Raw genomic sequence first — 70,279 nt, 5'->3', positions numbered from 1 at the left:
CAAACTGTTGAGTCCCCAATGGACGAGAAGCTAATCTAGGTGACAGGAATGTGGTAATGAAGAAGAGGGGGAAGTGGGTTAATATTTAAAGTACTTAGAGCAGTGCACAAGGTAGGCATTTAGTAAATGATATTGCTAGTATTTTTCTGAGGCTAGACCTGTGAGTGGGATAGCCGTTGGCAACTATTGGGCCAGCCTCTCTGAGAAGGGGCAAATAGAGGCAAGACCAAGGTTAGGTTTCTAGACTTGGATTCAGGTTCAGAGTAGCCATGGCTTGAGCCCCTTTTTACTTCTAATACTTCATTTCAGAGTTAAGAACATGTGCTGGTAAAAATCAAGCCTAGAGAATGAGTCTTTGATTCCATGTGAAGGGTAGGAGTCAGTGACTCTGGTCTGCCTGGGCCCTGCCCAGCCTATTTATGCAGGCTGTGCTGTACCTACCAAGTCATGTGTGGATGACTAGAGAGGGTGTACGTTTCTTGAGGAAAGATCCCAGACACTGAAGGAGAGAATCTTTTGGTCTCTCTGCTGCCAGGGCTTGCTGCCCATCTAGTAGAGGCTATCTTGTGGAAGAAGTAGCCTATGGAATAGAAAGTTGAACCTAGTAAAGAGCGGTAGGGTAGAGGTGCCATGGCCTGCTGCTTACCTTTGGTTTCAGTTCCCTCAGGGAGTATAGTTGAAGATGGCTGGTATGATAACTCATGAGGATTACTGCTGGAGGCAAAGTTTAGACTCGAGGCTCCCTGATTCATTGTCTGTAGTTTCCAGTGAAAGTCCAAGCCTTATTAAAACCTGGGTTATATTGCAATAAAATGAAAGAAAGTCCAAGCCTGAGGTAGTCTTTATGAGGTGAGGTTGGAGGAGGATGAATGTTTATTATCCCCTGTTGGGTCAACAGATTTTTCAACCTCTGCCCTACTCGAGGGAGACTAACTATAATCCTAGTGGTCCAGCACCCAATCCACTACTTCTCACAAGTTCTTTTCTTTCCTCACAGTGGGTTTCAGAAACTAATGTCAGGCTGAAGGTATAGCATCCACCTAGCATGTATGAAGCCTTAAACTGTAAAGAAAAGAGTCCTAATAGCATAGGCGAGGTGCCCTTGACATGAGGTATGTATGGAGTAAGGATTTTAGGGTTGGCTTTCATGTAAGCTGCTGGCTTGACTACTCACATGGACCTGCTGATTTGGATGGAAACTATCATTGTTGACATGCTCAGGGACAGGTGAAGTGCTTTCTGAACTCATTCCAGGACCCTGAAGATTTGGGACTCCATAGCAAGAGTCTGCTTATGGAGCCTGTAAGATGGTTCAGTAGATAAAGGTGCTGGCTTCAAAGTCTTAGGACCTGAGTTCCATGCCCGGAACTCATGTGATGGAAGAAGAGAACCACCTCCCACAGTTTGTCTGCTGACTGCTACATATGTGTTTGTATATGTGCATGCATGTATAAATAAATAAATGCAAATAAATGCAAAAATAGCATCTGTGTGCTGTATGTGTCTTTATGTTACTGTTCTGTAAAAAGAGGAACTTTTCTCAGCCCTCAAAAAACTTGTCACCCCCTTGGGAGAAGTATCACCCCCACTGATGAGCATGTAGAGCATAGTAAAGCACAGCTGGATTACAGTCCAGTATGTAAGCTGGCAGATGGGTCTCTGAGCTCTGCTGGCTCTGACTAGCATCATGTCATCATAACTTTTTTCTTTTTTCTTACTCTGTTGTTCCTATTTGTCCCTTCCCCATCCTGGATTTCATTCTTTTTCTCATTCTTCTGTGGAAGTCCAGGAGTAAACTTAGTTAAGATGGCAAAGCATACAGCCCAGGACACTTAGGGCAGAAGCATAAAGGCTCTGGTGAGTATTCCCAGTCATAGATATTCTCTTCTGTGTTTGGTGGTGCTCCTGGGCACTGAATAATAGGTGCTAGACAAACACACAGTGAACTGTACTGCTAACCCAGAAAGACAGCATCCTAAAACAGCCCCAGAAGAGGTCATCTCCTATGAAGAAAGAAGCAAGAGACATGTGGAGTACTCACAGGAAGTGGAGACAGAGAGACATCAGAGTGGCCCTTCAGAGGAAAGCATTCAGAAAGCCTCTGGGCTGGCAGTGGCAGCAGACTTTCAAATGGAAGCCTTGTGTTGTAACATACTTCTTCTTACAGATTTGTTTGGGGTTGATGGCAGTTCTGTCAGTGGGATATCAGCTCTCTTTTTCTCTACGTCTCCAGGCAGACCAATGACAGTATCACCTTTCCTCTAGAAATTGCCAGAGGCATGTGCTATTGGTGATGGAAAGCTGTTTGCCATGAATCTGCAGAGTCTGTATGTGGCAGTTACAAAACAGCAGATCCAAGCAAGGCAGAAGCAGAAAGGCTCTGGTGAGTATTCCCAGTCACAGCTATGTCTGCTTAGGGTGGTCTGCTTAGAGCTTAAGTTCGTGCTATCTGATTAGCAGTTCTAACCATATAATCTATTTACATTTCAATTAAAAACTAAATGAATTAGCCGGGCAGTGGTGGCGCACGCCTTTAATCCCAGCATTTGGGAGGCAGAGGCAGGAGGATTTCTGAGTTCAAGGCCAGCCTGGTCTACAGAGTGAGTTCCAGGACAATCAGGGCTACACGGAGAAACCCTGTCTCGAAGAAAACAAAACCTAAAAAAAAAAAAAAAACTAAATAAATTTAAAAATTAATTTCCTGTGTACTTTAGCCACATATCAAGTGCTCAATATGGCCAGTGCAGATACAAGACACTTACTTCACCACAGAATATTCTCACTGGCCCAAGTGCTCATGAATTAGCAAGAGAGCTAGTGAAGAGATTAAGATTAAGTCACTTAACTGAGAGAATCAGGAGATGTTTGGAGATTTGGCACCTCGTGTGAGTCACGGAAACTCACTGTCCGTGCCGCAGGCAGACTTGGACGTTTTCATAGGAACAGGGTTACTCAGCCGTCTCAGCTAAGAGCCGGCTCCTTCAGTCGGTTACTATAGTAACAGCAGACTCTGCCCTTTGCCCATCGGATGCTTGGCGGACGCTTCTATTCTGAGACTGGGCATCTCTCTGCTTTCTGTTGATCTTTCTAATTTCAGGAGAAATTCAGACATCAAGCAGCACCTCCCCTCGAGGAACTGATAACCAGCTTCTAAACCAGCCAGAACAGCCCATCTCTCACACTCCAACCCTCTCAGAGCCTGAATATGAGCCTGTGGTGAGTCATACATGAGCATCTTCCTGGGCGGCCATCTGAGCACTGGACATAACTTGGCACCTGTAACCTCACAGGCATGGTCCCTGCAGTTGCTCCCTGTTGACTGCCTTGATAGTATGAGAGAGATTGTGAACTGATTCTAAATCGCAGAGCTTCTTGCTTACCCGTATCCTCCCTTGCTGTCTCCTCTCACTTGGGCTGAATAATGAACCTTAACTCCCTTTTCACCTTACTCTACTTCCAGTGACAGCCTATGAGGGACATGCCCACTTAGACTCTTACACCACTGCCTAGAATAAACCTCAAAACATGTCAAGACACTTTAAAAAGGCTTCAACCAACCAGGAGCCAAGAGGTCTGTTTCAAAACAGAGTAATTGAGTTTTCTTTCCCTCTAGGCTGCTTCAGGTCCTATTCATAGAGCTCAGCTGGTAAAGTCCAAGAGGAAGAAGCCCAGGGGACTCTTCAGTTAGCTCGCCATGTCTCAGCCACCAAGAAGAGAGCAAAACTGTTTCCTACCATCACCCAGAAAGAAGCTTACATGGCAGAGCATCCCTCAGAGGCCTGAGTTTGTATTGACAGCCCACCTGAATGGGGACTTCACCAATGGAAGCCTGACTCCAACTCATTGGCATTCCAGATATGAGTGAGGCCAGCTCGTTTGGTAGTGTTCTTTCTCTAGAACTAGCACCCTATGGCAAACTTAGATACATGAAGCAAGTTTACAAAGAAGCGCATACCCAGAATGCCTGGCTGCCTTTCTCTGGGGTCTGTCACCAGTCAGACATGCCCCTTAGAAAATTGCTCCTCCCTCAACACAGAATAAACAATGCTCACACTCTTCGACTGTTGAGATTACCTGTCTGAGGTCTCTGGACCCCAGAAATCCCATAGAACAGAACTGGGTCTCCCCTAGTCCTGCTGGGTCACATCTGAGCTATCAGCTGCATCCTACAGACCGTTCGTCAGCTTCTTTTAGGAGGCTGAGGTCAGTCAAGGTTAGAAACCTTGATCTTGAAAACTCTCTTCATGGTGGCACAAGACAGATTACACTTCTGTCAAGCTTGAGTGTGCTTTTTTTGACTCCTTCCAAAGCATAGAGAGTAGGCTAAACCATAATGTCAGGACAAATTACAAATGTCTTCAAGTAGTAGGGCGAAAGTCAGGTCTCATGGATGGAGAAAAAATTGACATTTGTGTGTGTGTCTGTGTGTCTGTGTCTTTGTGTGCCTGTGTGTGTCTGTATGTCTCTCTACACACACTCACACATAACACCACCACTCTGGCTCAAGACGGTAGCCCAAGACACTCTGTGTAGTCCCAGCTGGCCTGGAACTCACTATGTAGACCAAGGTGGCCCATGAACACAGAGGTCTGCCTCCTAGGTACTGGGACTAAAGGTGTGCACTGATTTAAACTATATACAGGAGGATGACCTTGAACTTCTGGTCCTTCTGCCTACATTTAAGTGCTAGGATTATAAGCGTGTATGCTACCACACATGGTTTATGCAGTGCTGGAGATCAAGCCAGAGCTTCCTGCATATTAGGCAAACACTCAGCCAACTAGACTACACCCACTCCTAAATTTCACTTTCTCTTCCTTCACTCCACTTTAAATAATAAATAATTAAGGAGAGCTAGGATTCGAAGGAACAGGAACTGACCTCAGAAGAATCCTAGAACAGAAGTGGCATCTAATAGTGTCTAGTAGGAAAAAGTATTAAGGCTAGGATTCCCCAAGAAGGTTGCTATGAGTTCAAGGCCTGCAGAGTAAGATAGTGTATGAAAACAAGAGATGGTTGTGTGAGACGAGCAGAATCTAAAAATCACTCCTGGGCACCTAGGCTTGTTTACACAGCCCCTTGGACTTCTCTACCATGTCTTCCTGCATAGTAAGACCATCTGAAACCTGACCTTGATAGCAGTGGAAAGTAAACTCAGGACTGCTGGGAACACTATGGTGGCGGGAGAGGCAGAGGCAGATGCAGAAGCCACTTTGGTGTCCTTGCTTTAGAGGGCTTCCCTATCTGTGTCTCCTCCCTCTCTCCCTGAGAATGATGTCTCTGCCCAATGTCAGTCCATGGAAACAGGACCATACAAGCCATGCTAAAGTACCAATTATTACAACAGTTAGAACAACAGTAATGAGCCAGGCGGTGGTGCCGCATAGCTTCAATCCCAGCACTTGGGAAGCAGAGACAGAACTCTGAGTTCAAGGTCAGCCCTGTCTACAGAGCTAGTTCCAGGACATCCAGGGCTACACAGAGAAACTCTGTCTTAAGAAAAAAAAAAGGAAAAAAGGGGAAAAGGGGGGTGGGGGGAAGAGCCACAGTAATAAATGGCTAGCTTCCTTTGAGCAGTTTATATACCAATTAGTCTGTCCAGATGAGCGTCTCACAGCATCATCTAAAGATGGTACCAGTAACCTACTAGGAAACCTAGTCGTGAAATTATTGACTTGTTAAAAGTCATGCAGCTAATAAGTGACAACTTATTAGGTGCTTGACTAAAAGTATTTCCAGGAAGATTTTTCATCTTCTTGCAGTCTTCCACAGTCCACACCTCTGTCATGGACCCTGCCTTCAAGCAGGATGGCTTTACTCTATGCAGGCTCTCCAAGGCAGGAGCTCCTGGGGATGCTGGGACTTTCTGCGGGCCACACATTCTCCTGTTGCTGCTCGCATTGCTTTACCTTCGGGCAGGGCTGCAGCACCTCAGGGTGTGCCCTGTGGTAGACACTCTCACCACAGTGAAGCTCTGTATCCTCCCCTGGCTAATCCTTCTGCCCAAATGGCAGCCTCAAGCAGGCATTTTTAATTATGAATCCCCTAAAATTACAAGGAAAGTTCTCCAAACAACTTTGTTCATCTTCTCTTGAGATTGTGGGCCTCTTGTCAAAAGAGTATGCCTAATCACCTTCTAGTCCACTGCTCCTGTGTTCCCAAAGACTGCTCCTGCCTTGGGGGTATTGGAAACATTACTGCCAGAAGCCCTGGCTCAGGCATCACTGAAGCTCTTACCCCTGAGCTAGGGTGGTGTTTGAGAATCATTCATCCCAGGGCAACTCCAGGGAAATCCCCGCTTTGACAAATTGGCCTAGCCAGGCTCTATTCCAGCCCTGCCCCCTGGTTTGGGCCCCTCCCTGAGGCCCCCAGCCTGGCCCAACCCCCATTCCCCATGCACATAAAAGGGTCGAATTCTCGTGGCTGCTCCATAAATTTTATTCCGTAAATATTAGTTTTCCCTGTGTTTAATAAAGCAGTGGCCCACCTCCCCGCCTACCCTCCCGCTCCCCGGGGCTGGGGCTGGGGCCAGGGCTGGCTGGTGGGAGAAGGGACTCTTTCAATTGCTTTGGAGTATTTTTAGAAAAAAAAATAATATAAGGTGGTTTACATGAGCAAGCCAGCAAGACAGGAGCAGGGTTTGGGACCTCGAGGAAGTTCCTGCAACTGGACCTAAAAAGTAGAGAAACAGCGCCACCTAGGTCGAAAGGCCTACTTGGCCTTGCTGGTGATTCCCCCATGCTGTCAGCTAGGGACCAGCCAGCCAGCCAGGTCACTCCTTGCTGAAGGGAAAGTCCTCTCTGTACTCCAGCTGGATAGTACTCCCTTACCTAGTGTCTTTGGGGTTTCCCAGCTGCCATTCCAAGCAGATATCATATTGGGTTCTGGAAAACCTCCACCAGGGCCATTCCTTTCTCTTGACACCAGAAGCTAGCCCCCTGATCCAGGAGTGTTTCCAAGGGATACTGATGTAACTGAGAAGGAAGAAACCACCTCATCTCCATCTTCCCTGGAATTCCTAGATCCCAAGGCGACAAAGAGAGAGGTCTGTGCTTCTGTATTCTGGACTGACGGGGTGCAGGATGGCTGGCAAGGCTCATCCCAGTGCACCAGGGAGGATACTCCTTGTTCATTTAAGCCTCCCTTAGCTCGCAATCCCTTTTCACCACTACAGGTGGGAACCATCAGGAGAGTCTCTCAGGAGCCCCTGTTTATGCTCTAGAGACGGTGGGGATGGGAGGGACATGGATGAAGAATTACACCTCTCCTATCTGGCTGTTGATTCTCAATCATTCCCGGTATTGCCAGGGGCAATTCCTTCTCTTCACTCTGTCTTTTTATTTTTATTTTGTCTACTCACAAAACTGCAAACATTTGTTCCACAGAGTTTAAAGGAACCCTAAATGACTTCAACCTGACATGAGCTAACCTCTGCTAATCCTATCACTACTCATTAATGTCCCTTATGCCAACAGACACTTTTCCTGTGTGCTTTGGTTTCCTCTTTTCATATGAGAGTTTCTAACTAGCAGGGAATGTCACTGTGATGATGCTATGGTACTAAAGGCACAACTATGTTAACAGTCTTTTAAACAATCAAAATGTATTTTTCTAGGTTTTTCTCTGAGTAATTTGTCTTTTGTAATAGTCTTTAGGGTGGGAGGAGCCTGTTTGAAAGGAGTGAATGACATATTGTGAGGAAGCCATCAGCCATAGTTACTCATCCTTGGTACCTGGAAATGTTAAAACAGATTATGCTAGGTAGGCCCTCAGATACAGGAGAAACCTCAGGCAAAGGAGGAAGTTGCTTTTTGGGGGTGGTCCCTAGTTATTGATCCCAAGTATACTATATGGTACACAAAATCAAGGTTGTTTGTTTAGCTTGGTGCCTTCCTTGGTCCACTTTCCTGGACCTCAGAAGACCCTCCCATCAGTGAATGAGAGGATTGGGTTGAGGCAGCTTGTCTGTGTGTGAGGAATGGGGACCTCAGGGAATCTCTGTTAGAGAAGCTTCAGCACCCATCTTCTCTTTAATCTCAGAGCCCTTTTAGGGAACACTTCCCCTCACGGGTACTGTATGGCAGTCCTTTATGTGTCTTCCCAGTTCTGTGTTTTCTACCTTTCTATCCTGGCACATGGGATGTCATTAGATGGTACCAAAGTATTCTACCAAGTGCTTGCTCTGTTTTCTGAGCTGGTAAGCCACACACTTTCTGCTTTTCTTCATCCCTGCAGACCTTTGGTTGCTTCCCACACCCCTGGACCCCTGTGAGTGAGTAAGTGGTGGCCTCTGGGCACCCGACTCTCATGGACTTCTGAGAATTGGACCAACCTACCAGGGGAACCCGGAAGAGGCATTGAAAGAACTCCAGGGTGTGGGGAGCACACAGCCATTGACTCACCTGGGAAGATTGTGCCAGGATTACTTGTCCTGCTGGGCCAAGGGCCAGTAGTTAAAGGAGCATGCTGTACACTCTACCTCCTTGAGCTTTGGGGCCCCAAAACAATGGCAGAGCTGGAACTGTGGAGTGGGACTTGGGGGCTTCTGGGAGTCTCTTCTGAAATCTGGGTGTTATATTTACTTTTTCATATGGGCAGCTGGAAGGGGAAGCCCATCCCAGCCCAGCATTGTTGTCTAACATGGTTAATCAGGTCCTATAATCCTGCTGTGGAAATATTGGGCCTCACTCAAAACAATAGAGACCAAGAATATTGTGGTTAAATTTCAACCAACTGCCTCCCTGGCCTGTTTGCCTAACCCCTACCTCCCTCTCTCGGGCCAGAGTCCTCCAAGCTTTATGGACCCCTGATAGGATCGACAGCCTGGTCAGAAATCAGTGACAGGAGAGGGGAGAATATAGGAGGGGAGAGACTGTCCTCTTGACTACTGTTCCATCCATCCTTTCCTCCCTCCCCAGGCCTTGAATGGGGAACAGGGGTGATAAGAGAGGTCAAGAACAAGTACTGCTTGGTATCATGGGTGGTAAGGAAATTCTGTATTCAAGACATGGTCAGGAAAGACTTCTGATATTATTGTTGTCATCTGATGTCCTCAGGACACTGAGCAGTGCTGGTATCACTCTTGGGAGGGATGGGAAGACACTGATTGGGAAGGTATAGTGCTAATAACCCAATAGATCAGCAACCTTAGTGCTAATAACCTGAAGTTCTGCTGAGGTGATACTCATGACAGGTTGAGTGGTTTCATGGTGGTGGCTAGCTCCGTTGTGCTGCTAACTTTGATAGCTGTGAATTAAATGTAGCAAGATAATTTAAGTAATTATAATATCAAGTCAAAGGAATAAATTGAAATAAAAAAGAAGGTGAGTTTTGAGTCAAAAGATAAGAAGCAGTGTCTGGGTTATGATCTGTTCATCAGGAGACAGAGAAAACTGCCTCTGCAGACTCCAAGCCTCCTTGGGTTTGCACTTGGCCATTGTACACCCCAGATGTACAAGCCACAGGTTGCAGCCACACTGCTCCTGGAGGTGTCACCAGTCAGTGACGTGAGTTACAGTGAGGCCCCAGTTCCAGCACTGTGGACTATTGAACGGTCAAAGTATACATGCATTTTTAGGATTTGAAGAATGGAAATAGCAGACCTGTGCCAAGTGAAACTGTATTAATCTGTTCGTATAGGGCGGGGCGGTACAACAGTGAAGAAGTCTTGAAACTGTTTTTTCCTAAGGGTGCTGAGTGATGGGTGCCAGGGTTCCTGGGGGAAACTCTCCAAACCCATTGTAAAGCAGACACTACTTGGTGGGAGCTGAGCTTCCCACCAGAAGGAGGCCTGGAGAGCAAGCAGTTCCTGGAAGTAAGCATCTAAGACAGGTATATGCTTCTGGGTGTGAGTCCCCAAAGTAAGTTAATGGTGGTCAACAGCTGGGACTGAAGCAGGTACAGGCACAGACACCTTGATGATCTACATAAAATGGAAGCACATTCACATTCAAATAGTTGAGACACTGAGTGGAAATGCTTCCGTGGGAGAGAGGTCCCCACAGAAGCTCTAGACAATGGGCCATGTCATTGACCAAAGAGTAGGACATGAGAAGCCAGAACAGCTGTTTAGACCTCATGGTGCCCATGGACTTGAATTGCACATGGAAAAAACCAATGGGAAAGAACAGTTCTGATTACTACAGAAGACTTGAAGGAGCTGGCACAAGTTTGTTGGCCAAGTGTTGGAAACAGATAGAAAATACAAATTACTGAACTCTCATTAATTCAAACCATGTATATAAAGAGTATCCTTACCAACTGGTGTGATGTTACCTCTGTGTGGCCACATAGACACATGCCTTGTTTTCAACAACCCTTCAGAGGCCCAAAGCAGATATTTAAAGGATGGATTTTATTTACCTATGTTACTCAAGTATATGAAATAGAGCCTCTCTCTCTTCTCTCCCTCCCTCCTTCCCCGCCTCTCTTTCTCTCCTCCCATTTCAAAATCTTATAACTATTGTTCTATACTTACTCTGAACTATGTTGTGTTCCTCTACATTTACGTATTAGTACCTTTAAAGAGTAGATTATCTTCATTTTGAGCTTCATTAAAAAATGGAAATCAGCTTCATGGGCTGGGGATGTAGCTCAGTGGTACATCACCTGCCTGGCATGCTGGTGGGAAAAAAGGAGTAAAGTGGAATCTTTTAACAATAAAATTTCTTTTTAAAAAGAAAGAGAAAAACAAAGAAAAGAAGAAAAGGAAGAAAAAAAAATCTGGGCAGTGGCACACGCCTTTAATCCAAGCACTCAGGAGGCAGATGGATCTCTGAGTTCGAGGCCAGCCTGGTCTACAGAGTGAGTTCCAGGACAGCCAGGGCTACACAGAGAAACCCTGTCTCGAAAAACCTAAATAAATAACTAATGAGTTAATTAAGTAATTAACAGTGAGAGGAGGGGCTGAAGGAATGGCTGGTGGGTAGGGTGGTTCAGAGCACCTGCTGCTCTTGCAGAGGACCAGGGTTCAGTTCACATGGTGGCTGCGTAGCCACTCCTAGCTCTAGTTTCAGGGGATCTACACCCTCTCCTGAACTCCATGAGCACCAGGTATACATGTGGTACACATCCATATGTACATACAGGCAAGACTCCTGTACACATAAAATATGTTAGATCTAAAAACAACACTTCCTTTAAAAGGAAGATGAACAGCAGCAGGAGCCAGAAAGGAAACCACTCTTGCTCAGAAAATAGAAAGTCAAGCTCACTCCCTGGGCTGATCTATCTGATCTTTCTCAATCACACAGCTCTCTTTGCTCTGTCAGGGGCTTGTCAGGCTTCTCAGGGCCCCACTCTAGGCTATTCTGTCTACTTAGACTGATCCTTCCCTAGTTTTGTGCCTGTGTCAAACCTCTGATTCTTTCAGGTCTTTGCAGAGTGCCCCTTTCCAGTGAGGTCTATGCTCACCAGTCTACCTGCTGACCTCCCCTCCCCTACACAGGGCCCTACAAGAGGGCTTGCCTTGTTCTCCTGTTTTATTCATTGTCCTCTCTAACATAATGTATATTTTACTCGATTCATGTTTGTTTTTAATTGTCTATTGTCCCAATTCTTCCCACTATAATAAAATTTCATGAGAGTCAGAATCTAGGTTTAAAAAAAAAAAATTTATGTCCCTGCTCCGTGAGTGATTTGCACTTACCATCAAGCTTGGAGGCCTGAGTTTGCTCTTTGGGACCCTCATGGTAGAACATAAACACACAGGCACACGAGTGCTCACACACACACACAAATGTGCACACACACTAATTTTTATCTTCTCATATCCAAGAAGAATTATGTATTAAGTAAATGTCTTTTTATTGAGTTAATAAATGAAAAAGATTAACATGCATTTCCATTTTTATATCAGCAAGATCTAAGAATGTCTTAGAAACTTGTGGGTATAAGCAATATAATTTGTATTTGGGGCAATCTGATGTAGTGGGGCTAAATATCTCTTATCAGCTATTACTGTGGTGGAATGAGTTTTGGTTTGTAAGAACTAAGACTGTTAGCAAGTAGAAAGAAGTAAGTATGTTCCTTCTTGTTTTTGTTACTCCAGATCAGCAGTTCTCAACCTGTGCCTCTTGACCCTTTTGTGGGTTGGGCAACCCTTTCACAGGGGTCACCTAAGACCTTTGGAAAACACAGATGTTTACATTATGATTCATAACAGTAGCAAAGTTACGGTTATGAAGTAGCAATGAAAGTAAGTTTATGGTTGGGGAAAGTATATTAAAGTGTCAGGAAGTTTGAAAACCACTGTTCTGGGTCTTCAGCATCCTTTGGGTGATATCTACAAGAGTCACTGGGTGGGAGTAGGAATGGAAAAATACAAATCAAACAAAAAAGCCGACAGGCATGGAAGAGCGTTACTCTAGTGTGGGATGGTGCCCATGGTTGAAGTCACTGAACTAGTATTTTCCAAGATTTTCTCCTAAGCAAATAATTCCAAATAGAGCCACTAGGGCACAAATAAAGCCCACTAGTAAACACACCACCATCCTGTACAGAAATACATTTTAAATCAGTTCTTCAAGAGCTGGAGAGATGACTCAATGGAAAGAGCCTATGCTGCTCTGGCAAAGGACGTGAGTTTGGGTCTCAGTACCCACATCAGGCAGACAACAACTGCCTTTAACTCCCATTCCAGGGGGATATGATGCCTTCTTTTGGTTTCCATAGGCCTATGTACACACACACACATGCACACACATGAAATATAAATATAAATCTTTTTTAAAAGTTAGAATACAAAGTAATAGATTTTTGTTATGACATTTGCATATGTTCATAACATTTTTTAGATTCTTTCTTAGTCATCCTCTTCCCACTGCCCCACCTTCCTATCTCTTTCTGGTCCCCTTTGTCCCCCCCAACACCTTCCCACCCCTGCTTTTATGTCACATGCATTCCATTACCCTCTCTTTCCCCCCCTTCCTCCTCCATTTATTTCGCATTTGTGATGCTGGACGTTGAACATTCTGGGCAAGCCCTCTACCATGAGCCTTTATTGGCCTCTCTTTTCCTTTTTCTTTTGAGATGAGGTATCATTGTGTTGTCCAAGATGACCTTGACTTTTCCAGCCTCAGCTTCCTAAGGAGGTAAGGTTGAAGGCCTGTGGCCCAAGAAACACATTTGTATGATTGTGTATCTACAAATGTCTGTCTATAGGATGGTTTTTCTACCATCTTTGTCTCTGACTTGAGGGGTAAACACTCTAATTCTGCTTTTCCTTGCTGATTCAAAGTCATCAAAGCAAAGTCTTGAATACCCAAATCTCTCTGAAGTGCCTTGTAATGAGCTTATTGTTTGGCCAAAGGTACCTTGACATTCTCATTTCTAATCAATAGCTAACTTTCAAAGCATTGTTAGATTTGAGTGGCTTTAATTGGGTCTCTAAATGTGTTCTGAACTGATCTGAGGGATGAAAGAGAAGCACACTTCTTCCAGATAGGACAAACGTGTTGGGAGTTGCTAACCTCTTCCCAACCCCCAACTCCAAAAAGTCAAAATAGGAGTCAAAATGACCTCAACCAGTTGTGGAATTAAGAGTATGAAGGCTTAAAAGCCTAAGGTAACAACTCTTGAAAGGAAAAAACAGTTCTCTAGATTACAGAAAAAAAATAACTGACTTGAATAAAGGTCAGCAACCCAGCATGCTTGCCCAAGGAGTCACTCACCAAGAAAGCATTGCAGAGGCATATGGGTCTAAGTTCTGACTTCCACTCCCTCACGTGCAAGGTCTGAGCCACACTTGGGCCTTTTGTAAATGGTTTCCTCATCTATACAATGGACGAGGTGCCAGCTATCCTAAGGGTTTTGCAAAGGTCTCTGTGACTAGGTCCTGTCACTTGACTCTTCATTGCTAGGGCTATCATTGTGTTTGATCCACACACAATTTGAATTTGAGTGGCCTTTTCATCCACTACAATCTTCCTTTTCGGCTCTCAAAACTGATCTTACTCTGGAGGTTTCTAGCCCTGAGCTAATTGTTTATTTTTTTTTAAAAAAGATTTATTTATTATATATGAATACACTGTAACTGTCTTCAGACACACCAGAAGAGGGCACCAGATCTCATTACAGATGGTTGTGAGCCACCATGTGGTTGCTGGGATTTGAACTCAGGACCTCTGGAAGTGCAGTCAGTGCTCTTAACCACTGAGCCTTCTCTCCAGCCCCGAGCTAATTGTTTCTTGATTCTTGATGAAGCTCATTTTCTCTATTAACCTAGTTTATGATGCACTTCCCTATGCTCATTTATGAACAGCATTTGTGGCTTTATAATCTCCTTTGATTGTAATGGTTTCTCTAGAGGCTAGAATAGTAAGTTCTGGGGATGATTTGCCAGTTGCCTTCTCTTTCCCTCCATACCTCTTACCTTATCATGTCCAGGTGTTTCCTGACAGAAAGATGCAGGACCTGGGGATGGGCAGGTGGCTAAGTGGGCAAAGCACAAGTGTAAAGATCTGATTTTGAATCTGTAGACTCCACATACAGTTGCTCATGGTGACAGGTATCTGCAGTCCTGGCTGGTGCTCCCACCAGGAGATGAGAGGTGAAAACAGGAGAATTTCTGAAAGCTCACAGGCCAATGAACCTGCTGTGCCCACCAGCAAACAGCCAGGAGGCCCTGTCTTAAGCAATGTGCAGTGCAAAGACGGACACTCAAGCTTTCCCTCTGACATGTACACCATGGCTCACACCACCCTCACATACGAACACATACATATGCTTGCATACGTGTACATATTACACACACACACAACTAGTTTGTTGTTGGTGGTGGTAGTGGTTTTTGAGACACCATTTCTCTGTGTGGCCCTGGCTGTCCTCGAATTCACTCTGTAGATCAGCCTGCCTCTGCCTCCTGAGTGCTGGGATTAAAGGCATGTGCCATGACCAACTGGCTAACATAACTGATTTGAAAGGAAGGAAAGAAGGAAGGAAGGGGGGAAGGAAGGAAAGAAGGAAGGGGGAGGGAAGGAGGGAGGGAGAGAGAAAGAGAAAGAAAGGAAGAAAGAAAGAAAGAAAGAAAGAAAGAAAGAAAGAAAGAAAGAAAGAAAAGAAAGAAAGAGAGAAAGTTAGTTGCAGAGCCTACTAATGACTACTGCTGTCAGGTCACACAAACCCAGTGTCTTCAACTATTCCCAGTAGAAAGATTATACAAGTCAGAGGAGCACTGCCGTTTCTAGTGAATGCAGCAGAGAGTGAACACAACTTACACAACAACACAACAACAGTCAAGGATAGCCGTGACTGTTCATGTTTTTCACCTATCTCAACAACTCTATGAGGTAGGAGTTGTTTTTTGTTTTTGATTTCTTGAAATAGGCTCATGCTTTGTCACTAGCCCGGAATTCCTGATCCTTTTGCCTCATCTCCCTGGGTGCTGACGTTCCAGGCAGGTAACACCACACCTGGCATTATTCTCATTTTATGAATGAGAAGACTGAAATTCTGAAAGATCATGTGAGCAGAAGTTACAGAGACAATGTTCTGCTCCCCCAGGTCTAATGCTGTTCCTGCCGGGTGAGCTGCTGCGCCCTGAGCCACTGAAGGACATTTGATTGTTCCTGGAACCTCTCTAGTTGTGGCCCAACACCACTGGAGTTAAAGCTGAATTAACCTGGTCAAATGGCATAACTGTGAAGTGGGGGAATGGTGTTTTAGCAGTATGGATCCTATATAGTTCTTATGTGTACGCTAGTATGTAGTGTACATATATATGTGTGTGTGTATATATATATCTCATATATCATAAATATACTGTACTTCTATAGCATTAAAATAAAATTTACTAAAAATGGCAAATGGTTGTTTACCAAACAGATGTTTAAGTTATTGGGTCCTATGGTATATTTTCAAATTCTTTATAAAATATTTTTCGTTGTTGTTGGTTGTTTTGTTTTGTTTTTGTTTTTGTTTGGACTGTGTAGATCAGGCTACCATGAAACACATAGAGATCTGTCTGCTTCTGACTCCTGAGTGCTGGGATTAAAGGTGTGTTATTACCACACTGAGCCTTAAAAACATTTTTATTAAATTTAGAGAGGAGAGGAGAGGAGGGGAGGGGAGGGGAGGGGAGGGGAGGGGAGGGGAGGGGAGGAGAGAGGAGAGGAGAGGAGAGGAGAGGAGAGGGAGAGAGAGATAGCAACAGAGAGACAGAGAGATGCATACACACAGATGGGGGCAAGAAAAAGAGGGGATGTATTTGTGTGGGCAGAGGACAACTTGTGGGAATGTGTCTCTCTACTCACTATGTGAGTCCCAGGACTCAAACTCAGGCTATCAGGCTTGGCGGCAAGTGCCTTTACCTGCTGAGCCGTCTTGTCAGCCCTTCCAATCCTTTACAACCCATTTTTTTCAGACCTTTGCACCATGACAAGAAAATAAATTGTATTTCTAAAGCAATAGCTTTTTGTTTTTCAAGGTAGAGATGACTGAGGTGTAGATGAGATCTAAGGGAAAGAAACAAGCGCCCTTGCTAGCAATCTCCAGCCTGAGCTGCACTGTGTTCAGCAATCCCCAGCCTGAGCCGCACTGTGCTCTACGGCAGCCACTGATGCTGGCTCCTGAGTATGAGGATAAGGTATCCCAGACCATTGGCGCCTCTGGAATGGCACATCTCAGATCTCTCATTATAATGCTAGCAGCTTGCTGGTAATCAGAAAAAGCATTAGGCTTTTTGATATTATGCAGGGACTGGCTTAGTTCAGAAGCCATCCAACATCTGAGTGGCTAAGAACACCAGCAGCCAAAAATTTGTCTAAGTTCTTTAAATTATGATTTTTTATTTTTATTATTATTATTGGTGGTGGTGGTGTATGTGTTTTTTCTGCACATGTGTCTATGCACCAGATGTATGCAGTACTCATAGAAGTCAGAAGAGGGTGTTGGATACCCTGAGACCAGAGTCAGTTCTGAGCTGTGGGTGCTGGAACTTAGACCCAGGTCCCCCACAAAAGCAACAAGTGTTCTTCTCTGCTGAGCCATCTCTTCAGCTCCAATGACCTAAGTTTTTAAAGCCCTGACTTGAAGTGCTTCAGGATGCAGGGTATAATGGTGCATGCCTATAATTTCAAAGCAGAAGAGACAGGATTGCCAGTTCAAGGCCAGGTGAGAGCTTGTCTCCAAACAAATAAACAAATGGAGTTCCAAGTGACTTCTAGAGAGCCCCACCACTTTCCCCCCAGTACTGGGGATTGAACCCAAGGTTTTGTGATTTTCCACAAGCATCCCAACACTCTTTTCTTGGATGAAATGGGAGCAGGTAAATATGATCATATGCCCTTGTATACATTCATGAAACTTTTAAATATAATTTTTAAAGGACTATTTTGGGGCTCTAATATCTGGCCATCTATTTGCTTTACCCTGTCTCCTCTTTCAAACTGTGATTCTTCTTCTTTTGAATGTAAGTCTCTAAAGATCTGACACATGTCAAATAAGAGCTCCTTAGGCAGTGGAGCTTCTGCTGGGCATCGAGCGTGCCTCTGCAGAGCACTGCCTCCTGAGCTGGGCTTGGGCTCCTCTAAGACTCAAACCTCAGCCAGGCTGATCACTTAGATTCAGGGATTAAAGATGTGTACATGTCAAGAGGCACACTGGAGGTTTGCCTGTTGCCAACTGTCCTTCTATTTGTAACAGGAGCTTTATCCAGTTAGCAAAATCTCCAGAGTTACTTCTCTAGTCCTCTGAGCATAGGTTGCTGGCAGTGGCGGCAGTGGTTGTGTGTGTGTGTGTGCTCCTGTGCATGCACACACACATGCATGAGCAATACATACTTAACCCCATGCTCAGCAATTATTTCTCTCATTTTTTCTTTTACCAATTTTTACAGCTGAAAAATTACCTTGAGATTACTTTACATGTTAGGCTACATCTGAAATTTGAGCTCAAAGAATTTGGAGTTTTGTTTGGTGCAATATCTCTGTGTTCCTAGCTCTTGAGAGGCAGAAGCAGATGTGGGTTCAAGGTCTACATGGAGAGTTTCCGGCCATCCAGGGCTACATAGTGATACTTTGTCTAAGAGGTAGAGGTGAGGGGCTGGAGAATGTTTATACTCCAAAGCTATCCTTTTCTCAGGATGCAATGGTGCTGTGAGATCTGAATCTTCAGCAAGGCAGCAGTGGCACCTTAAGAGCTTATAAACCCTGCACTTGGGAAGCAGAGTTAGGAAGATCAGTAGTTCAAGGTCGTCCTCAACCATGTGGTAAGGGATCAGCCTGGCTACCTGAGAACCTGTTTCAAATACATGAACAAAATTAATGACCTGAACTTCAAATATAGACCAGCAGCAACAGACAGGTCTGCTTTGATAGAGGAAGCTGGGCGTGTGTGTGTGTGTGTGTGTGTAGTAGCATCATGATTTCTCTAGCATGTCTGGCATGGTGGTACTCTCTTGTAATCCCAGCACTCTGGAAGTGGAAGCAAGAGAATCCAGAGCTAAAGGCTATCCTGAACTACGTAGCTGAGACTCCATCTGTAAAGAAAGGAAGGGGGTGAGGGTGAGGGTGAGGGAGAAAACTTGAGCTTTTTAATTCTAACTTTATGACTTTGTGAAACCTGTCATAAATGGCACACGATTTGCCATTGTGGTGGTAATCTGTGCCCGTTAGCACACCTCTTCTGGTTTGGGCAGTATAGATTATAATTCATTCTGCCTTCCCGAATGTTCTATTAAAGTGCACAACCCACATTCACTTCCCTGGCAGCCTCTGTAGAGTCTATGGCTTCTAACACTTGTGAAGTAGAGGGAAGAGTGATTCTGGTGCAGCGCCTGTCTGCAGGTGGTTTGAGATCCTTTTGGCTTTTTTAAAAAATCCATCACGCCCAGTGTTCTTCCATCACTGTAGATGTCCCCGCTTTAGCTGTTCTTCTGCCTTGGCCTTTCCCTTTTCACCTTCGTCTCCCTTGTTTATTTTAACAGGATTTCCAGCTCTATTTGACCCTTGACAAGGCTACATTGCCTCCACCCCCACCCCCCAGTTCTGTGCTCGGCCCGAATAGGGTCCAGAAGCTGTGCACCGGGTCAATACAGAGCCCTGCTCCTTCAAGCCGAGAAAGGGAGTGTTGCCAGGGCCAGGGTGGGGCACCAGGTTATGAATGACCTCCAACTTTTGGGTTTGTTTCTCCGCAGGGGACACCGTAGGCGGTTGTGCGGTCCAGCCACTGTCCCCCGCCTCTTGCGTCCGGCTGCGACGTGGGTTGCGGTCTCCGTGGGGGTGGCATCTCCTGTCCAGGAGGTTTGCGCCTGGTGGGGCTCCCCGGAGCCGCGAGGAACGGGAAGGCGAGGCCAGGGTGGGGTGAGGCCCGTCAGGACGACAATCGCAGGCAGCGCAGGGGGCGCAAAGGGCAGCGGGCGGGTGGACCGGCTGAGGAGCGCGCGGGACAGGGCTGGCTAGCCTTGGGGCCGCCCGCCTGAGGGGGAGGAGGCTGTGCCGCCCTTGCTACAGGTTCGCTGTCGAGCGCTCAGGAGGCAGGGACATGGATAGGGTGCGGTCTGAGCGGGTCCCGAGCCCGGATCTCTTCCATTTCCCCTCTCACTCGACCCCGGGCTGCGCCGCAGACGGCAGCAGCTCCCGCTCTGCCCGAGCCGCCTGACCGCCGGGCCGGGGTGCTAACCGCGGGTCCCTCCAGTCCGCTGGCCCGGCTAGCCCAGCCCAGCCCGCCGGCCCGCAGCCCCGCCGCCCGCCGCCCCCCGCCGTCGCCGCGTTGCCAAAACAAACGGGCCGGCCTATTTATTGGCGGCCGGCGAGCCGGGCAGCTCAGAGTCGAGGCGCCGAGGGGGACAGCACGCCGCCACCAGCCAGGGCCCCGGGCCCCCGCCCCGCACCTGAGTCCCGTCGGCCTTGAGCCGCGTCGCGCTGCCCATGGCGCCCCCGCCTGGAGTCCCCAAGAGCCACCCAGACGCCTGAGTCCCCGAAGCTGTCCCAGCCACGCGCCCACCCATCAGCCCACCAGGCGCCCTCGCCTGCTGCTCTCCCGGGCTACCCGGCCATGTCTCCCGCCTGGCTCCGGCCCCGACTGCGGTTCTGTCTGCTCCTGCTGGTGCTGCTTCTGGTGCCAGCGGCGCGGGGCTGCGGGCCGGGCCGGGTGGTGGGCAGCCGCCGGAGGCCGCCTCGCAAACTCGTGCCTCTTGCCTACAAGCAGTTCAGCCCCAACGTGCCGGAGAAGACCCTGGGTGCCAGTGGGCGCTACGAAGGGAAGATCGCACGCAGCTCTGAGCGCTTCAAGGAGCTCACCCCCAACTACAATCCCGACATCATCTTCAAGGACGAGGAGAACACCGGTGCCGACCGCCTCATGACCCAGGTGAGCGCGATCGGTCCTCCCAGCGCGCCATCGAAGCATCGCCACCTGCCCGGCCCTATCCTCTCGCCTGGCACCTTTTCTCGACTGCCTGGCACGCCCCTTGGCACCTGCCTTTCTCGTGAATCCCGGGTGTCTTTCTGCCCAAACTGGGCTGGCCAAGGGACCCCGCGGGAGTGTTGGCATCCGGGATTCCGCCCGGTGTCTTTGAGAGGAGCTCTCTACTGCTGCCAAGGCCCACAGCTCAGCAGGTTGGCGGGCGGCCCCTCTGCCCGCGAGTGCTGGCAGCTCAGGTCAGATCTGGCACTTGAAGGTACCTCGACCTGGCTGCCTCTTGTGCCTCCGGGCACCACGAAATCCTTCTCCGCCTAACATTTCTCACAGCCCAGCCCTAGTCATTTCGAAGCCTTTTGGCACCCCTGAGGGGAAGAAGCTCAGGACACCAGGGATCCCGTGGCCTTTCCTCCCCTTGTGCCCTTGGTTAGCTGCGCTGCCCTCTCCTGGAGCAGTGTCTTGGCTGGTTCTGGGCTTAAGGAATAGCAGGGAAAAGTTGAGTGGGGAGGCAGAGGTAGGAAAGGGAACGAGCCGAATGAGCCCACGTGTCTGTCGCGAGGGCTGAGCGGCGCGGTTGCGGTTAAAGGGTGGGGTGCTGGAGCCTTCAGGCTCTGAGACCAAGCTTGGGGGATCCTTGAGCTTGGTGGCAAGAACAAGGAGGATTGGAAATAGGAGTAGGGATGCCTAGGAAGGCGGGGAGCATAGCTGACATTAACTTATCTCTGCATGCACGAGCAGGACCCGACTCCACCAGACATCAAGGTCGCACACTTCTTTCTCGGAAGCTGGTATGCCTTAGGAGATATACACCCCTTTCCGCTAGGGTCTATCGGCTCTTTCCCTGTTAGTAGGCTGCCTTTAGGGAGAGCAGCTTAACCACGGCCTTCAGCATGCGCCCTGGCGCCGGGGCCGGCCGGCCGATGTCGGGGCCGAAGGTTGGCCGGTGGCCGGGCCGGGCTGGGCGCCGAGGAATGCAGATAAGGATCCGGGCCACAGGCTGGGCAATCATTGACAGCGAGCGCCCAGGCTCTGTACCCGAAGGAGGGGGTAGAGGGGAAGAGTCAAGCGGCCTCTGGTTAGTAAGGCAGACCGATGTACGTGAGGTCTAAGAACTGGACCACGGGGATCTGGAAGGAGCTAACGGAGCTGAGTTACACCTCGGGGCGGGGGGGGGGGGGGGCGGCGAGCACCCTCAAGCCAGGCCGCACAGTACAGAAAGCCTAGACTATTGACTCCTGAGGTTAAGTCCAAGGGTCTGTAGGGTCTGAGCTCCCTGGGGGCATAGGTAGGTTGATACTTGGCGGGATCTCACACCTTACCTAAGTGTTAAAGACTGGTGGAGGGCCCTCTCCTCGTAGGGTGGAAACTCCACCCCCTTTCCTCAGTCAAGTGCACGGTCCCCTGGGCAAAGGACGGGAATCGTGAATAGGCAGCCACCACTGCTGTCCCTAGGGTGAAGCTCTACAGTCACACCGTTCAAGGAAGATCCGAGGATTCAGAGCCAGTGTCTTGAGGTCAAAAGCTCGGTTTCTTCTAAATCCTTTCCTAAATAGGGACACTCCTCCCTGGTGGAAGTGTGAGAGATCCCTGGTCCCTTATACGGGGGTCCTCTTGTGTCCAAGTCACATAGGAGGGGTACTGGCTCTCTGCCTGAGGTGTCTCCGCTAACCATAGGCAGGTGTGCGTTCAAAAGAAGGTTCCAACGGGAATGTTTTGTGTCACTTGCTGGCGGGATCTAAGTAGAACTAGAATTTTCTTCCAACACACCCCCAGACCCGTCCGGCTGTTGGGTCTGCACCTGCCGTGCTGGCAGGGCTCAGTGTCTGGTGGCCTCAGCTCTGGGACTGCGGTGACACCTACTGGGCACCTTTGGCCTTGCATGCCCAGCAGGCCAGCCCGCAGGCAGTGAACTGTTAAATTTTCCTCCCTCGCGGCAGATTGACCCACCTTGCTGCCTAGGTAAAACCGAGCTACTCGGCTCTGGAAAAGCAGAGCTCCATTTGTGGCGAATCCAAACGCCAAGCAAGGGAGAGGGAGCCAAGCGGATCTCCATAGACTGGAGAAGAGTCCCCTGAGAGTGCGTGACTCCATGCGTCCTCCAGATCGGTGGCGCCACTATGTGGCCTAGTTCCCTGGGGACTCTCGGCTGCTAGACGAGGAGAACACATTTAGAGTCCTCTATTCCCAAGGGAAAAGGGCAGAGGTCCTCCCAAGCTTTCCAAGTCCCTTGAGTGCTGTGGGAGAGTCGGTCGAATCTTCTATCACCTGCACCCGGGTGGGCTCCTTTCCCTAATTTCGACCTCGTTCCCCTCCACAGCGCTGCAAGGACCGTCTGAACTCACTGGCCATCTCTGTCATGAACCAGTGGCCGGGTGTGAAGCTGCGGGTGACCGAAGGCTGGGATGAAGATGGCCATCACTCAGAAGAGTCTTTACACTATGAGGGCCGCGCGGTGGATATCACCACCTCAGATCGCGACCGAAATAAATATGGACTGCTGGCGCGCTTAGCAGTGGAGGCCGGCTTCGACTGGGTGTATTACGAGTCCAAGGCCCACGTGCATTGCTCTGTCAAGTCTGGTGAGCCGCTGCTGCCGGGGGGCTGGGCCCGGGGCCGGGGCCGCAGGGCGTGGGCAGGCAGCACAAGGCCCTCTAGGGCCAAGAAGGAGAAGATGGCTTCCAGGGGATGGAGGCGGGGACCCAAGGGAAGAGGATTTCCGAGGCGGCGGCAGCGCTCCCTGCAGCTGCTTTGGACTGCTTGCTCCTCCCATGTCCGGTAGACTCATGGCAGGAGCCTAGAGAGACAGGGCCTATTCCTGAACCACTGAGTGCTGACCTGGTGGTCCACAGCCTAGAGACTGCCACAGGAAGTGCAAGACAGAACAAGTTGAAGAGATGGAGGAAGCCAGGTTGGCAGGCACCACTGTCCCCCGATCCAGGCCCATGCAGAATAAGGCATGATGGGGCTAGGGGCCAGAGTGCGTCTAGACATCAGGGTGCCCGACCAGAAGCCCAGAGGTTCAGAACCTACCACCCAAATGCAGGTCAGGCCTCCCAGTGGGGGCGCAGGCGTCCCGATCTCCTCCCCAGAGCCCCAAAGCTGGACATTCTGGAGGTAAATGGACTCAATAAAGTGGATTTTCCCAGATTGGCCGCCTTATTGATCAAAACTGGCAGGCGCTGGAGCCTTGCCCCTCATCCCCAGTCTCACCAGTGTCCCTGTCACTTAAACTTACCCACTCATGAATGCTTTACATGGTTGTTCTATGGATCCCACTCGGCTACACACCCCCTCTAAATGGGTTGTATAGTTGTTGTACTCTCAGACGGGCAAGCTAGACCTTTTTTGGTGTTTTTGGTTCACCTGGGTTCACGAGGGTGATCCTACCTCCCCCTACCCACAACCTGACCCTTCGAACTGTATGTACCTAAAATCATACCCACTTCATCTATAAACACCAGTCCAGAGGTCAGCTCGCCAAGTGGCCCCTTCTGTTCATTACTCCTGACCCCAAACACTGATCTCATCCCACCATCCGATGCCACTATGCCCAGCCAACACAGGAACTGAAACTGATGGGTTTGTCCCCGCCATTGACCCACCCTGAGCACTCACTCTGAGGATGCTTCAGGAACCTGTTTTCTCTATGGGCTGGCATTCCTCTAACTTGTGTAGACTCAAATGGTCAGCTCTGTCACAGCACTTGGCATGTCAGTCTGGGAGGGCCGTTTCTTGGAGGTGTTTGATCAAGTGGTAGAACAGATTCTCTAGACCCCAGCGACGCTAAGCCAGCTTCCCCATTTACACAAGTCTGCAACTTTCCTCTGCTCAGGTCACAAGTAACCAGCAGCTCTGCTGACCTCCAACCTCTGGAATTCATGGCAGAATCTAGTGGGGACATAATCTGGTGTTCCAGCCCCTGTGTGTTCCTCTCATTGGCTAGGGTTTGGGCTAGGGAGAATCAAGCTATGGGTTGGTGGTGGGTTATCAGAGGCTGGGATATAGTGATAGGGGTGCTATCCTAAAACAAGAGACACTGTCCTGGGCTAGGGTGCTGAGGGGAGGGACACTGTGCCTGTGAGCACCCAGCAGTAACACCTTCATGTCCCTTCTACCTACAGAGCATTCTGCTGCTGCCAAGACAGGCGGCTGCTTTCCTGCCGGAGCCCGGGTACGCCTAGAGAATGGGGAGCGTGTGGCCCTGTCAGCTGTGAAGCCAGGAGACCGAGTGCTGGCCATGGGGGAGGATGGGAAGCCCACCTTCAGTGATGTGCTCATTTTCCTGGACCGTGAGCCAAACAGGCTGAGGGCTTTCCAGATCATCGAGACTCTGGATCCGCCACGACGGCTGGCACTCACGCCTGCTCATCTGCTCTTCACTGCGGACAATCATACAGAACCAGCGGCCCACTTCCGGGCCACATTTGCCAGCCATGTGCAACCAGGCCAATATGTGCTGGTAGCAGGGGTACCAGGCCTCCAGCCTGCTCGGGTGGCAGCTGTCTCCACCCATGTGGCCCTTGGGTCCTATGCACCTCTCACAAGGCATGGGACACTTGTGGTGGAGGATGTGGTAGCGTCCTGCTTTGCAGCTGTGGCTGACCACCATCTGGCTCAGTTGGCCTTCTGGCCCCTGCGACTATTTCCCAGCTTGGCATGGGGCAGCTGGACCCCGAGTGAGGGTGTTCACTGGTACCCTCAGCTGCTCTACCGCCTGGGGCGTCTCTTGCTAGAAGAGAATACCTTCCATCCACTGGGCATGTCTGGGGCAGGAAGCTGAAGGGACTCTAACCACTGTCCTCCTGGAACTGCTATGCTGGATCCAAAGGCCTCCTCACCAGGAAGGTTCTGGCCCTGGAAGGTACCTGGCCTGAGGATGTCTCCGTTCTCTGCTTCAGAGTGGAGACACCATTGAGACTTGACCAGGTAGTGCTGGGCCCCAAACCTTCATCTTGGTGTAGAGCCGTGAACTGAGCTGACAAGGGGGTGGTAGGCTCTCTTTTCCTAGAGACCTTAAGACCCAGCTAGCTCTGACTGTGATTCTTTATACCCCCACCTCCCTGCACGGGAAGGACCCATTCCATCTGTCTTTGGACTGCTTATTCCAGTGTTTCTCGGGGCCTGGGTTTGTGACTTTACTGTTGGCAATTGATCACAGTATGAAGAGAGGCTGCCCGTAGGTGGGCTTGCACCTCAGTTGATGCTGCTAGATTCCCTAGGAGCCAGCAGGGAGCTGGCTGGACTCATTGCCTCCCAGAACTGAAAGGCCACTGCCAGCCTGGATATCCTGAACCATGACCTCCCTGCAGGCTACACTCCGCCAGACTCCTGAGTCTTTGCTGCCAATGGGCAGAGTCTCTGATCCAGGCAATGTGACCCTACGACCTGGGACTGGGGAGGGAGCCTGGATGTCCTTGCCACCCCTGCCCAGGCTAAGCTCTTTCTTCTGCTGAACCACACCCCCAATCCCTCCTCCAGTCTGTCTCCTTCACCTTATTTATTGGCATGGAGGGGGAAACCCATGGGAGAATTTTGGGAATGTTTTGGTCTTTCTTTTGTAATAAAAATTATTTAAGTTGTTAGAGCCATGGAATCCAGCCTGCAGAGTAGGACCAATATACAGGTCCCTACGGCCATGAGGCAAATGTCCATACAGGCCCTTCCTCACCTGGCATGAGAATGAGACGGGACTATCACACAATTCTCCCTCAGCATGGCTGTGCCAGCGATAGGACAGAGGTAACCATTGTCACTTAACACACCCAGAGCCACATACTGTGCCCTTGTGAGAGTTAGCTCTCCTGTTTCCTCTGAGCCTTCTCAGGCTCTGGGTTCGAGACTCTTTTCTGCTGGTAATGAACTCAAGTATGAAAAAGAAAAGATTCTATGGGATTCATGTCTCTTGGTGGCCCATTCTGAATTCTTGGGTATGTCGGCGGTCTATGGCAGCTGGCAGCTATCATAATTCCCTGGGCAGCTTGTTTAAAGGCTGTTCCTCACCTCAAGGCTTCTGTCTCCATAGTTCTAACGTGAGGCCCAGGAGTTAATTTTTATAAATATCCCAAACATGGTGAGTGGTCCATGGATGCCAGGTGGCTTTTAGTCACCAGGAAAAAATACTTGAGAAAACAAGAGAAACTATGTATCTTGTCTCGTGGTCTTTGAGGTTCCATTCTGTGTCCTGACAGCTCCACTGATCCACTCATGATATCTGGGAAACAGAGACAGAGATAGCAGAAGATCCGGGGTAGAGATCTACCCTTCAGAAGCATGCTTCTGACTACCTACTTCTTACAGCTGGGTGCCACCTTCTCACAGCCCGTCAGTTATAAACTTATCACTAAAGATGTTAGTGCCACTATTGGGACCAAGCTTTCACGGGGAGCGGGGGGGGGGGGGGTTTCCTATCCAAACCACACCAGTGCTGCTATGTCTGCAGAAGACCCAGACATAGACAATGCCAAGACAGAACAGCACCCTTCATATTCAATTCCTCCAGTCTAAGGCAAACATTCCTGCACAAGTAAGGTCAACTGAGCAGTAGGCAATGATGTCCAGGGAAAAGCAGGGAGGTCAAAAAAGCCATACAAATCAGTGTTCCTGGGCCGGATAAGGTGTCACATACCTATTGTCCCAGTGAGGCTGAGGCATGAGGATCATGAGTTGGAGGTCAATCTGGGCTATGTCATGAGACTCTGTTTCAAGACAAAATATAAACATCTTTGGTTGAATATGGTAGCACATAGCCATAACTCTAGCACTCAGGAGGCAAAGGCAGGAGGATTGTCACAAGTTCCAGGCCAGGCAGGACTACATAGCAAGATTTTGACAGAAAATAAACAAGCAAGCAAACTAACAAATAATCATTGCTCCGGGGGTCTGTGACATATGTCCCCACAGGCTGTCATCTCAGGAAGACTATGATTGCTAAGCAGTTTTCTAGACTTTACACTTGCAACCTTTTTAATACTTATGACAACATCATGTGTCATTTTTCAAATGACTAAACACTGGCGATGATACAGCAAGGAATTTGTATCCTTCTAGTGTGTATCCTTCTCTGGCCCACCATTGTCACGAGCTTTCTTTTCCTGGGGTGAACTTGTGATCTAGCTTTCTTGGAAGTCTGTCCTGTTGACACATCTAGAACGGACCCATCTCTCTCCCGCAGATTCTTGCTCACCAGGCTAAAATGTCCAAAGCTCTTATATAATGAGAAATATGAGGTGATGGTAATGATGTCCTTGTCCATTTTCTTTCTCATTCTTTCCCAGTGGGCTTTCTATCTGGTAGATCAGGTTATCAGTTAGAGAATGTGGACAGCCCTCCAGGTCATGGAGGACAGAGGGAGATGGAGAGGGGGAAGAGAGAGGAGGAGGATAGAGGGGACACACAGATCAGGGAGAGGGAGAGAAAACAAAACAAAGATAAAAATTACATTAATAATAGTGGTAATGGTGACCATCATCTTCATCACTAAGGTAGCAGGAGTCGGGGGGGGGGGAAGGTCTGGAGTCAATGAAAGCAGGGTGTGGCTCATGAGCTGAGTTTCTCAAAGATCTTCTGGAGGGAAGAGACATTTAGCACCACCAAAGACTGAAGGCAAGATGGGGGAGGGAGGGGTCACGGTGTTCAGGAGAGGACCAAGTGAAGTGCGGCAATTTTAATCATGGGCATCACCTCTCCTACTCACAAGTGCTGTCTGGCCTCAGTGGCTGCCTGAAACAGTTTTCAGAGACAGACGTTCTACCTCCTTGTTTCTGAAAGCTGGTTTTCCCATGTACATGAGACCTCCCAGCCCAGGGTTCTGCTCTCTCTGCCTGCACCCCACCTCCCATCTTGCTTTATTTAGTGCCACCATGAGAGACTACCGCAGGCAGAGTAGTTAGCGACGAAAGTCATTTCCTTCTCACAGTTCCTGAGGTTGGATGTCCACTATCAAGGTGCTGGCATCTGGGAAGGGCTTCTGTACTGCACCAGCCAGTGGCAAGTGGCAAGAGGGCTAAAAGAAGGGGCCAAACACGTTCTTTCATTGGGACCTCACTTGCAATGACTAACCTATCCCCAGGATATAGGTATTTATGCATCACAGGGGCAGAGTCCTCCTAACTACACTTGCAGGTATCTTACGCTCTTGACAATGATACATTGAGGATTATTTTTATAACACGAATTTTTAAATCAAACCATTGCACTCCCATACCTTGAAAATGGACGGAGAAGGAACTCAGGCTATGCCTCTGTCCACATGTCCTGGGGGAGAGGGAGAGAGACCTGGAGATAGTGAGGTCTGGAGTGTTGGGGTTCAGGAAACAATGTTAGAGAACTTTCTAGTTGTGGAGATTTCTGGAGCTGCCTGGGAAGACTGCCTTCAACGGGAGACCCCGTGCAATTAGGAACCTCTTCCTGTCCGTGCTGGGGCCTCTCTGAATGTACCCACCCCGAGCCATTCTTGCAGCTTTCCCTCTTGTTTAGAAATAAGTCCAAGTGAAGTCCCCAAGTGGACTTCACTCCTCTCCTCTTGCATGCATTGAGGGTGGACAGTGGGTGAACCCTGTTTTTATCAGAGCTGAACCCAGGCAACAGCTCTTTAGGTGATGGTCTAGCACCTGGGAAACAGAGATAGGCACCTTCCATTATAAAGAACTAAGGCTGGGCCTTTATGGCCCGGCTTTACTTGGGCAAAGGTAGGTGAATCGATCATCGGGAGCTGGTGTGTGGAGGAGAGGTTCGGGGCACCCCTAGGAGCAGAAGGATATAATGGCTGTAGCTACAGGTGTCAGAAGGAGACTAGGATGTAGGGTGGGAACTAAACCATTGCAGCGGCAGGGCAAACAGCCTATGTGACCTGCCCAGCATAACTGCCCAAAGAGGACAGATTCTAGCAATGGAGGCTGTTGATGGGGAACGCAAGTCCTATTTTTCACTCCAGAGGGTTCTTCTATGCAGATAAACCTCCCACCACCCCATGCCCTCTGGCCTCTGGATGGCTGCACCTGCTGAGGCTCAGCCCCCAAGTCCCACACCCCAGTCAGCTTCTCAAAGCCTCTTTGTTTTTCAGGCTGAACCTGGCCAGCCCAGATCTGATAAGGCCTCTATGGGTAGATAGCAGCCCAGCCCCATGTTCTGCCCTTAGCCACACCCACTACCTCGCACGCACGCATCCACCGGAGATGGGCAGAGATTGGGGGGGAGGGGGGCTTCCTTATCCCAGTCCGGGCATGTTTGTCTCTGGTGTAATCCTACCCATGGCCCCCTTAAAAACTGTCATCCTACTGAGAGACAAAATAGAATGAGTGTGACAGTTTCAAAGATGAACAAATTAGCTTCCCAGGTAGAAAGTACCTTGTTTGCCTTCGTTTCTTCCAGTCTGGAATTCTTTCTATAGTGCTAGATGCACTACTCACACCAGGGCTTCAAGTCCTAAACACAAGTGAGAATAGAATTAATTCCTCATTTGCACATGAAGAAACTAAGGCCTGGAGAGGTGTAGTTGATTTCTTTAATGCAATACCAGAGCCTACATCAGAACTGGTGAGTCCATCTCAGGGGTACAAGAAGAAGACATTCCTACCCACTAACTAAAGGAACAGGAGTCCGGGTGTGACCATAACTCTGTTAGAAAACAGTGGCCCTTGGGGAGGAACATCATAAATGCTGTGGGGTTAGGTATGTGGTGCTTAAAATATATCCATGAGTTCTCTGCTATTCCTCATCCTCAGAAAGGCAGGAGCTGGTCTGAAGCTAAGTAACATCTAACAAGTAAGCTGCACGGCTTCTGTCTGGTTCCACCTAGGTTGGGTGTTCTGGTCCATGGCCTAACGGAGCCCCTGACTGGCAGACAGCAGCAACTGTCAGCATGGGAGGGTGCCTTCTGGACATCATTCTAACGTGATTCTGAGTATCAGACTCATTGTCAGGCTTGCCCAGCAAGCCTCTTACCCACTGAGCCATCGTGTCCTCACAGCTTTAATCTCTTAATCTTACAAGGAACAAACAGTGGACAGAATTAAAATCTAATAAAGAATAGATAAAGTAGCAAGTTAATACTGAAAAAGTTTGGCAGACACACTTTAACAAAAAGATCAAGGTTAACAGCACCAATAATACAAACTGGCATGATAAAAAAAAAATTCTAATGAAGACAGAACCTTGTGCACAGACCACAAGTGAGTTCTTTTGCCATCTTGGTGCAGGAGGTCTTTCACATCCAAAAGAAGCCTGCTGTCATGTTAAGATATCTTTGCTTTAGGAAGGGTCTTGATCCGAAGTAGTTCTTTCTTTACCTTGTTGTTTGTTGTTAAATCTTATTTTTTATAATCTGATATGCATGGATGTATATGGATGAGTGGCCTGCATGTATAGAGGCCAAAAGGTGGTGTTAGATCCCTGGGACTGAAGGCATAGATAGTTATAAGCCATCAGGTAGGTTCTGGGGATCGAACCCGTGTCCTTTGGAAGAGCAGCCAGTGCTCTTACCCACCGAGCCATCTTTCCAGACTCTTTTTTTTTTTTTTTTTAGAAGTCCTGTATCTCGTGCTTCACAAACTTTGAAACAGCTGTTCAGTTTTCTCTGTTGGTAGATGTCTTAGTTTCTTTTCCTGTTGCTGTGATAAAATACCTTACCAAAAATAGTTTAATTGTAAAAGTGTACAGATCAAGGGAACAGTCTAGCATGGTGACCAGCATGGTGAGTCAAAATGGGAGATGTTTGAAGCATATAGTAATGAATGTCTGCCTATGGAATGTTGCCACCCACAGTGGGCAGATCTTCCCACCTCAGCTTCATCTAGATATTCCCTCACAGGTGTACGTTGTCTTCTAAGTGATTCTAGATCCCGACAAGCTGACAATTAATGCTAGCCATCACAACTGATGAGAGACTGGATCTTAAAACGTAAAGGAGCAGGCTTTTATAATAAATAAGTGCCGGGGTTGAATTCATATTCAGTCTGATGACCCCCAGGCTCTTTCCTAAGCACCTCACTCTCCTGTCCTCTCAGGGGTACCCTCTCTCAATTCCTTTTGTATTCTGGAGACTTGGTATTAGGGAAGAGAAGCTGGAAAGCAGAAGGAGAGAGGACAGGGGATGGCCAGGACTTCTGGAGCTGTCCGTGGTGCTGGTGCCTCAGTAAGCATGGAACTGGCGAGCCAGAAGACCACGTGGGCAAAAAGGGAAGGACAGTTAAATGTGACATGCCCTCTGCTGATGAGGAGAACCAGTAAGTGGAGACCTCAGACTTGAAGGACTTCATGTTGAAACAATGACCTGGGTGTGCGTACAGTTGTTAGTAAGGTAAGACTTTGGCCTCAACACTGAGTTGAAACTCATTTAGCGTAACTTTACTGACCATTGACTGACCACCACAGCCCCACAAACTATAAGTTTGGTTTCTCAGTTTTCTCCCTACATACCCAGGCTCTCTCTCATGACCAAAGAACTAAAAAGTCAATACCTGGCACAATGTAGGCTCTAAGACACTGCTCTGGCCCACGGGAAGGTGATGTCTGGTCTGAGAAATCCAGTGCCTATACTTTATCATTGTTACGTTTTTTTTTTTATACAACTCCCATTTGTTCTAATTTTACAGATGAGTAAAGAAAGACTTTACAATTTGTCTCACATTGTCCAGCTACTGAAAGATTGAACCACATATCTTTACACCCAGCACTTAAGGAGGCAGAGCCAGACAGATCTCTGAGTTTGAAGCCAGCCTAATCTACAGAGCAAGTTCCAGGATAGCCAGAGCTACACAGAGAAACCCTGTTTCAAAAACAAAAGCAAAAAATCAACCAGCTATCCAACCTACCCACCCCAGCAAACAAACAAACACCAAAGAGAAAGACAGAACCAGGACCTAAACTTGAATTTTCTTAGATGAAATATGATGTGGTTTTATTCTCCATTCCCTTACTCTTGGCCTACATGGATTTCTACTCTGTGGTAGTTTAGGGAGTAGGTGGAGGGAGAAAATTGTCTGAGAGGGAGGCTTGCATAGGAAAGGTAGAAACCCACAAATTGGTCCTGGACAGGTAGAAAGCCTTTCCTTTCAATTCTCCTGTCATATGACAGCTGTAATGGCTAATCTCTATTGTCAGCTTGGCTGATTCCTTCAAGAGACATAACTCTGGGCATATATACAAGGGTGTTGACAGAGAGATTTACTGAGTAGGGAAGATGTACTGTGAATGTGGGTGGCATCATTCTATGATCTGGAGGCCCTGGGCTGAATAAAAGGAGAGAAGGAAGAAACCCAGAAGAGTGAAGAGTGTCAGCACTGCCCTTTCTTTGCTTTCTGATCTGTCAAGATGTGAGGGGCCCTAGACACATGCTCCCATTGCTGTTAACTCTGCCATGCCTTCTCCACCGTGCTGGACTAGGTCCTCTCAAGTCTTGGGCCCAAACAAATCCTTCTTCCTTTAAATTTCTTCTAATATGTGTTTTGTCACAGCAATGGAAAATGTAACGAATGCTCTTCAATTTTGGAGAGCAAGCTTTTCATCTGCAAGTGATGGGTGGACTCATTGACTGGTCAGCAAAGCATTCCTGTATGCTTTCCATACCTCAGCACAGCAAAAGCAGCCTTGGAGAAACAGAGGAGGGGGTGTGGAGAGGAGAAAACGCTCCCTTCCAAGTGCACTGCAGAGAGACTGAGGCTGGTAGAAGGAGAAGGAGCACAGAGAGCTGCATGGCTTCTGTATAGAGATCAGAGGGGAAAGTGTTTGTTTGCCCCCTTTTCATGTGCTTAATCAATGAAACACTGGATTTTGGAAATTAACCAATAAAGCTTTTGTGTTGAAGGCCTACAGCCCTAGAGGCTGGGGGATTTCAAGTATGAGGCCAGCTTGATCTACAAAATGAGGAACTGTATCAATAGACAATCAAAAGAGAAAAAAAATATCCACAACAAATAGATAAGGAGGTTGAAGGTCAGAGACATTGTGACTTTTTCAAAGCCTCACATTCAGAAATTAACAAAGATATATCCCAGGCCTGTCTGATTTTCCAGTCTGATCTTCTCTATTCCAGGGGAAGCTGGTGAGAAGACACTTGGGAAGGAAACATGGATATTTTGTATGTAGTGAAGCCCAAATTGCTAACTGTGCTTTGTCCCCCAGCCCCAGGCTTCAGACAGGGATCTCAGGTCTCTCACTTATCCTTACTTTTTTCCAACACTTTGGTTCTTGTCATTTTTCTGAATCATTCACAGCCTTGAAGCAAACAGCGCCTGTGTCTGTGGGCCTAAAGAAGACATGGCCGCTCAGATCCAATGCCTAGTATCTTCTAAGGGGACTTCCAAGGCAGACCTTCCCTCTCCTCATACCCAGTGCCCAACTATGCCTTTCCAGGTATTCACCTTCCTGAGCAAAGCCCAGAATGTGGGGGCCTCTCCTTGGGAATCCCCAGATCAGTTGAAGTCACTCTTCAGAGCTTCCAGTTAAAATTTCATAGAAGCACAAGCCACAGGACTTGGAAAACTGTCCTTCCATTGGCCTAGCTCAGAATTTACCAATATATAAACAGAAGATACGGGGAAGGAGTTCCTTGGGAGAGAAGACCGAAGGACACGTGGGCTCAGAGAAGACTGACTTCTTTATCATCAGATTTTTCTTACTGGGGTCCCTGAGGTCCCCATCAACCCTGCACCAAGGGTCAGTGTTCTCAATCTTTTTTGGCATAAGTACGAAGAGGAATTTTCATTTATTCATTTCTACTCATCACTTCATTATTCATTATCCCGTTATATTATCATTCATTCACTTATTGCCATTTATGCCCCACTTTTTTGTCCATAAGGTCCAGCTGAGTCAGGCTGATTAAAAAAGAACTCGAAGAAAAACAAAAAAGGAGAAATCATTATAGAAACTCCAAACAGCATAAACGTCATTACGTTCAAAGTACAGCCTCCAGATTCTGAGAAATCAGTGAGACACTCACTGAATTCCACATTCCTTAATCCCGAGAGAATTCCAGGCTTAATCAGGCCAGCATGACTTAACTGACCAGGTCCTGGCCCTCCCTTGAAGCAGTCCTTCCCTCCCCCAGTCATGTGATCCCTCAAGCAAACTCAGGTCACCTTGTCACTTCAGCCCATCGCCCACCTCACATAAGTGAACCCCAATCCTCCAAACTTGCTTATTTTATGGATTTGCTCCCAGCTCTCTAAGCTCTCCCTCTATAACCATACCACACCCCTTTCATTCTGAAGAGAAATGGGTTCACTGTTCAGGCAGTAAAATTCTTTAATTGCCAAAGAATGAACTTTGAGATTCTTGGCTTCGTCTAGGTCGCCTTCACCCAATGAAATCTTTCTCACAGCACGCACACCAATGCACAGACAAAAAGAATTTCTTCATACATTAACTTTTGTCTCTCTTCAAACAAGTTAATTTATCTTGGTCCTGGACCAAAAGACACCTGGAAGAAAATGCCAAAGACATTCTCTTTGACATTTACACCCCCACTTTTTTGTCCATAAGGTCCAGCTGAGTCAGGCTGCAGGCAGAAGGAATGCATTTATAAATCCTATGCAGTAAGAAATAACCAGAGGCTGTTTTCAGCAAACCATTGTGATCATAGGGAACTAGGCTCTGAGTCTCGATCAATCGCTACTTCAAGAGATTAGGAATGACTCTCATTCAGGTAACCTATGAATACCAACAGTCATCTATGAATAAGGTTGTCAACTAAAGTAATAATTGCCAGGACATTATGAAAACTGGGGGGACGTGTTTACCTTGTCTGGAATGGAAGAAGACCACAGTTGATACCACAGCAAGGAAAGTCTTGGGCTCAAGACTTAACATTAGGGAGATTAAATTTGAGCAGACATTGACTGGGTGTGTAGCTTACTGATGCTCAAAGCTTTAATTCTTAGCACAAAAGGAAAAATAATATAAAGAAAGAAAAAGAAAAAAGGAGAAAAAAAAAGGAAAGAAGAAAAAAGAGAGAAAATAAAGGAAAAGAAATGAAATGAAAAGGAAAAACAAAACAAAAGAAAGAAACGGACTCATTCGCTTTCTCTGAACCTTGGCTCCTTTGGGTTGCCGTCGTTGCCATGGATACCATGAGCCGTTGTGCCCCGCGCGTCCTGAATCTATGGAAACGTCAACCTGGCGTTTGCGTGAGTTCTGAACGTTGGAGTCCAGCGAGAGGAACAAGTGTCAAGAAAGGAAGGTATCTGTACCAAGGCTCCCCTTTTACAGGAAATGGTCGCGGGTCCTCAGAAAGCCTTTTTGTTATGGGCGAGATTAATTAGATGCAGGAGCCAAGAGACCCTGAGAAGCCCCCTAAGTAAATTTTGTTCCCTTTATTTTCCCGCTTTCTTCCTCAGCTCTAGCTGACCACTCCCTACCCTCACCTCTACTCCCGGTTTTTTCACTAGTCATTTTGGAAAATTTTTAAGATCGGAAATCAGTCAAATAAAAGAAGCTGATAAATCCTTCCAACACCTGAAACTTAGAAAATTGGTTTAAAACAACCCCCCCCCCCAAAAAAAAACCCTCAAACTGCATGGTTTTTCACAGCAAAATGTTAGAAATGACCTCATTTGTCACCGGACAGGCTCCATGATTACTGCCTTAAGCCAGGGCTGGACCACTTTTCTACCCTATTTTGTCTCTTCTCTGGCCTTTCAGAGATAGATTGGTGTGTTGAGTGGGGACTTTTTCAGAGGAGTGAGGCAGGAACTGTCTGTTGATGTCTGAGAGAGCAGGGACTAGGGACTAGGGACAGGAACTAGAAGCTATCCAAGGACAGAAAAATAACAACTCTCCTCCCCACCCCAGCTTCCATTTCTTGGGTTCCATCTGAATACCCACTTTACATTTGGGGTAGGAACCTTACTTGTTTTGTATGGAGTGCCTGCTATATCGGATGTGTTTGGTAAATGCTCTGTAAGGAATGGATGGGATGAAGGCAGGAACCTGAGATGATTTTCTCCAGTGGTTAGAGAACCCTCTAGGAGCAAATGAGTCAACAGAGGGATGCTCTGGTTGGTGGAGAGAGAATGAGATTGTCTGCGGGAAATGTGTAAACTTCCGAAGGTGACATGAGATCGTTACATTATAACATGGGGAGCTTAATGAGCCATCAGCTTGAAGAAGGTTTTTAGGTCACAGCCAAGCATGATGGTGCACGCCTCTAGTCCCAATGCTAGGGAGGAAGAGGCAGGTTGATCTCAGAGTTTGAGGCCAGCCTGGGCTATAGAAATAGTTCCAGGACACCCAGGGTTACACAGAGAAACTTTGTCTCATAAAAACAGGGAAAAGAAGGCAAGTCATGTGCAATCATAAACAACTGTAGGGATTAAAACATCTGTCAAAAACCTCACAATACTGCCTGGCTCATTCGTTCTCAGTAGGTGACCAGCTCAAATTGGTACTATTTAGATATGGATAACCTTACTTAAAGAAGTGAAAAGGAAACTGAACAGTGTGAACTAAATAAGTTCAAAATAAGTATTCCAGCTTCTCTGTCCAGTGTGGTAGCTACTAGGCAACCTTCACTATTGAGCACTTGAAATTTGGGTGGCCTGAATTGAGATAAGTCGTGAATATAAGATGCACTGGACTGGAGAGAGAATTCAGTGCTTAAGATATTCATTCTGAACACACACATATTGGGTGGCTCACAACTACCTTTTACACTAGAGCTAGGGATTAAATACCCCCTCTGGCTTCCACTAGTACCACCTGCATGTGGCACACACACACACACACACACACACACACAAATTTAAAAATTAAAAAAAAATAAGATGCACTGTTGGGTGCACTCCTTTAATCTCAGCACTTGGGAGGCAGAGGCAATCAGATCTCTGAGAGTTCAAGTCCAGCCTGGTCCACATAGCAAGTTCCTAGCTAGCCAAAGCTACATAGTGAAACTATGTCTAAAAAACAAAAACAAACAAACAAAATAGCAAGCTGAGAAAACCACAGAGAGTAAGCCAGTAAGCAGAGTCCCCCTATTGTTCCCACCTCCAGGTTCCTGTCTTGAATTCCTGCTCTGACTTTCCTGAGAGTTGTTTGCTCTTCCAAGTTGGTTTTGGTCATTGTGTCAGTTACAGCAATAGAAAGCAAAATAAAACACAGGGTAATGTCACGTGTAGCCATGCAAGAAAAACCGCACAAGCCTTATGCAAAGCCCCTCCTCCATGTGGTCTCTGGAGTGGTATTTTAGGCCACTGAGCAAAGCTCTGGACCTTGTGTTCAGGCTCGTTGCTCATGGCTCCACCCCATATCAACAGCACTTGTCAAAATAAAGAGCAAACCTCTCCTCCATCTCCACTACAGACTCCACTGGAGTCTCCTCCCCCAACTCTCTTTTTCACTTCCTCCTCTGCTCCTCCCTCAGCTCCAGATTCATATACGGATCTGGTAGGAATTTTTGGCTTTGCTAGATGCACATCCAGACAAACCAATGCCACATCATGAGGACAAGGGACAGTGGAGACTGTACTGTGAACACCATGAATGATGATTCCTGCCTGAGTGCCAGCACACTGGGAAGCAGCAGTGTCACTACCCAGGTGAGGGTATGGCTGGGGTGGTGGATCATGTGTATCAAGACCAAGTAGGGACATGGTCATAGTACAATAGGGTGAAAATCTGGGGGACTGACTTTCCCATGTACACTCTGGCACTGACCCTCCCTAGACAGAGCCCTGGGCAGACTTGAGTGCAGGTGTGCGCTGGGAACTAGTTTATAGTGCTATAAAAGGTAACTTTTATTCACCTGATGTAATTGTCATCTCAGAAGCATACTGCCTCCATCTGTTAACCTAGTCCTAGTCCTGAAAGCTTGTAACCTCCACACAGTCTTACCTAAGTCTAGAATGTTTTCAGCCTCTGAGACTTAATACTGCATAAGCTCACCCTTTCTTGTTCTTTCTGAACTCTGGCTTTTCCAACTCATCTGTTCTGGCTCAAACTCCTCTTCACACTGATTCAAACTGGATTCTTTCAGCTTCTCCTGAATTGCTCTGCTTGATCTCAAACTAACTGGCAATCTGTTCTAATCTTCTGATTCCTTTTCATTCCCTGGCTCATTCTGTCTTCACCTTTATCTAGCTTGTTTTCTATCTGCAACCTGTCCTCTATAACTGTCTTGATAAAACTGCCCCCCCTTCTGCATTGTCCTTCAAGTGGCTTCTCTTTCTGCTCTCTTCTCATGAGAGTTGGGCATATCCTAGTCTGTCAAATCTTTCTCTGATTTGTCACTTTGTCTGCCACTGAATTAGACATCACTTTTAAACATGGGTGCTTCCTTCTACAAACTTTACCTTCATTGTTTGGGATTAAATATGTATAATAAGGGCACATCTGTATTCCAGCCAAAGGGAGTAAAGGTGTGTGCTAAGGCTGAGCCACACCACAACTAGAAACAGGGTTGTCCAGTAAACAACACAATCTTGGGGTTCACAGTGTGATCATATATCCTGTAATGCTGTGCCCAAGGGTGAGGGGACTTCATCATCCCTTAAGTGCTAAAAGCAGGATGGAGCTTAGGGATCTTCGTCCGTTTCCTGAGTCTCAGTTTCTTCTCCTTTTATTCCATCTAAACAGCTGGTAGATCCCCTGGCCAGGCAAATATGCTTCGTAAGGAAGCAAAATGATGCGAAGAAGAGGGTGATCTGGGGCATCGAGGTCGCCGAGGAGCTGCACTGGAAAGGCTGGGAGCTGGGACAGGAGATCACGAGGACCCTGGTTCTGAAAAACCTCTCCCTGAAAACCCAGAAGATAAAGTACAGGTACCAGAATGAGGGACCAGGGACCTAGTACCTGAGCCTTCAAGCTCCCAAAGTGGGTTTCTCTTAAAAAGAAAACAAAACAACCTTTAAAAGGTCACCAAGTCAGAAGAGCATTCAAAACACATGCAGTGTGAAGAATCCTAGAAATGACAACTAACTGGAACCCACATCATGGGACCTTCCTGCTTGCAGAGAACAACTATCCTGCCTCCTGTTCTAATGACTTTCTTGCTTTTCTCAAATGAATTCGTCATGTGTGTTGGAATCTTTAAACAATACAGTCCACTTTACCTTATGAGCTTTAAAGGAAAGAATATGATTTGCTTTTTGTAACCCTTTTAAAACGCAATTTGTCTCTCTGTATACACCTCTAGCATTCTTGTTTTTCTAAAGAGCCTTTCAAGATGTTCTTTTATCTATATGCATTTGCTTTTTGTGAATGGTTTGATGATATAGTTCCTCAACTGAATCTGCAGTTTTCTCAGCACTAGTGTTGGCCCTGGTGTGCTCCAGTCGATGGTCTCCCCTGTGGTACTGACTACCAAGCTGTGTAGATCTCTAACTGGAATATGATCTGTGCTCCTGGTCTACCAGTAGAATCCTGTGGTTAATTGGTAGAATTTGCAGTAAACTTGGTCATGTAAGTCCTTCATCTTCTCAAGATTACCTGTTATTCTTATCCCTTTGAACTTTCATAAAAACTTAAAGTCAGCTCAATACACATATAGCCAATTTTTGGTGTGTGACATTTGTGATTTGCCTGAACACATGAATGAACTTGGGAACTTACACATTACAGTACTGAGTCCTCCTACATCTGGTTCTCAAGTGCTGGCATTATAGGTATGTGTCACTGTGCCTGGCTGTATGTGATATGTTTTAAAGTTGTTTTCATCATTTGTTGGTTGATAGTTTTTTTGAAGGTTGTTGACTTTTTTGTTTGTTTTGAGATAGGATCTTATAATATAGGCCTACCTGGCCAAGAACTCACTTTATAGACCAGGCTGGCCTCGAAGTTGTGGCAATCCTCTTGCTTCAGACTCCCACGTGATGGAATTACAAATATGAACCACCATGACTGGCTAGGTTTTCTAATATTTTAAAAATGTTTTTTAAGACTTTTATTTATCTGCATATGTGTGTATGCCTGCATGTGTACGCATATGTATGTGGGTGACCTTGAGGCCAGAAAGGGGGCACAGTTAGATCTCCTAGAGCCAAAGTTACAGGCAGTTGTGAGCTACCATGTGGGTGCTGGGAACCAAACTTGGGTCCTCTGAAAGAGCATCAAGTGACCTCAACTACTAAGTCAACTCTCCATCCCCTAACATCTTTTAATTGGGTATCATTTGTTTTGTCTTTTCCCTATTTTGTTTATATGGTATGTCAACTGACTTTCTGCATTAAAGTAATCATTCATGTTTGGATAATTCCACCATTGTTTTCTTCTTCTCCTCCTCCTCCTCCTCCTTCTCCTCCTCCTCTTCCTCCTCCTTCCTCTTCCTCCTCCTTCCTCCTCCTCCTCTTCCTCCTTTCTCCTCCTCCTCCTCCTCCTCCTTGTTCCTCCTCCTCCTCCTTCTCCTCCTCCTCTTCCTCTTCCTCCCCCCAATATTTGTTTCTGAGTAAGAGCAGTCTGGTTTTGTTCTGCCTCTGTTAGGTTTTGGTAATAATATATGGTTGCTTCAAGACAATGTTAGGGAGTGTTTCTGTATTATCCTGAAGAGTTTAAAACCAGAGTGTCTTTCCTCTAGTTCAAGGCACTATTTGCTATGATCCCTCTGTTGTAGCATGTTCTTTATGGGAACATTCTTGCCTACACTTTCCGTTTCTTCAATGGTTTTGAGTGACGTGACCATAAAGTTGATTGACTAATTCTCGGGTTGGTTTTGTGTGCTGCATTTTTTGTGAATATGTTTGTTCTACCCACACTTACCAGGCCACTGGTGCAGCCATTGTCAACATCATGTTCTTTCTAACACCTTCAAAGTCTGCTGCTCCTGTGCACCCCTCCTGGGTCCCTCTTGAGTCAGGACAGTTTATCCTAGCTCCCTCCATCACCTTCAGCAGAGACACGAATCTTGTGAATAACGGCAGGAGTAGAGGAGTAGGGAGCCAGGTGTGGTGGCGCATGCTTGGAGGATCAGGAGGAGTTCAAGGCTTCATACAGCAAACTTGGGGCCAGTCTGTGCTATATGAGACCCTCTCTCCAAGCAAACAATGAACTGTATATGAATATGTGTATGCATACATGTGTGTATGGTAGGAAGGACCTGAGAATATAATCTATTTGGTAGACTGCCTAGCATGTATGAAGCCCGGATTTGATCTCCAACACTGTATAAACTGGATGTGGTGGAATATGCCTATAATCCCTGCACTAGGGAGGTAGATACAGATTAGAAGGCAGAGGTCACATTTAGCTACATATCAACTTCAAGGCCAGCCTGGGCCACATGAGACGTTGTCTCAAAAAATAAAATTACTAGGAGTAGGTACACATAAGTCCTCTTACAATCTGGCCCCTTAATGAGTGACTTCAATCTTCCAGCTTCCTCTGGTGGTTCTGAGCCCGGCTCAGACGTGCTTACTGCCTGGCTCTTCTCTGCAGGCCTCCCAAGACCAAGTTCTTCTTCACTATCATTGCACAGCCCATCTTCCTGAGCCCAGGCATAACGCTCACACTCCCCATTGTCTTCCGACCTCTGGAAGCGGTAAGATCAGCCTGACTTGCAATGCAGTGTGGAGAAGGGCAAGGGAGCCGAGACCTCAGAATAGGAGGAATGTCTGAACAGCAGGGATCTCCACACACACCTGTACATCCCGCATTTGGGAAACTGGAGCAGGTGGATCTCTCTGAGTTCAAGGCCATCCTGGTCTACATAATAAGTTTAAGCCAGTCAAGGCTACAGACTGAGATCCTGTCTTACAAAAATAATCAACCAATGAAACAAAAAATAAAATAAAATAAAAAAATCTACAGCTTGGGAAGATCTCCAAAGGGGCTTCAGACCTTGATCTTGTTCAATAAAGGGGTATTTCCCATTGGACATGGAGTCAGAAAGGCTGTGATTATCACCAGAAAGCTCTGGATCATTAGGCACTGAGTCTGCAAGGTTCCTCAGAATATATTTGTGTAAAACTTTCCATCTTTGAGGCTCATTATACTGAGTTACAGCCTCATTCTGTTGCCTAGGTTATCCTGAAACCTCTAGACTCAAGGGATCCTCCTGCCTCAGGTTCTTGAGTAACTGTGATTACTGGGGTTGCATCTGGCTCCTCAGAATTCCTTATTTCTCACAAAAGTGGCTTTTTCCCCCTCAGAGGCCAAGACAATATAAACATTCAGGAAGTTCTGACATGGTGGGTTACAGCCCAGCCCTCCTGCCAGGGATTCACTGGAGGGTGGCTTAGCAGGGGTGGAATGTCCCATCCCTGACGAGTGCCTGAACACCACTCACTGGTAACTGCCTCTTCCTCCTGTCCTGCAGAAGGAATACACAGACCAGTTGTGGTTTGAAAAAGAAGAGGGGGTGTTCTGTGTGACCCTGAAGGCCACCTTGCCTTGCTTCAAGCTGGTCTGCCCATCATCTCTGCAGCTGCCTATGTGTGCCCTTGGGGACACAGTGGAGACTTGGTTCTGTCTGAACAATGTGGGGTGAGAAGGCCCTGAAGTAGAGATAGCAGCCCCCAGGGGAGAACTGTAGTGAGCAGGGGAGACAGGCTCCTGCCACCAGAGCTCCAGGACCTGACTTACCCCTCACTCTTAGGGACCTGCCCACCTTCTTCACCTGGGAAGTCCCAGCCCCATTCCAGATACTTCCCACTACGGGGCTACTGGAGCCAGGCCTGGGTTGTAAGATCAAAGTGACCTTTGAGCCCCTCATAGCTGTCATCCATGAAGTTGAGGCACTGTGCTGGTATGGAAAGGGAAACAAGCAGAAGAACAGCATCCACATACAGGCTGCAGGTAAACCTGCCTTCCCACCAGAGACCCTCCTCAGCCCTCTGAGCTTTAGATCCCAGTGCCCTGCCCCTAGGTCCTCACCTGCCTCTTGCCCTTCCACCTGCCCTAGGCTTTATCTTCTATTAAATCGCAGACTATCCCTCTAGGGGGAGGGGGCAAGGGACAGGGGCAGGGACACATGACACGTGCCTTGTAGGGACTGTTCAGTTGGGGCTATAGAGGCCCTGAGAGGTCCTCCCCAAGACATTTCCCCTTCTCTGCCCAAGCTAAATGTGCACAGCTGCTGGTGAGCATAAAACACAAGCAGCTAGAGGACCAGGATCAAGAAGGCTTCCAGAAGGTGTTACACTTCGGCTACGTCTCCGTGGGCTTCATCGCAGAGCGGCAAATCAGGCTGTATAACCCATCTGCGGTGTGCATGCACTGGGAGGGGATAGGCAAGCGGGAATGGGCAAGGCTCAGGGACCCCAAGCCTGGGTGTACTTACAGATCCCCTTCCTCCCCACCCTCAGACCCAAAGCCTTGCACGTTCCTGTCTCTTGACACAAACATAGAAAACACATCTGTCAACAGCTGTCTCTCCTCTCATCTCCTCTCAGCAGAGGCTGGGTTCATGTGTCCTGTAGCCCACTGAGCATCCTGACCCCAGGATAGCTCTCATGCTACCTTTGGGAGAAGTAAAAGATACCCCGGCTCTGGGCAGCCTTGAGATGGGACACAAGCATGGTCCCTTTCTCCTGGTGTTACCTGACACTGGCATAGGCCAGCCTGGATACCATGTGTCCCTGATCCCTCATATGGCTTCCTCAGTGTGCTGCACAGACCGTCCAAATCTGTGACTAGAACCTTTCCTTCCCCCAACCCCTGGCTCTACAGGTTAACGCCCCCTTCAAGATTGAAATGGTTGAGGACGTGCTGGCTAAAGACCAAAGCTTCTCATGTCCCACGAGCCAAGGCATTGTGCCCCCAGGGGAGAAGAAGAGCCTGTCGCTGTTCTTTCACCCCAAGACCTTGGACAGCAGAGCTATAGACTACTTCTCCATCGTGCCTTCTGGCTGCGCCACCCAAACTCTGCTCCAGGTTGTTGGTTTCAGTAGAGGTAATGGCCGTCCCAGGATGTCGTGCTCCCCAGAACTCGAGCATCCCACTAGGGAGTCATTCCCTTGAGCTCTTTGTCTGCTCCAGAAAGACTCATTGCTTCCTGCTCCCTGGGCTTGGGTGTCTGCTGTCCCCTGGTGGCTATTGAGGGGAAGCATTGTGGATACCCAGCGATCCCATCTTTCCATACAGTAACCATGAAACTGAGAATTTTGCAGGGGTCCCTGGGCCTTATCCAACCTGGCCATCTGGCTCTAGGGAGCACTCCATCCAAGCAGTGGGACTTCATATGAGATATCTTTGAGGCTGGCACCCCAGCACACCCAAAGGGCAAGGCCCTCTCATAAGGATCCATCTTCTCTGCCTAGGTCCTGATGTAATACTGCAGCATTACTGTGTCAACTTCAACTGGGTCATGCTCGGGGAGCACCCGGAACAGACTCTGTGGATTGAGAACCAGTCAGACTGCCCGGCTCACTTCCAGTTTGACATTGACTGCCAGGAGAGTGTCTTTAGCATCAGACCTGCCTTTGGAACCCTGGCAGGCAAGACCCGTATGACCCTGCGCTGTGCCTACCAGCCCACCCACCCTATCATCTGTTTCCGGAGGGTGGCCTGTCTCATCCACCACCAGGTGAGTGATGGAGAAGGGACCAAGATGTGGGGAGGAGGCCCTGAGACTCAGAGGTGAAGGCAAGGCTTGGTGGGCACTCTCCTCTTTGCAGAACATCTAAGAGATCCAACTGGGTCATCTCCCCTTTTAGAACCTCTGCCGTGGCTTTAGGGGCAGAGCATGGCCAGGGGCATGAAAACTCACTGGTCCAGGTGGGTGTACCAAGTTCTCCTCGACTGCCCTCGGGCCATAGGCTCTGCTGCTTCTGACATCACTGCTGCCAGTCAGTGAGCTGAGAAGGGGACGCTGTAGACATCACTCCACTCGGGCATGTGCATGCAGGAGGGGAGACCTCTGAAGCTAGAGCCCAGCCCCTGTGGGCATGGGATGTGTAGTACCTGGACATGGAACAAAATTGAGGCTGGAATGTAGCCTAGGATCTCCCATCAGCTGGGCTCTGGGCTTAATCTCTCTACCTGGGGAAAAAGCTTTTTGCCCGGTTCTCACAAGTGCAGCATGAGCTCTGGGAGGCATTGGAGTGAAGGGACAGAACAGACATGGTTTGTGCCACTCCACCCATGGGTGGGGCTAAATGCTGGGTCTGATAGGCTCCCAGTTGTCCCTGGTCAGCACGGGAATGGCCAAGAATCATGGGTAGTGGGAGAAGGGCAGCCAATAGCTGAGCTCCCCTTGACTTGCCCTGGGATACCACTATCTCCTCAACTAGCAGGCAGCTCTCAGGATATTTCCCTGACTGTGTTCCCCTGACTGCCACCTTTCGGCCTCTGCTCCCTGACTATCCTTTGTCCAGCCCTCACTTTCCTTTGCCTCACCACCTACCCTGGGTTCTGTCTTGCATGTACAAATGTCTCAGGACCCACTGTTTCTGGACCTGATTGGGACCTGCCATTCAGACAGCACCAAGCCAGCCATCCTGACGCCTCAGCACCTCACCTGGTACCGAACACACCTAGCTCGGGGTCTGACCCTCTACCCTCCTGACATCTTGGCCGCCATGCTAAAGGAGAAAAAGCTGGAACGGGATGAGAATGGGGCCCTCATGTTGTCCATTGAGGTATGTGAGGTGCCAGGATTCCAACCCCACACAGAGGCAGGCTGCTCTCTCCGGGATCCCGGTCCCTCCCTAGCAAGTCATTGAGTAGGCCTGTGCCTACACTACTGTAGCTGGGGATGACCTGCATGGAGCACATGGAGTCTTTTCTGGAAAGGAGGGAGCCAAAGAAAGTCATCGACAAGAAGAATGACATTTGAACCCTGTCCCAGTCTCTTCCTATGCAGGATCTGGAGGATTTGGCAGGCCAAAAGTACCCCAATATCCCCCCCATGACGGAGTACTTTTTTGACGGCACCAAGGACCTGGCCATCTTTCCCCCGGCTGTCTGTCTAGAGCCTATTGATGTGGACTTTGGTGCCTGCCCTGGGCCTGAGCCCCCCAACCCTGTTCCTTTGTGTCTGAGGAACTACACCAAGGGCAAGATCACCGTGGTCTGGACTCGAAGATCTGACTGCCCTTTCTGGGTAACCCCAGTCACTAGTGACGTACCCCCACTCAAGTCTATAGCCCTGCGCCTGCACTTCCAGCCATCCTCCCCCAACTGCCTCTATGCTGTGGAGCTAGAAGCCTTCGCTGTTTATAAGGTGTGTGCATACAGACAGAAACAACTGTGGAAGCTAAGTTTCTCCCTGGACCCCAAAGAGCAGAGTCTGGTCACAAGGATGACTGGTGGCTACAGGGCCCATCTTCTCCAGGCTGCTTCTATTTTTTTCCTTGGCTGGACAGTGCCCTCTTCTGGTTTTATCCTCCCAGGCTCATGGTCTGACTTGGCCCTTCTGAGTTTCACTTCTGTGTGGTCCTCCTTCCTCCCTCTCATTCCCCCAGGGAAGAACTCAGCCTGGATGGAGTACTTTGGGAGAACTTAGTGCCTAGGGAGGAGCTCTCTGGGGGTATCAGGCAGGGGTCCCTGGCTCCCAGTCCTTAAAGAAGGTACACAATGCAAAAACATTGTTTTTATTTTGCAGTTTGTGAGGGGTTTTTTTGTTTTTGTTTTCTGTATTTTGTTTGTTTTGTTTTGGGTTTTGTTTTGTTTTGTAAGACAAGGCTTCTTTCACTATACAGCCAGGGCTGGCCTCAACTCCTTGCAATCTTTCTGCTTCAGCTCCTAATTCTGAGCTTACAGATGCAAACTCACAACTTGCTCAAAGCATGGTTGTGGGGGTTTTGTTTTTGTTTTGTTTTTATAGAGAAGATCTTGTCTGTTATAAGCTAGTCTTGAATTTGCTGCCTAGCCAAGAACAACCGTGAACTCCTGTTCTTTATGCCTTCGTTTCCTGAGTGCTGAAACTGTAGAGATGAACTGCCACACTCAGTCAATTTGGTGCTGGGGCCAAACCCAGGGCTTGATGCAGGCTAGGCAGGAACACTACCAACTTAACTATACCCTCGGTTCTCTCTCTCTCTCTCTCTCTCTCTCTCTCTCTCTCTCTCTCTCTCTCCCTCCCTCCCCCCCCCTTCTTCTAAGACAGGGTCTCACTGTGTAGCCTCAGCCGGCCTGGAACTCCCTAGGTAAACCAAAGTATATGCCACTATGTCAACCCAAAGTAGAATCTTTGACCGTTCCATTCTCATATATTAGCAGGGCTATAGGAGACAGGTAGGAATATGATGCTAACTTCTGCTGGCCAGGACTGAGCATACCAGATTATGGGCTCTAGACCTGTGCTGATCCATAAAACAGGCAGGCACCAGCCAGGCACTCGTGACAGGTGAACAGCTGAAATACAGTTATTCAAGTAGAGAAGATTACTGTGAGTATAAAATACACCCAGATTCCAAAGGCTGAACATGAAAATAGTGTAAAGTATCTCATTAACAGCCTTCATAATGATTGCATGCTGAAGTGATTGGAGTTTGGAACTATTGAGTTAAATAAAATATATTATTGATATTTCACTCTTTAAAGAATGTGGCCACAGAAACATTTAAAATTGCATTTTTAGCCAGAATCTGTGGCTCATGTTATATTTGCATTGGCCAGCACTGTTCTGTGTTCATTCCTGCATAACAAACCTGTTTGGCTTCCCATCCCACTCTCCTCCCTACAGAGGCTCCAGGGGAGGGATTATGCATGACTGTCCTAGGCAGTCTCCCTCAAACCTTCCTTTCTAATGCCCAATATAGGATGTCTACAGCACAGGACTAGGGAGGGGTAAGGTGACTGTCTTCTAGGGTCAGATCCTGGACTCTGAATTTCCTCATGGGCTGGGCTCTGTAGGTCCTTCAGTGCTACAGCAATATTGAAGAGGACTGCACAGTGGTCCCGTCCTGGTGTCTGAAGGTTCGGGCTCGAGGCCACAGCTATTACCCTGCCTTAGAGCATCACATCCCTCAGTATTCCCTGGATGCACCCAAGGTGAGCATGGCCCCAACAATAGCCATAGCAAGATGAGGGAGGGACCCCAGCCTGTACTTCCCTGTTTCTCTTTCTAATGGCCTCAGTACATCTCCACATCCTTCCTGGTCATCCTAGGGATCTAGGCCAGTGAATAGCTTGTTTTTGGATCATGTGTGTCCCAGCACAAGAACAGTCTAGAGTCTGGGCACCAGCCCCTCCCCTCTCTACCTGGGACCTATACTCTCCAACTCCTTCATTTGTCCTGGTCACTGAGCGTCTGCTGGCTCCCAAGCCCTAGGCTGGACCTTGGGGATGAACTAGCCTAAAGCATGAGCCCTGTCGCCCTTCTGAGGGTCAGAACTCCCAGACCTCTTCCCTAGGTCCTTGGAGGTCTTGTCTGTCCTGGGACGTAGGATGACATAGGGCTAATAAGTGCACAGCCTGAGGCCAAGTTCCCAGAATCCAATTCTGCTTTTCCTTCCAAGATTCTGCATCTGCACTCAATTTTTCACTATTTTGTTATTGGGAAGACATCACTTTGAGACAATGGCTTGAGACAGTCCTATCTCCTCCACCAGCTGCATTTCTGCTCTCTCATCCCAAGTCTTTGCAGCCTTGATACCCAAGGTCACCCCTCCCTAAATAAAGCTCTCCCTGATGCTCTGAGTGCCCGCACTGATGCCCTTGGCCCCTTGGCAGCTCCCCTCAGTGTGACCTGATGCCTACAGTCTAGTGGTAGCCTCTGTTGCCTCTGCACTGACTCACGTAAACTTGTTGGTGTAACTGGTTGGGAACTTGGACCAGGGGTTATAGTAGGCCTTGTGTTGTGTAACCCGTTTAGTTTTTAGCCTAGTTATGGCCATATCTAAAATGGCCAAGAAGTGTGTAGGAGCTGGAATTATTGGGGCTGGCTGCCCTCTGACATCTGAGTGACAATCATCTAGAAAGACCAAATGAGCCCAGACTTCTGAACCAGGATTGCTGATTCTCTAAAAAGTAACTGGAAGACATTGCTAGAAACTACCTTCACCTCTAACCTCAAGGACAGACCTTCAGAGGCCTGACTTTCCCTGGGACCACCACATCCTTATGTCTGGAGGTCTTTGGGGGACAGAAGTACTCTTTGGTGGCAGGCTGTGACCTCCCTTAATCTCCAGGAATTCTTTGCTGGCTGGGCTGTATGCAGAGATCTTGGATCTCCTTGCAGAGAGCATCATCCAAACCTGAGTGGCCCCAAATATGTATCTAAGGATGGAGATCTGAGAAAGGATCCCTTTTCCTCTTATTCTCCCCAACTCCCAGACGTTCCCAGCAGTGTCTTCTGGAAAACCCTCCTACAGAAGTCTGCTTTTGGTCAACAAAGGCTCCATGTTACTCACCTTCAGCCTGGCCCCTAATAGCAGCCAGGACATCACCCTGCGGCCCTCCTCTGGTCTCATCGCTCCTGGAGCCCACCAGATCTTCCTTATTAGCACATACCCCAAGGGCACCTCGTGGAGACACCACATTTTCTACTTGAAATTCAACTTTTATCCCCAGTATCTCAAGGTAGGAGGCAGGGACAGAGGAACGAGGTCTTCACTGGGTCTTTAGGACACACTCTGGCACTTGTTTTTTTTTTTTTCAAAACCACATTTTTAGGGTCCCTGCCAGCATAGATGGTGGGAGAGGGGCGGGAAACACTCCTCTAATAAGGAGGAATGGTCAGGAGGGAGCTCTGGGCTCCATCCCTGACACCTCAGCTGCTTCTCAGTGAGTTGTCTGCTCCATGGAGTTTGGGGTTAGGAAAAAAGCTGCAAAGACCCCAGACACATACCTGAAGGCAGTAGAGGGGTGTTTGCAGCCAGCCCAGGGCCAGGAATGGATGGTTAGACCAATATCTGATCCCATGAATAACTAATGCATCCTCTCTTGGTCCCTGAGGGCTCAGTGTTTGTTTGTGTTTTTAAGACAATGTATCTACCAAGCGGTGGTGTCATACTCAGAAGACAGAGACAGGTGATTGCTATGAGTTCGAGGCCAGTCTGGTCTATGGAGTGAGTTCCAGGGTAGCCAGGGCTACACAGGGAAACTCTTGTCTTGAAAAATGAAAGAAAAGAAAAGAATAAAAAAGAAAATATATCACCATCTAGTCCAGGCTGGTCTTGGACTCAAGGCAATCCTCCTGCCTTACCTACTCTAGTCTCCACCACACCTAGCTCTGGGTTCTTTTTAATCTTCTTTTGAGAGAAGTTGCTGTGTCCAGGCTGGAAGACAGCTTTGGCTGTCTCCTCTCAAGTGTGAAAATCTGCACAGATGCTTCCTAAAAATGGAGGGTGAGCCAAGAGGTCATGGCATTGTCCTTCCTTCCCCCGGCTCAGGAAGTGAGCATGCAGAGCAGAGAGGAGCCTCTGGAGCTGAAGCTGGACACCTGCAAAAGCATCTTCTTCAAGCCTACCTGGGTGGGCTGTTCCTCCACTACCAACTATACCTTTCACAACCCCTCACGGCTGCCCCTGCAGTTTGAGTGGAGAGTCTCCCAGCAGCACCAAAAGATGCTGGCTGTCCAGCCCTCCAAGGGTATCATCCACCCTAATGAGAACCTCGTGAGTGCCTGGGCCTGTTGCCAGGGGTAAATAAGAGGGTATCTTTCACCTTTAACTTTACCAGTCTTACTGTAAGTCCTGTGGCCTGTAATGTACACCTGCCTAAGCAATCTCTAGTCACCTCCCTTAGCCTGTGAGTGGGTTTTAGTAACACCTTCCTTACCTGCATGTCTAAACATCATCACTCACGGTACCCGAGCAACAAGATTCCTGGCAGGTAGTTTGAGTCAGCTGGGTATGGGCCAAATGGGTGACTCAGGAAGGGGTTAGAAAAGAGACACCCAGAGGTTCCAGGTCAATACAAAAGGGGGACCCAAACTGTCACTAAAATAAACTGTCCCTGTTCTGAGGTAGGTCAGACTCAGAGCAGTAACTACCAGTACATGGTGCCCGTAAATACCCAGGGGTGGGAAATAGGAGCCTAGGAGATTACACAGTTGTAGAAACCCACTTGAGTTCTGAGCCCAGCCTCCAGACACCAGGTTTCTGACTCTGCTCAAGATATTCCACTTCTCTGAGGCTCCAGTTTCCATCAAAATGAGTTTGGAAAATACCACCACATCCCTGTCATGAAGATGTAGGAGATGAGGTTATACGATGTGTACAAAGTGGATAAACAGGCAGCTGGAAAAGTGGTATAAGCGTCTGTAACAGGACCTCCCCCAGCCAGGAGGGGGCAGCCTGGACACACGCATGCAAGAATGAACCGTCTCTGTGACCCCAGACAATAACATGGATCTTCAGCCCTCTGGAGGAGACCAAGTACCTGTTCCGAGTGGGGATATGGGTCTGGGAAGCCAGACAGCCACAGAAGACCAAGCCCCTAGCCACCGTGCACTACAGGATCCGGCTGGTGGGCATGGGTGTTACTGGATGCCTCTCTGTGAGTAGAAGCCCTGTTGGGGGAGGAGCCAGGACCCAGGTGGGAGGAGAAGTGCCAGGACCCAGGTGGGAAGCAAGTGCCCAGCCCTAAGAAGGCAGGCAGCAAGGTAGAGGACAAGATACAGATTGTTGCACATAGCCTCAGATCTGCTTTTCCTTGGGGGATGGTCTGAAGACTAGGGGTTGGGGGCACCCCCAGAAGCTAGCTGGCTGTGATCTCAGGCAAAGCCAACGGAGCTGGACTTTGGGAATGTACTGGTGAACAGCCAGGAGGTCAAGTCTTTGGTGCTTCTGAATGATGGCAACTGCACCCTCTACTACCGCCTGGTCCTGGAGCAGCACAGGCCCAAGGGCCTCAACAATGACCCCTGTGGTACTGAGGCCTGGGCTGGGTCTGGGGCCGGGGAGGGGTGTGTGCATATGTCTGTATGTCTGTGTGTGCTTAATATAGATGGCCCATACGTGGTATGGGTCAGACAAGACAGCTGAAAACCTAGCATTTCCACTTTTTAACTGTGACAAATGCCAGTGGCCTCAAGATGCATGGCTCTTTCTGCCCTGGCCTGCTCTGCCATCAGGGAGTACTGTGGTGACCCAAGGGAGAGTTTACCTGGGAGGACACCTCTGTCCAGATACCACTGATGACCCCTGCATCACGATCTCCCTCCACCTACCCCAGCTCTAGAATTCGACCATTCTGAAGGGACCATGCCGCCTCATTCCCAGGATACCATCTATCTGACTGCCCATCCAAAAGTCCGTTCCAACTATTCCTGGACCATTAGCTACCGTCTTCTGTCCCAAAGAGGTACCTGGGCACTCAGTAGAGATTCAGAGCCAGGAAGGAGAGAAAGGAAGAGGTGACTTGTGAGACGCAGAGCTAGAGGCTAACTTCTAGACAGGCTGGCACGAGTGAGGGCAGGGTGGACTGTGCCTTCGATCTGCTGTGTGTAACTGTGTCTGTCCATGTGATGTCTACATACGTGTCCCTGAGCTGAGGAACATGAGAGTTAGCGAATGTGCTGCCTCCTGTTAGAATCACAAGCAAATCCTCAGTGAAGCTTCAGCTCTTTCCGCCATGGGACAGAGTTGCTACTTTCCCCCATGCCAGCATTAGGATTGAATCTGGACTCTCCCTCACTTACTGGCAGTGTGGTACTAGCTAGTTGTTTCACCTAAATATGCCTCAGCTTCTTCATCAATAAAAGGGAGATTGTCACAGACTATAGAACACACACACACACACACACACACACACACGAATAGCATATGCCACCATATTAATGAACATTGAAAGCAAGATGCTAAGTGAAAGAAGCCAGTCAGGAAAAGCCAAGCACTGAGTGTTTGAAACATTTGGAAAAGATAAAATACACAGGCAGGTGGAGAGTAGATTAGTGATTGCTGGGAGTGGGGTATCGGTAGATTGTGGGGGGGAGTGTTAACTAGTTGGTACTGAATTTGGGAGGGGGACAATGGAAACTTTTTAAAATTAGTGGTGGTTGCATATGTCTATGAATACATAAGTCCTACTGAATTGTGTGTGTCAAAGAGTAGTTTTTACAGTCTATGAATTATGCAGTATTGCAATGAGTTTGAAAATAGTGGTGTAAGTTAAATGCCAGGATCTATGTTAAAACAGGACAGTGCCCGGCACATAGAAAGCCTTAGACAGGAGCTGTCTGCCATTGAAAAATACACTCAAGATTTAAGCTCAGCCACTGTTTCTGAGCAGGGTTCTGCACCTAACCCCTAGGGGACTAAGCTCTCTGCTCTGCCTGACAGTGACTCCCCCAGACAGCACGGATGACAAAGCACAGGAGCTGTGCCATGTCTCCCTGGCAGCGGTGTACCCTTTACTCTCCATTCTGGATATCTGCTCCATGGGCAGTGCCGAGGGCATCACTCGCAAGCACCTGTGGCACCTCTTCTCCCTGGACGCACTCAATAGTTACTTGGCACGTGACCCAACTGTCAAGGAACTCACCTACAAGGTGCCCACCCGGCACAGGTAAGCTAGGCTTGGGGGCAGGGCAAGAAACACTGGATGTTCACAAACCATCTACCAACACCCCAATACCAGGCCTTTCCCAAGAAGCTGAGTCTGGGGGAGGGGGCGTGACAAGTTCTTAGAGGAAGACAAGGATTGACTTCAGGGCTAAGACGTTATCTCACTCACCCTGAGTTACAAATTTTTTTCTTTGTGCCTGGGGATGGGCACCCAAGGTTAGAGTCCTGAGTTGTCTCCATCTCCTGCACCGAGCCATTTCTCCCCTTCACACAGCATGAGCCGTACACCCCCTGTCTTCACGCCTCTGAAGCTGGACTTCAATTTTGGAGCAGCACCACACAATGCCCCTCCCTCAGTGGTACTCCTCGTACTGAAGAACAGTGGGCTGGTGCCCTTGGACTGGTATGGCTACGCAGAAAGGGGGCTACTACAAGGGTCTGGGGACAGAGCCCTAACGGCCAGGAGTAGAGAATAGCCATTTCCTGGGTCTTTCTGGGAAACCCACATGTGGTCTGCAAGTGGGACTCTCGCTGACAGGGTAAAAGGGCTGGGAGCAGACTTGTGGTTGCCCACAGCACTCAGGAGATGTGATTGGCTGCAGCTAGGCTCTGGGCACTGTGCAATTCCTGGAAACTGACACAGCTATATCAGTAACTGAATGAATGCTGTAGACCCAGGCACTATGTTTTTCCAGCTTTCAGTTCTTGATCTTTACAGTGGCCCTGTGAGAAAGACCTTTCCTGTTAAAAAGAGGGCCTGAGAGTCAATGGACTGTGAGAGTTCAGGCAAAGCCACACAGCTCACATAGCTATGAGAAGCAGAACCAGATTCAAATCCAGATGTCTCAGCTCCAGAAAACCTGCCGACACTAGTAAGTCAGCAGGAAGGCTTTAAGTTGCGTCTGTGCATCAGGACTGTCCAGGCACCGCAGCACGCTGCTTCCTGATAGACTGCAATTCAGGGGCTGGGGTCAAATGCAGGCGAGTGTAGGTTATCATGGAGGACAGACATCTGCTGCCGCCGCCTCAGAGGATCCTACCACTAGAGGGCATGTTTGAGCAAAGCTGTGCTGCTGCAGAGTGACTGGAAGCTGGCCACAATAACAGTCACCTTGCAGGTCCTAGGAAGCCAGGCTTAAGGCCCTGAACCTGTCAAGCCTGTCCAGTGTCCTGTTGCCTGGCCCTCTCATCAGAGCCCAGAACACATGGCCAGCAAGCCGCCCTTTTCTGTGCCAGGCTTGTTGGAGTTCCCGGTGTAAACACGAGTAGATTTCTTAGTAAATGTTAGTTTCCAGACTTTCAGTTCTGATTGACTAATGAGTATAAAAGTTGGAGAGCGAGTCAAGGCCCACCCTGACTGGTGGGCGCTGGGAAGGTGTGCGTGTGTGTGTGCCTGTGTGCGCGTGCGCGTGCGCATGCGTGTGCGTGTGCACAAGCAGGGACATCCGTGGTGGGGACCTGCTGCCTGGACCAGGTGGAGGACATGTTGGGAGTGTAGGGTGAAGAAAGGGCTCTACACTGACAGGCGCACAAGTTACCCCCAAACTCTAACATTCCTCTGCTGCTCATAAAGATGGAGACAGAACGAGTCGTGTGAGGTGCAAAAGTATGGATCTGGGCTTGAGATGGCGGTAGGCAAGGTGAAGGGCGATCCCGAGTCTGGGAGGTGGATCAGAGAGCCGCGGAGCTGCCTTCTCCCTTAACCTTTCTCCTCCCAACACCTCTGCTCTGTTTGACTCTAGGATATGGTTGCATAGCGCCTTGCCTTCAAGTCGACAGCCGCAAAGACAGCAGATATCCTGCCTAAGACCTTTTGTTCACTAGTGTGCCTTTTATTTCACTAGCTACATATGTCCCGGGCTCTCCCGGGTTAGTTCTGCAGAATAGAAATGTGGACCAGGCCAGTCCCTGCCCTCCCAGTGCAACAGGAACCCAGGGCAGAGCAGCCTCCCAGGACAGGATAGTGTACTGGGAAGGAGGAAGGTGTGACACTCACGGGGTCATTGACCACTTTTGGCAGGGTAATGGTGGGATCAGAAAGACGTTCTGGAGGGCTGGGTGTGTGGTGTTTCAGTACTAGAGTGCTTGCCTGGCATATACAGAGCCCTGGGTTCAATCCTTAGCATGGTTAGAAGGGAAGGGAGGAGGAGGAGGAAGAGCAGGGGGAGGAGAGGGAGGAGGAAAAGTTTTTGGAGAAAGCAAGAAAAGGGGGGCCTCAAATACATGTGGAGGAGCAGGGCACAAAGGGCCTGGAATCTTCTTCCAGAGAATTTGAACTTAAGGGTTCAATGACATTCGAGGTGCAGAGGGGACAAAGGCCCGGTTAACATTCCATGACCTGTCACTCTGATCTCAGGGGATAGTGGGTCAGGAAGACATTATTGTCTTCCAGATTATGGGGGAAAGCATCCACATTAAAGGAGATGCAGAAACTTCCCAGAGGATCCTAAAACAACAAGAACTCCCACTCTGCCACTGGCCAGCATCTCCCACATAACATGAGAGAGACAGCGCTCACCCATGAAGGCCAACCCATGCAGCTGACGGGGGGGGGGGGGGGGAGAAGAGCCAGATCCCCAGCCTCAGGCTCAGATACATGGCTGGTGTGGGCAGAGCTTGGGATCGTGCCCCACGCACAGACAGCTGGATGCTTAGCAGAGTGATCCCTTCTAGAATGTGTGCCATGAAGGAAGAACATATACACTTTAGAGTACATATAGATCTAGCACATTCTTTTTATCAGTTTCATGATATTCTACAATAGAAAGGGATTAGGCTACTCCTTTATAGGAAGATTTTGTTCCCAAAAAAGGAACGAAAAATGTTTTTGTTTTTTTTTTTTCTTGCCACCACAAAGAAAGTATTGTATATGGAGATATATATATATATATATATATATATATATATATGAGTGTGTGTGTGGGACTGAGGAGATGGTTCAGTGGGTGCAGTAGTTTGTATGAAAATGGCCCCATAGGCTTGTAGAACTGGGCACTATTGGGAGGCGTGGCCTTATAGGAGTAGGTGTTGTCTTGTTGGACAAAGTGAGTCACTGTGGAGGCGGGCTTTGAAGTCTCATATGCTCAGGCTAGGCCTAATGAAGCAGTCTCCTGCTGCTGCCTGCAGATCTAGGTGTAGAATTCTCAGCATGCCACCATGTTTTTCACGATGATGATAGTGGGCTGAACCTCTGAAACTGTAGGTCAGCCCCAGTTAGATGTTGTCCTTCATAAGAGTTACCATGGTCATGGTGTCTCTTCACAGCAACTAGAACCCTAACCAAGACAGTGGGTAAAGGGCTTATTGTACAAGCATGAGATCCTGAGTTTGGAGTCCCAGAACCTGCGTAGGGCCAGCCACACTGACACACATCTGAAACTCTAATGTTGCTGTGGCAAGGTGGGAGGTAGAGACAGGACAGTCCTGCCCAGCACCTTGTGGGCCAGCTAGTCTGACATCCACAGTGGTGGACAAACCCGGTCTCAAACAAGATGGAAGGCAAAGGCCGACACCCAAGCTGCCCTCTGACCACATGGATGCTGTGGAACCATCAGCAGCCATGTTCACATACATGTACACATACATCATATACACACACACTCAAAAAGATTTTTTAGATGTTTAGCATGTGTCGGTATATTTTCACGTCTGCATTTTAATTATTCAGGTGTATTAATTTATTTCAGGTTGATTCCTGAAAGTGGGGCTTCTGGGCCAAAGGGCATGCATGTGTTTTATCTTAGCAGATGCTGCCAAGTTCTTTCCAAAAGCCAGCAGGACTTCCTCTCCCTCTTGTGGCTGATGATGTCTGCTCTTTCTGAGCTTTATCGTTACTCTCTGCATCTATTTTTTAAATTTCCCATGTGAGAGGAACGAAGACAGACCCCCTGTGAGTTTGGGGTACTGTTCCCTGATTCCTGTGAGGCTTGTTGACCCTTTGCCTTCCATTTTTGGGTGCCTTGTCTTCAGTCCCTGGCCCTGTTTGCTGCTGGGGCCAATTCCCTTCCACCTGAGAGGGTGTCCTGTCAAATGGTGGACTTCAGACCCTTCCTCACTTTTTTTTAGTTTTGCCAGCTGGTTGGGGGACAATATCTTCTTTTCTACAGTGTGAGGCTTTGTGAGGGCATTCTTCACACTCTTGCTTGCTTCAAGGTCACCAGCCCTCTGGGTACCTGTTCTCCATCCTGTGTCCAAGCTAGCTTCAACACCCTCCTTCTCAGCAGCTCCTGCCAGCATTCCCAGGAATTTCAAAGGGTCCCAGGATGGACCCTTCCCGAGAGCTTGTGAAAGGAAGAGGAGTGATCAGCCCTAAGTGACTGGCATGCACGTGACACCCTTGGCTCCTGGTGCCTAAGATAGAGCCCCAGTCTTCTGTGTTCTTTACTCTTTCTGGGTCTTCTTGTGTCTTTAGATAGTTTTTGTTTGTTTCTTTAAAGACAATGTCTTAGTCATTATCCTACTGTTGCGGTAAAAGACCAAGTCCAAAATAGCTATTATAAAAAGAAGCATTTAACTGGGCACTTGCTTACAGTTTTAGAGGGTTAGTCTGTAATCATCATGGTGGGGAGCAAATGGACATGATGCTGGAGTAGCTAAGAACTCACATCTTGCTCTGCTGGCAGCAGGCGGGGAAGGAGTGAGACTGGGACTGGCATGGGCTTTTGAAACCTTAAACCCACCCCCCAGTGACAGACCTCCTCCAACATGGCCACGCCTCTTAATCCTTCCCAAATTGCTCCACTAACTCAGGATCAAGTATTCAAACATATGAGGGACCATTCTCATTCAAACCACCACACAGGGCCTCATTGTGGTGGCCCTGGCTAGTCTGGAACTCACTATGCAGCCCAAGTTGACCTTCAGTTTCAGCTGTCCTCCTGCCCAGCCACCCTAGTACTGCTATTACAGATACGAGCTATCATGCTGGCTGTTCCTAGGTTTGGGGACACTTTTTGAAAGGAGACTGTTCCTAGCTACAATTGCTCACCAGAACATGGGTCAGCTTATAAAATGGAGCGCAAAAAACAGGTGTGGTGAAAGCCTATCTGTCTGCCTGTCTTTCTAACTGGCCTATCCTTTGCTTGGCTTCACTCCTCCTGTCTGCCTTCTCCAGGTCTTTCCTCTTTCCAAGTGACCAGCAGCTGGACCTGGAACTGTGGGCAGAGCAAGCAGACCTCAACAGCACTGAGCTCCACCAAATGCGTGCAGAGGATAATTGCCTCTTCTCCATCAACCCCAAGACTGGGAGCCTGAACCCAGGGCAGGAGCAGATGGTGGAGTTCAAATACAGGTGTTCCTGCGCCCCTACCATGCCCTTCCTCACAAGAGGTTCCTAGCCCTGGCTTCTTTTTTCTGTATGACTCTGGAGTGCCCTAGACAATCCCTCCTGGGGAGCCATTTCCTGCAGAGAAGGTCCATGTCATTTCTGCCTCATCCCAACTCAGAGATGGTTGTCTGGCTCAAAGCCACACTTGTTTTCCCATACAAAGAGGATTCCAGAACTCACTGTCTAACTTGTCTCCTCCCTTGAAGACACCTGTTTGTCGGCACCAATCGCCTCTCTGTGCTCTTCAAGGTGTCCCATGGACGGGAGATCCTGGTGAGACCTCACACCGTAGTCCTGCTGGGGACTGGCTATGGGAGCTTTTTGAACATCCAAGAGAGGAGCTAGGAGTGGTGCCCCCTGGGAACCTGGGGCCCGTATCTCTCTGTCGGGTATGCTCGTTTTCACAGGGCAGCATGCCACCCACGGGCTCTTTACCTACAGCTACACTTCATCGGCGTGACAGTGAGGCTGGAGCAGAAGTATGTGCACTTCACCTCCACCATCCACCAGTTCATTCCCGTCCCCATCGGTGACACATTGCCCCCACGGCAGGTCAGTGGTCTGTGTGAGCCTGTCACTGAGAGGCCTAAGTATTGATCTCTGTGTCAGTCCTTACAGGATGACAGATACTGCCCCACATGGGACAACTGGAGAGATGTAAGGACAAAATCTTCTGATACTAAAGTCTTTTGTCAGGCTCCATTCCCGTGCAGAAGTGTTTTCCCCCATTAGCACAAGGGTTGATCTTCCAATTTCTTGACCACAGACCACACTAATAATGTATTTTATATCATTTGTGCTTCACTCCAGTGTTTACATATACACTCAACTAGAATTACTGTGAATCTGTGCATAGGCTCTCATATACAAAGTGCACAGTATCTCTCATTTTATCCTGTCGTATGGTATACATGCTAGCTATGACCCACTCAGGTAATCTAGACCTACTTACTAAGAGGTCTCAGCCGTAAGGGAATTGTTGCTCTTAGAGAAGCTCATCTTTTTAGGGAGCAGAGCGTAGGGATGGAAATCTTTAGAACTTGCACGCTTTTCTTTCTCTTGTGTGCGTGTGTACATGTTTGTGTGTGTATGTATGTGTACATGATTGTGTGCGTACATGTTTGTGTATGTATGGGTGTGTACATGTTGATGAGTATATGTATACATGTTTGTGTGTACACATATGTGTACATGTTTGCGTGTGTGTGTGTGTGTCTGTGTGTGTGTACATGCTTATGTGTTTGTGTAGGTCAGAGCTGGGCATCAACTTTTTTTTTATCCTCCTTCACCAGTCAGTCTAGCTGACCTGTGAGCTCCAGGAAGAGACTGATTGATGACTGATTAATATACTGTTAATCTGGCCTCCATGTATGTACAAATGTGTGTACATGCACACACATGTGTGTGAGAGAGAGAATGTGTGTTCTTATGAAAGAGAGAGAGGGAGAAAGAGAGAGAGACACACACAGAGACACACAGAGTGTTCTTACAGTTCTGAGGGAGGACTGGGAAGTCCAAGATGATGTCCATGATTTGGTAGTGTCTGGTATATGCTTGCACTTCTGGCTCATACATCACACCTTTTCCATATGTGTTCGTGCAGTAGAGAAGGCAAACAGGTTTCCTTAGGCCTATGTGAATTTCATTCATGAAGTCTCCACTCTTATGACCTAAGCACCTCCTAAAAGACCCCACCTCTGTATATGTAATCTTTTCATTAATTTTTTGAGAATTTTATATATACATTGCATTGTATTTTGTATACGATGTATTTTCACCTGCCATTCCTCCCCCTAACTCCTCTCATATCCAGCCTCTCAATTTCCTGGCCTCTTTTTTATTTTTTTAAATGACCCACTAAGTCCATTTTGTGTTGCCCATATTGTCATGGGTGTGGATCCATCCACGGAGCTTGGTCAGCCATCAGTAGCTCCTCAGCGGGAGTGGGAGCAGTTGTAAGTCCCTCTCCCCTTCACGATAGAGTGTTGATTAGCTTTATCTTATGCAGGTAACCTCAGAGTCTGTGACTGCAAGCCATCCTGTGGTGTCCAGAATATACTGGTTTACTCTGTTCACTCTTTTACTCTGGTCACGGCCCTCCCTACCCATTGTCTGGCTTCTACAGTCTGATTACCCCTCTTCTGCAATTGGCCCCAAGCCTTGCAGGAGATTATGGTATAGATGTCCTGTAAGCTTATCCCTGATGAGCTTACAAATAAATGAGACTCAGACTATGGTTATTTTATTTGGCTTTGACAAATTACTGGGGGGTAGCCCCTAATCTGCTTTTCTAACTGCTGGCCTGGCTACCTCTCCAGTGATGCTCCCTAACCACTTGCTGTTTGTCCTGGTCATGTGTATGGTACACGGCCTCCTATGTAGCTCCTCCTCTTTTCTCCTTTCTCCTCCTCGTTCTTCCTCCTTTCTTCTCCACCCCCACCCCCAACCAGCTAACCCAAAATTCACCTACCTCTAACCCCTCCAGTAATTGGCTGTAGCTACTTTTATTGAAATTAAGTTTAAATTGCCTTGGTTTTAAAAATCAGGAACAAGTTTTGCACGGCAAAAGCTGGTAAACTGTGAGAACTCACATGCAGGCCTAGGCCTTGGGTACAGAATTATCCAAGCGTTACAATCCATAGCAACGGGCCAGACCTCGACAGCATCCCATTTGTAGCTGAGCACTACATAGACACTTTCTTTTCACTCTCTGATCAGTTGTGAATTTCTGTCTGAACCATCCACTGTGTAAAGAAACTTCTCAGATGAGGTTTGAGAACCACACTAATTTACGGGTGTAGAGATGCAAAGTTAGGGGGAAGTTTGCTGTCATTTAGCACAGTAATAGTAGCAAGTGCACCTCTGGGGCCTGTACAGTCTCGAACCGTGGGTTCTAAACCATGTGCCAGGCATACGTTTGCTCCTGTGGAGAGGGGCCCCCAGAACTTTCAAGTCATCATCGCAGCCATAGACACATCTTTGCTATGCTATGTAGTTTGCGCATTCACAGTTGAGTAGGACTGTGGATTTCCTTCCACCCCCGGCAGCCTGCATTACAACTCCCCACACTGAGAGCTAGCCAGCAAGGAGGGAGGCTCCAATCAGTACCAACTTGATTAGATTAGGTTTCAGCATTTGAAACTGGGTACAGAGTAGATACAAACATTCACCCTGCAGCACCAGATCTGGAGATCAGTGTGATGGGCCAGGCCAAGGAAAAGGAAAGCTCCAGGACCAAACTCAAGTGAATTCTTTGTTCCTCTCTGGTTTGAGTATTCTTAGCTCTGCAAAGAAGTGTTACACCAGAACAACTCTGTTCTTTTCCAAGACATCCTTTGGAGGCAGTCTTCAGTTCTTCAGAACACTTCAGCCCTCTCCTTAAACAGAATTTCTTCTAATAACAGATGCGGGATGTGACAGTGTCCTCATGGTCTACTAGACTGAAAGTCTTAGAGGATTAAGGGTCTGGATGGTGTATAGGCGTATGTGGACATTTCCCCAAATCCCAGTGTGAAGGACACTTATGCTAGGGTCTTTTATAAGCTTGACAAGTGTCAACTGAGAGCAAATGAAGCAAGCTGCTGTTTTACAAACAGATTTGCTGATTATCCTAAACAGTTACAGGCTGACTATCCATGTACTGAGCCATAGGGAAAAGTGACTGGGTGGGGACAGGGCTCAGAGACCTTCAAAGTTATTGTGGAGATAACCTGCTCTCCCAAATGGACAGAGTCCTAGGCTATCTTGTTTACAATTAACTACACCCCCATCCCTACCCTTGCAGATTTACGAGCTGTATAACGGTGGCTCAGTACCTGTGATGTACGAGGTCCAGGTCAGCGTTCTGTCACAGGTTCAAGAAAAAAATTTTGACCATCCTATTTTCTGCTGCCTGAACCCCAAAGGGGAGATCCAGCCAGGTACTACTGCTCGGATCCTGTGGATTTTCTCACCCATCGAGGCCAAAACCTACACAGTGAGTAGTGGCCCAGATAATATTGGGGGTTGTTGGAGTTGGAGCTGTGACTTCCTTGCTGCGTCTTGATTTCACCAGTTCCTTCCCCACCTCTGTAACTTCCCAGGTGGAGGTACCCATACATATCATTGGATGGAACTCAGCTGTCATCTGCTTCCAAGGAGTGGGATACGACCCCTGTGTCATGGGTGACACTGCCCCTTTCCACAGCATCTCTTCGTGGGACAACAGTTCCATATCCTCTAGGCTGATGGTTCCTGGGCAGGTGGGAGAAAAGGAGCTTGGGAAGCCAGAGGCAATGGAGGACCTTAGTGTCAAGGGTGGCCAGTACCAAGGGCGAGGGAGGCTAGGGAGAAAAGGAGGGTAGAGGGGCTTAAGGGGGTAGAGGGGTGAGACCTGGAAGTAGTCTGGCTCCAGCTTCAAAGACAGCACCAGTTCCACAAGAGGCTTACCCTGTCCGCTAATGCCTAGTATCCCTGCTCGGGACACTGAAGTGGAAATCCACCCATTTCATCAGGCCCCTTGATCCTAGCCTTTTCTGGGCATATAGGGCTGAAGGATGTTGCAAGATTTATAAAGAAATCACCCTATTCTGGGTACTGTCCTCATATAGGACAGTCCCCTCCTGGATTCAAGTAGATTTTGCTCAAGATATTAGTGGTCACCAATACTACCTTGAGTCCATACGTTTCTCACTGGTGGGAGGCCTGGTCTGTTCAGCTAGCCATCCGTCTGTCCAGCTACTTATACTTTCCCATGTCCCCACTGAAGCGCATGTCATTTACATGGGTTATGTGTATTCATCATGCAGCCATCTACCCATGGTTCCATCCACCCACTATCGCTGTATCACATACTTTCCCGTTAGATCCCTAATTCAGGATGAACACTGAAAGCCCTGAAGACACAATAGGCTTTGGGGTAAGGCTTTAGGGAGTTATCCTCACTCTGAGAAAAATTTGAAAAAGCTGCCTGTGCCCCCTGAACCTTAGCAATTCACTCATCACAAGAGAACAACTAGGCTTACAATATAGGGCCAATGTGAGGGTCAGATGCATGGAAATCTCCTGACATAATAATTGGCCAGTTGGAACCAGTTGTGCTTCTATGGTTTCCTCCTCATGACCCCAAAGCTGGCGCTATGTTGTCTTCACCAACAGAATGTCTTCCTGTCCCAGTCTCACATCTCCCTGGGAAACATCCCCGTGCAGAGTAAGTGTAGCCGCTTGCTCTTTCTCAACAACATCTCCAAGAATGAGACAATTGTCTTCACCTGGCAGCCAAGGCCCTTAGACTTTGGAGAGGTGAGAGTCCACATCTACTCCCAGAGTCAGAACTTAGGGCGAGGCTCCAGCCTCATTCTGTACTGCTCCATCTCACCCATCATATCCTGTGCCAGCCCAGCCTGGCCTATCTTACTACATCCCATCTTGCCCCATCTTACTTCACGCTATCCTCTCCAGTCTCATCCTGTCTTTCCCTGTACCATCCCATCTCGTTCTATCCATCCCTGCCCCTCCCCTCCCCTCCCTTCCCTTCCCCTCCCCTCCCCTTCCCTCCCATCCCATCCCCATCTTGGACCACCTTGCCTCATCCTATCCTCTGCCATCCTTCCTCCCAAATCCACAGGCTCTTTCCCTAAATCCCCAGGTATCTGTGAGTCCCATGGAGGGAGAAGTGGCTCCTGAAGAGGGAGCCCCAATCCTAGTGACCCTGAAGGCCTCGGTTCATGCCAGCTTCTACAGCATAGACCTGATATGCAAGGTAAGCACAGGAAACACATGGGGCTGAGACATAGCTCCCAATTACAGGACAGAGGAGGATTCTGAGGACTCCAGACCCTCAGAGAAAGCAGGAGCCAGCCCTTGGAGGGGCCCACGGTAAGCTGCAGCTGAGGCCCTCCAGACCTCACCTTCTCTCATCTTGTGCTGGGCCCCAGGTGTACCAGCAGGAACTCATGTGGCAGTATCACAAGGAGCTACAGGAATGGGAGGAAGAGAAGGCTCGGCAGGAGGTGGAGTTCACCATCACAGATCGGAAAATAAAGGTGAGGAAGGTCTGAGTGGACCTCACATTCCCAGGTCCCACTGGCCTTACCAGGGAGATAGCCCTAAGATAGAGGTGATGCACTGAGGTAGCCTTCCATGTGAAACTGGCCAACCTGCCCTAAGAGATTAGATTCTACTTGCCAGACTCGGCAGAGAAGCACCACAGCTGTCCCGAAACGTCCAGTGCGAGGAAGGCTGGCTGGAACCCCCTGCTCCACACAGGAGGAGTTCATGGGTACCTGCTGAGCATCGAGAACACAGAGAAACAACACAGGGCTCACCTTCTGATGAAGGACACTGTGTCCTAGTGGCCTTTGGTGCAAGATCTGGAGAGAGCCTTAGATTTGAATCTTGCTTTCAGCCTTTGCTAAATATGTGACTCTGGCTAAGCTACCTACTTACTCTCTTTGTCTCTTGACTGTAAAATGAGCATAACATAAACTAGAAAGTTTCTTCAAGATAATTCACAGGAAAGAGACAGATGAGACTGGACTAGCCGTGAGTTATTAATAGTTAGAGCCGAGCGACTAAACAATGAGATTTCTTTGCAGCATTTTCTCCCATTTTGTATACATTATATGAGGTGGCAGTGGGGGTTCAGTTTAAAAAACAAAACAACAACAACAAAAAACAGGGAGTCAAACTCTTCTTGTCTTAGCCCCTTAAGTGACAAAGTTCTGGACATGAGGCACTATCCCCAGTCTACAATAAATATTTTGAAATTTGTCCTACTGCTAGTGAAATATCCACTTTGGAGTTACAGCTGTGGGCATTAATATACAGTGCACCTGTAGCTGAGCCTAGTGTCCAACGGTCATTTCTGAATCATGGGCTGCTATATATCTACAGGGAGACAAAAGGGTAAAAATAAAACATGGTGGCTCCTTATCCCACCGCCTGCCAGTATTCATGGTTTTATCCCTTGGTATTGTCTGCGACCACCACACAGAACTCTCAAAAAGGCTCCACTCTCCCTGAAGCTTGGCCCTCTGTGATACCAATCGTATAGGGGCTGCTCTCTAGCTCTCTTCAGAATACAGGCTCTTTCCTTAACTCTTTGATCCCAAAGACCCAGGGTCCTAAGGGCAAGCAGCTTTGGAGCCAGCCTCCCTACATTTGACTGTTTTCCTCTCTATCGTTGACTTGACTGAGCAGATTTTCCTTGTCTCTTCCCAAGCAGCCCTTACCTATGGAAAGTTCTAGAAGAGGGTAGCACTGGGAGGTGGGCAAAACCAAGAGGGGAATGCAAGGTCTGAGTTATTCAGAGAGATGGAAGTGCACGTGGCTGGGGCTGTCACATCCTAAGCTGGACTCTCTCTTACAGAGGAGAGCACACTGTGCAGTCTGTGAACCCGCAAAGAAGTACAAGGTGAGTCAGAAAGTCCCAGGTCATTCTCAGGATAACTGAAAAGGTTCTCGATTGTCCCCAGAGATATCCCCAAGCCCTGATCCAGCCTCCTAGATGGAAGGGAGGAGAGTACCACTAGGCAAGTCCACAACCCTAAAGAACTGGGCTAGGGGACCCACTGACCATGGGATTATAGTTACCCTATCACCCACGCCTCCGTCTTCCCAAAGACGCTGCCTCCCATCACAAACCAACCGTCTCTCAGCCGGCCTGCCACCTGGAACCTGAAGATAGCAAAGAAGGAGACATTGTGGCCGTGTCCTCAACCCCCTGTGCCGGGCCTGCTCTGTCTGGGCCTCACTGCGAGGGCCCATGCCACTGACTACTACCTGACCAACTTCTTCTCTGAGTTTCCCTGCCACTTCCTGTACCGGTGAACGCCTGGGGAAGTGTGGGCCACTTTCCTCTCATCTTAGTCCTCTCCCACTCTGTAGAGCATCAGATGTCTGCACTCAGCCTTTAGGAAGGGTTGAAACGAGAACAGGGGCTGATGAGAGCCATTGGGCACTGTGGGCCCACAAGATCACCATTACTGCTTATGTCTTTTTGAAGAGAGTAATAGAGAGGCCCCCAAGGAACCAACCAAGGCTTCCTATTGTCTTCTTTTGCCAACTTGGGGCTTCTGGGTCCTGGTCTCACCTAAGGGTTGGGTGTGGCTCTCTGAGTACAGTAACTACATTCTGTTAAGACTGGGAGTGTGGCTGGGATATTTATGTCCTTATGACTGGGCAGCTACCATCATATCTTGTACCCCCATTGCTACAGCATAATAGTTTTCCAAGCCCACTCAGGATATCAATGATCTACCCCAGGGAGCTTCCAAAGAAGAAATCCTCCAAGGAAGAGCCAAAACCTTGTGAGGAAGAACTCCCTGACTTAGAAGGTCCTGTCTCTAGGCAGAAGAAGCAGCTTCTGGTTGACTCCCTCACCACCATCATCAGGTACCCACTGTTCCATGCCCTTCATTCTTACCTCCCATTTCTCCAGCTGTGCTAACCTAAGCTTTAGAAGCCCAGAGACTTCTCTCCCTGAGGGGGAAAAGAGAGAGAGAGAATTCCTTTGGAAGATCCCTTGCTGGGAGACACTTGGGACAGACCAGGTCTAATAGAGTTGGTTAGGTGGGTCTTCAGGCCTGAATCCTGACTCTATTACTTTCTGTGGCAGGCTTGAGGATGTCTACAGGAGACCTGTCCTTTATCTGGGTCATTCTGGCTTGCTGGCTCTGCCTGCATCTCATCCCATTCACCTCTAAGATGCCACAGGGCTCAAAGATGCCTTGTTCCAAGGGCTATCCTCCCTGACTTAGTACTTGATAGTAAAAACAGTAGCCAGAACTGTCCCTTGGGTAACAGAGAGGCCAAAGTTGGCCTGGCTGTAAGCCCTTTCATTAGATTTCATCTTTCTTTTTTTCTTGCCCAGGGGTCTACTGGAAGACAAGAATTTCCATGATGCTGTGGACCAAAGCCTGGTAGAGCAGGTGCCTTACTTCTGCCAGTTCTGGAATGAGCAGTCAGCGAGGTTCCTAGCCCAGAAGAGCAGCTTATACTTAGTGCCGATCCTGTCCCTGCCATCCAGCTATGAGGGTGGAAAAAACAAAGAGCAGGAGGATGACCTTTTTGGGAAGATGACAGGGGGGCAAGAGGATGATGAAGATGAAGAAGAAGAGGAGGAGGAAGCAGAAGAGGAAGAGGAGGATATAGAAGAGTTGAGCAAGGAGGAGGAGTACATAGAAAAGGATGCAAAGTTGACCTGGTCAGGGATTAAGGCCACAGAGCCATCATCCCGGCAGTCTCTGCAGTGGCAATGGCAGCAGGATCTGAAAACCATAATAAAGGAGGAGACAGAAAACGATGAGAAGGAGGCTGTTGGGAGGTGAGCAGTGGGGACCGGAGGAGGACCGGGGAGAAGCTGACATTGAGGCTGGCCCCGACTTGTGAGTGACTCTCTTCTTAACTCAGGTTCTAGTGACAACCTCTTGTTGTAGTGTAAGATTTGGGTGGGAGGATTTTCAGAAGAGCAGAACCCAGCTTTGTGTAGCGTGTGATACCTGACTGATAGCGTTTACCAGCACGACAGTACTGAGTGTGGAGTGGTCGTCTTCAATGTCTCTTCAGTGGACAATTAGGACCAGAGAACAAGTACCACTTCTGATACTACTGTCTCCTGGGGCCTCTTTGCGGCGGGAGGGGAGCATCATGTCTTTTGGGGATTCCTTGGTCCCACATAGCTTCTCCTCTCATCCCTACCATCCTCCAAACCTAGCTCTGGGATTGCAACTATATCACCTAGGTTTGAACCTTAGCCACACAGCTAGCATCTGTGAGATCGCAACGGGATTCCCCCTCCCTCCCGAGTGTTGCTACTGGAGGCAGGGCCTTCCATGGGAATCTGTGCAAAGCCCACTGCACAGTACACTTGCACAGAGCTAAGTGGAGAGGTGGCTTGCAGGTCTGTAACCTTGATAACAAGAGCAACATTCTCCTCCCAGGCTACCAGCTTTTGCCAACCTGCAGGAAGCAATACTCGAGAACATGATCCAGAATATACTGGTAGAGGCAAGCCGTGGAGAGGTGGTGCTCACCTCGAGGCCCCGCATCATTGCCCTACCACCGGTCAGCAAGCACAGGTTGGGGCTTGGGATTACCCTCATTGGTTGGAGGAGTACAAGCCAGGAGAAGCATTCAGATGCCATTGAAAGCCTCACCCTCTTTCGTACTTGCGACTTTCTCTTTTGCAGGACAGACACCCTCTTGCAGATGTCACAAGGGGAAGTGGTCTGCTCTGGGATACAGCATCCTGACTGTTTGCTGGTGTCAGCATCCAGTCCTTCTTACATGACTGCCTAAATTGCCCCTGGACCCTTTTTACTGTTTTGCAAGTAAACGATTTAGTTCCATGCCCCAGTCTACCCGGATTTGATTTCCTCCTGCCTGGAGAAGTATGCTGATCTATGTAGAGGGTAAGAGCTGTGGGCGTGGACCGCAGAGACCCATCCATTTAAAAATAGGAAGGGTGCACTTCCCTTTGACAGGCCAGAGTTCTTTGTACTTGCAGCGAGGTGTTGTTCTTAGTCTGGCCAGTGGAGGGCGCTTCAGGAGCTGCATAGCTGATCTTTGCAACAGTGTAACTTGGTTGACAAACTATGAATCCCTAGGCCTGGTGGGCTAAATAGGTGGCCATGTAGATAGGATCTTCACATGTGTTCACCAGCACCTCCAGGGCCAACCTGATTCCCTGAACTAGGCTAAGAGGTTAAAACTAAGCTGGGCGGTGGTGGCGCAAGCAAGCCTTTAATCTCAGAGTTTGGGATGCAGAGGCAAGCGTATCTCTGTGAGTTCGAGGCCAGCCCTGTCTACAGATCTAGTTGTAGGACATCATAGCTATAAAAAGAAACCCTGTCTCAAAACAAACAGGTAAAAAACAAACAAACAAACAAACAAACCAAAATTGAGGTATACCGTAGAGGCAAGAATTATGATCTGGGCACTTTCCAAAGACAAGGTTTAGTGGGCTACGGATGTTACTAAATAACCTCCATTACAAACCACTCCTGAGACCCAGAGATGTCCTTCCTTCCCTAGGACATCCGCCTGTTTTCTCCCTAAGCCCTGCCAGGCAGCCTGTGTCTTCTGTTCCTCCCTGAGCTCAGAGCCAGGTGGGTGGAAAAGTGACATCTGGTGTTGTTCCAGAGGCGCTCCTGGTCCCGGCACCCTCCCCTGCACCCCTGTCCCTTCCTCCCTCCCCCTTCCTCCCTCCCCGCTGCCAAGGCCTCTGCAAAGGCTGGTTTTTTGGGGGGGGGGGGGGGGGGGGGGGGAGAACTCCGCCCCCATGAGTCAATATTTGCCC

General features: G+C 48.4%; 3 protein-coding genes across 4 annotated transcripts in view; all 3 read left to right on the top strand.

Moving 5' to 3' along the window:
* Positions 1-4,056, top strand: part of Nhej1 (non-homologous end joining factor 1) — a 96,292-nt gene extending 92,236 nt beyond the window's left edge. For both annotated transcript variants that reach the window (XM_028760643.1, XM_028760642.1), the window contains 3 exons: positions 2,266-2,383; positions 3,098-3,216; positions 3,614-4,056. In XM_028760643.1, the coding sequence (XP_028616476.1) occupies positions 2,266-2,383; positions 3,098-3,216; positions 3,614-3,688 (312 nt within the window). In that variant the 3' untranslated portion in view covers positions 3,689-4,056. The remainder of the gene's footprint in view (positions 1-2,265; positions 2,384-3,097; positions 3,217-3,613) is intronic.
* Positions 4,057-19,534: 15,478 nt separating this feature from the next.
* On the top strand, positions 19,535-25,951 carry Ihh (Indian hedgehog signaling molecule). The gene is made up of 3 exons (XM_028760690.1): positions 19,535-20,307; positions 22,676-22,937; positions 24,480-25,951. Exons 1-3 carry the CDS (start codon positions 19,993-19,995, stop codon positions 25,136-25,138), a joined length of 1,236 nt encoding a protein of 411 aa, XP_028616523.1. The 5' UTR covers positions 19,535-19,992; the 3' UTR covers positions 25,139-25,951.
* An 11,809-nt stretch (positions 25,952-37,760) lies between these two features.
* Positions 37,761-69,279, top strand: Cfap65 (cilia and flagella associated protein 65). The gene is made up of 32 exons (XM_028760529.1): positions 37,761-37,889; positions 38,926-39,110; positions 41,719-41,821; positions 42,599-42,765; positions 42,878-43,077; positions 43,341-43,486; positions 43,951-44,173; positions 44,541-44,806; positions 45,660-45,860; positions 46,070-46,444; positions 48,079-48,216; positions 49,501-49,746; positions 50,559-50,783; positions 51,508-51,666; positions 51,888-52,038; positions 52,345-52,473; positions 53,451-53,676; positions 53,950-54,078; positions 58,789-58,965; positions 59,208-59,274; positions 59,443-59,553; positions 62,786-62,977; positions 63,084-63,242; positions 64,138-64,281; positions 64,628-64,741; positions 64,917-65,024; positions 66,350-66,394; positions 66,604-66,806; positions 67,246-67,374; positions 67,853-68,305; positions 68,922-69,059; positions 69,171-69,279. Exons 1-32 carry the CDS (start codon positions 37,761-37,763, stop codon positions 69,277-69,279), a joined length of 5,547 nt encoding a protein of 1,848 aa, XP_028616362.1.
* Positions 69,280-70,279: the final 1,000 nt, after the last annotated feature.

The sequence above is a fragment of the Grammomys surdaster genome, unplaced genomic scaffold, assembly GCF_004785775.1.
Source record: "Grammomys surdaster isolate TR1022 unplaced genomic scaffold, NIH_TR_1.0 126546, whole genome shotgun sequence".
NCBI classification, from domain to species: domain Eukaryota; kingdom Metazoa; phylum Chordata; class Mammalia; order Rodentia; family Muridae; genus Grammomys; species Grammomys surdaster.
This window is presented reverse-complemented; position numbering and strand designations above follow the sequence as displayed.

Coding starts and splice junctions, on each gene's coding strand:
- Ihh (XM_028760690.1), top strand. CDS start 19,993: ATGTCTCCCGCCTGGCTCCGGCCCCGACTGCGGTTCTGTCTGCTCCTG. Junction 20,308..22,675: donor CCGACCGCCTCATGACCCAG/GTGAGCGCGATC, acceptor TCCCCTCCACAG/CGCTGCAAGGACCGTCTGAA. Junction 22,938..24,479: donor GCATTGCTCTGTCAAGTCTG/GTGAGCCGCTGC, acceptor TTCTACCTACAG/AGCATTCTGCTGCTGCCAAG.
- Cfap65 (XM_028760529.1), top strand. CDS start 37,761: ATGCACATCCAGACAAACCAATGCCACATCATGAGGACAAGGGACAGT. Junction 48,217..49,500: donor ATTCCCTGGATGCACCCAAG/GTGAGCATGGCC, acceptor CCCAACTCCCAG/ACGTTCCCAGCAGTGTCTTC. Junction 66,807..67,245: donor CCCTGCCACTTCCTGTACCG/GTGAACGCCTGG, acceptor GATCTACCCCAG/GGAGCTTCCAAAGAAGAAAT.